Source organism: Panulirus ornatus, chromosome 5 (assembly GCF_036320965.1).
Source record: "Panulirus ornatus isolate Po-2019 chromosome 5, ASM3632096v1, whole genome shotgun sequence".
Classification (NCBI taxonomy): domain Eukaryota; kingdom Metazoa; phylum Arthropoda; class Malacostraca; order Decapoda; family Palinuridae; genus Panulirus; species Panulirus ornatus.
The window spans coordinates 1,367,122-1,439,210 of NC_092228.1; the positions used below are offsets into that span (position 1 = coordinate 1,367,122).

Sequence of the window (72,089 nt, forward strand, 5' to 3'; positions counted from 1 at the left end):
TATATATATATATATATATATATATATATATATATATATATATATATATATATATATATTTTTTTTTTTTTTTTTTATACTTTGTCGCTGTCTCCCGCGTTTGCGAGGTAGCGCAAGGAAACAGACGAAAGAAATGGCCCAACCCCCCCCCCCCCCCATACACATGTACATACACACGTCCACACACGCAAATATACATACCTACACAGCTTTCCATGGTTTACCCCAGACGCTTCACATGCCTTGATTCAATCCACTGACAGCACGTCAACCCCTGTATACCACATCGCTCCAATTCACTCTATTCCTTGCCCTCCTTTCACCCTCCTGCATGTTCAGGCCCCGATCACACAAAATCTTTTTCACTCCATCTTTCCACCTCCAATTTGGTCTCCCTCTTCTCCTCGTTCCCTCCACCTCCGACACATATATCCTCTTGGTCAATCTTTCCTCACTCATTCTCTCCATGTGCCCAAACCATTTCAAAACACCCTCTTCTGCTCTCTCAACCACGCTCTTTTTATTTCCACACATCTCTCTTACCCTTACGTTACTTACTCGATCAAACCACCTCACACCACACATTGTCCTCAAACATCTCATTTCCAGCACATCCATCCTCCTGCGCACAACTCTATCCATAGCCCACGCCTCGCAACCATACAACATTGTTGGAACCACTATTCCTTCAAACATACCCATTTTTGCTTTCCGAGATAATGTTCTCGACTTCCACACACTTTTCAAGGCTCCCAAAATTTTCGCCCCCTCCCCCACCCTATGATCCACTTCCGCTTCCATGGTTCCATCCGCTGACAGATCCACTCCCAGATATCTAAAACACTTCACTTCCTCCAGTTTTTCTCCATTCAAACTCACCTCCCAATTGACTTGACCCTCAACCCTACTGTACCTAATAACCTTGCTCTTATTCACATATACTCTTAACTTTCTTCTTCCACACACTTTACCAAACTCAGTCACCAGCTTCTGCAGTTTCTCACATGAATCAGCCACCAGCGCTGTATCATATATATATATATATATATATATATATATATATATATATATATATATATATATATATATATATATATATACCGTATTTACTCATGTGTAGTTCGAGTTTATAAGATCATATTATTGGGCACAAAATAGTACCCAGAGATCTACAAAAAATATGAAGTAGAAAATATCAGTAAATGTGAGGAATTGGAAGAGAATGAACAAAAAAGATGCCGAGGGCTGAGGGAGAGAGCACCACTATTTGGTCTCTTTTGGTGGGAGAATCACGCAAATACCCGTACTGATATTTGGTGTCTTATATATTCTAAAAAATCAATACTTGTAAATCAAAAGTACCGTAACATTGTAATATATACAAAATTTTCATATTTCTGGAAAACAGGAAGCAAGACAATATGAGTATAAACACAAGGTCAACGTACCGTATTAAGGGCCGCTTAGGAAGGGCCGATGCAAAGGGCAAGCCTCCGCGACAGGGCTTTGCCGTATCAGCGAGACGGTACGTGTTTTTGGATCGTTTTCAGTTAAAAAACTGTTACATCACAAGTATGTTTTACCTTAATTGTGCCTGAACAAATATGCTTTTTGAAATAGATAGTAGTTTTGCTGAAACGTGATGTGTTTCAGTGTAAAATAGGATAAGATACATGACGAAAACAGAGGACTTTTCCCAGCCTTCCGATGTTCAAGAGATGTTACTCGTTTTTTACTAGTTTTCGGTTAGAATACCGTTATATTACAATGATATTCCATTCAAATTGTGCCTGATATAGTACATTCACGGAAATATGATATTCTTGCTGAAATGACGTACATACTACAGTGGAAAGTGGGATGAAATCATGACGAAGACAATCGACTTTCGCTTTCTTTAGTTGTCCAAAAGATGTTACTGTAATCGCTTTTCGAATGATTTTCAGTTAGAGCTGATGTATTACAATGATATTCCATACTAATTGACCTGAAAAATATCTGAATGGAAATATGCAATATTTTTGCTGAAAGTAAACGCATTTCAGTGTAAAGTGCCGGAATAATAAATGGTAAACAATTTGTTTTCGGCGCTCGGTGTTCCAAGCTCAGCGAACTTCAGTTTATAGGACGCAGAGTGTCTTTTTAGTAAGGATATTCTGAAATGAGTTTAAATAAGCCATGAAATATGGTGCATTCATTACCCTTATCTGTTGTTCCATTACCTTCAAAAACTTGGGTCGACCTATATACGATGTAGACTTATAGACAAGTATATAATTTGTTTATGGATGGGGTGGTTAGGGAGGTGAATGCAAGAGTTTTGGAGAAAGGGGAGAGTATGCACTCTGTTGGGGATAAGGTCTGGGAAGTGAGTCAGTTGTTGTTCACTGATGATACAGCATTGATGGCTGATTCAAACGAGAAACTGCAGGAGTTGGTGACCAAGTTTGGAAAAGTGTGTGAAAGGAGAAAGTTGAGGGTAAATGTGAATAAGAGCAAGGTTATTAGGTTCAGCAAGGTTGAGGGACAAGTTGATTGAGATGAAAGTTTGAATGGAGAAAGGATGGAGTAAGTGAAGTGTTTTAGATATGTAGAACTGGACATAGCGAAATGGAACCATGGAAGCGGAAGTGGGTCATTGAGTGGGGTAGGGAGCGAAGATTCTGGGAGTTATGAAGAATAAGTGGAAGGAGAGAACGTTATCTCAGAAAGCAAAAATGGATGTGTGAAGGAATAGTAGTTCCAACAATATCATATGGTTGCGAGGCATGGGCTATAGATAGTGTTGTCCGGAGGAAGATGGATGTGAGAATGAAATGTTTGAAGACAATGTGTTGCGAAGTGGTTTGATTGGGTAAGTAATGAAAGTGAAAGAGAGATGTGTGGTGGTAATAAAAAGAGAGTGGTTGAGAGAGCACAAGAGGGTGCGTTGAAATGGTTTGGACATATGGAGAGAATGAGTGAGGAAAGACTAACAAAGAGGATATATGTGTCGGGGGGGGGGGGGGGGGGGGGGGGGGAGAAACGGGAGACCAAATATGAGGTGGAAGGCTGGAGTGAAAAAGATTTTGAGTGATCGGGACCTGAACACACAGGAGGGTGAAAGGCGTGCAAGGAATAGAGTGAATTGGAACGATGTGGTATACCGTGGTCGATGTGCTGTCGATGGACTGAACCAGGGCATGTGAAACGTCTGGGGTAAACCATGGAAAGGTCTGTGGGGCCTGGATATGGAAAGGGAGCTGTGATTTCGATGCATTACACATGACAGCTAGAGACTGAGCGTGAACGAATGTGGCCTTTTCTGTCTGTTTTCCTGGCATTACCTCACTGAAGCGGTGGTCAGCGATGCTGTTTCCTGTGGTGCGGGTTGGCGCCGGGAGTGGATTGAAGGCAAGCGAGTGTGAATATGTACATGTGTACATATGTATATGTCTGTGTAAGTGTATTACGTATATGGGCGTATATATATATATATATATATATATATATATATATATATATATATATATATATATATATATATATATATATATATATATATATATATATACCGCCAGGAGTAAGAATGATGATAATAATGATGATAATAACGTTATTAATATGAAAAGAGAAAACAGGAAACGTTGTTTACAGAGCGAGGTGTTGCCACACCTCAATCCGCCCACGACGGCAGCCGCCGTCTCCATCTTTGACAATCTGAGCGTGAATTAATAGACCACTTACCTACACCCACACCCTCGCTCATAACATTGCTCTCAATGGAAACTCTGTAAAACTGTCGACTCTCTGGTCCTAAATATACAACCAGATATGAGTCTGTAAGAACGTTACAGTTCCCTAATGATGGAGGGAAGTTGTACAAGAGGATATATTCATATATATGGTGGTAAAGTGACACACTCACTTGCTGCCGTCTTATCCTGTGCTATGAGATCAGTGGCAAGAGAGTATCTCTCTCTCTCTCTCTCTCTCTCTCTCTCTCTCTCTCTCTCTCTCTCTCTCTCTCTCTCTCTCTCTCTCTCTCTCTCTCTCTCTCTCTCTCACACACACACACACACACACACACACACACCAGAGCGAAGACATGACAGTTTCGCTGAAAAACTTCTCGCTTCACAATAGTCCACGTTATCCCTTCTGTACTGGACTGCAGCCTGGAAGCTGGAGGAGCTGCAGGACAACAGCTGTGTGTGTGTGTGTGTGTGTGTGTGGTGTGTGTGTGTGTGTGTGTGTGTGTGTGTGTGTGTGTGTGTGTGTGTGTGTGTGTGTCTTGCTGTGCTCCGGTTGTAGCTGGTAACAGTATTAACAAGATGTGCTTTGACGAGGCTGTCATCATCAGCGGACGGGTAATAAAAACACATAATAATTGTCGGAAATGGTTTCATCAGTCATTTACGACAACTTAGGAATTTCTCCAGGTCCCACTGTAAACAATTATCATTTTTGTTTACTTCACACTTTCAGGTAAGATATCAACCCATCAGACTAGTCATTTACATACTCCAAGAATAGCAGTGGGCCCAAGACCTAATCCTGCAGGACGCCACTGGTGAGTCCAGCACACCACTGGTGAACCCAGCACACTACTGGTAAACTCAACCCACCACTGGTGAACCCGTCCCACCTTGAGGGACGGGTGGTGTCCTTCCTATGAGGATGTCTTATGTCCAGTGGATGAGTCTGCTCTTTATTTCATCCTGTAACTCTGGCTTCTTAATCACCCTCCGAAGTGGTGCAGCGTCTAAAGCATTTTAACTCAACTTATCATGCAAGTCAAGGATGTTTGTAATGCATGACCTCATCTCTCACTCAGGTAGTTTCTCCTTTGCAAATAAATCCTTCACTTGTATTTTGTTTACCTTGTCTACTATCTTTTAGCCCACAGTTCAGCACGATTTCCCGATTATCTTTCATAGTTATATAGGCTCCGTATTGGTTCTCTTTCATATCTTTGTAAGTAAACTTTCTTCTGGTGATGTACTGCCAGCCTTATAAGAGTCATGTTGGTTCAGTAATATCATAATTACACTATTGTTATCATTAGTTTTGATGCCATCCAAGGCTTCTTCCACTTTCTAAGCTGTTAATGTCAAGGAAGAAGTGTCCTCAAATGGAATAACACTTTTGAACTTACTATTAAGCTGCTGTCATATTTCCTGATCATCCTCAACAGTTTTTCCCTTTCGTTTCTTAAGTCTGACCACCGTTATTATACCAGTAATTTGTTTCTGAAGAACTATTGCAAAAGTTTTAAATCGTCTTCTGCCTCGTCCACAGTACAATTTTAAGAGTTCTCTATTCCTTCTACCTTGACTTGCAGTATCCGTTTCTTGCACTCTAATATTTTTCATGTGCTGGTTGTCTACTTCGTCCCCTGTATCTCCTTCAGAGTATATCTTTAACCTCTCCCTTCTTAGCATTCTTTATTGGCCCATGCTTCTCTTTTTCTTAATGTTCCCTCTCTATTTCCATCCAGTGGTGTCCACGCTCTGACCCCTTCAATGTAAATTTGACGGAACCTTCTCGATCACTGATGTTTCAAAGTTTATACTTTCAAAGAACATAATCAGCTTTTCCTGCTTGTCATAATCATGTGTCCTCTACTGTTCTTGCCCAGCCTCTGATCCTCCTTGTTCGGTTCTCTTCAAACACAAAATTAAGATCAATCAATAAATGAACACAGGTTCAACTTATATGATATTATATGTAAAGACAATGCCTAGTACACATGGTATATCAGCCGGCTGTTTCCCATACGCTATTACAGGCAATTCGTCTGTGTGCTTTCTAAGAACTTGTGTCTACATATCTCTCTATATCCATATGAATCTAACATTTCCCAGTCTTCTCCCTGTAATTAGAATCCCCGTTATCAGGACTTTATCATCTACGGGGAGGATGTCTTTCACTTCGTCCTTCACAACTGATTGTTCTTTCATTGATATTATTGTACGTCTGTTGCGAATGCTGTGCTTCCTTAGAGGGTTGTAAGCTATCAGAGCCACTATACATTTCCTTACCAAAATAATCTTACCCATTATGTACCCCCTGAAAGCGCCATCCATCGATATCTCCTAGAATATAGGAGTATCTCTCTATAAGAGGACCAATCTCCTCCCCTTCCCCCATCCCTCCTAAATCTTCTCTGTCCCTCCTTCCTGTACTTTAACCCTCCGGGCAGATGAGGCAAGACTTCATCTCTTGTTAGTCATGTCTCTACTGTTCATCTTTAAGCTTCATCGCTTTTCCAGTTACCACCAGTCCGCCTGTATTACCACACAAAAACTTCTGCCTAAGACACGTCCTACTGATTTAATCGGATCCCCTGAGCTACAAGTGGGAGTGTTGCTCTTCCTTCCAGTCTCAGCCAATACTAGTTTGTTTCCTCCTTCTGGCTGGTTCCACAGAGTCTATGTAACTCTCTCTCTCTCTCTCTCTCTCTCTCTCTCTCTCTCTCTCTCTCTCTCTCTCTCTCTCTCTCTCTCTCTCTCTCTCTCTCTCTCTCTGGGTTTGTCTCTTCTAGTAAACGCTACCTTCAACTCCTCCTATATCTAGCAAGTTTATTGCTCTGTTCAAGCACTTCTTGGCTACACAGCTCCATACCAAAGATAATCGCCAGTGGCTTTCCTTTAGTCTCTTGCTTGCAGTAACAGATCCTCCCGACTTCTTTTACTTTTAGGACAGCATCTGGCAAGTCCAACACGTCAAGTACCTTTTGATGAATCCCCCTTTTTGGCTTCCCTTTCCTTTTTGCCCAGAAGATGGTCGTCTTTCAGACCAACGTTCAACAAAGACTTATGTCTGATAACTTCCCTCTATACAACCGCTTTATTTGCAAAGTGGCCCACCTTTGATTTATCTTCTGTAGTCTTGCTATATCTTCCTCCTTATTCTTGATCTTGAATGAATCTATTTTTTCATCGGTATATAAATATCTGAACGATTCTAGTATTTTTCATTCTTGCAGTCATTGCACCACAACGCCTCCCGGATTGTTGTCACTACCAGACGTCTATATATAAAGGATTCGTTTAATATTCCACACTGCCAATCTGACTCATATTATACCCTCCAGCTTCTACTTCACCGCAATGGTCGGTCTCTGCTGTAGCCCTCCTCCTCAGTCCAAGAATAATCTGTGACCCTTTGTTTCCTCTTCTTCTTTATTCGTTGCTCTTAGAAAGGTGGGCAGCTTGCCTTCCTGCCCAACTTTCTAATTCTCCTGGGTATTCCATTTTTATGTGTACTCATGTTAAGAGTATCCTCCTTTATCGTATTATTATCATTGTTATTATTTTCAATATTATCATTATTATCATTATTATCATGATCATTATTGTTATTATTATTATTATTATCATTATCATCATTATTACTATAATTTTGCAGTCATACTGCATCACAGTGTCTGCCTGGGACATAAAGTTAATCTTATTCCCAGTAAGACCATCTAAAGCCTCCTACTTTACTGCCCCTGGTACATCCCCCTCACGAACCCCGCCCTCAACATCCATCATTCCTTCCACATCAATTCTCAAAATACCTTTAGTCATTGCTTTCATCTTCTCTCGTACCTCCGCCCCCAGGGAGTCTCCTAAGCAAAATTTTGTAGAATTTGGCTAGTATGTTACGTATGTCAAGTACAACTCATTAGCTGAAGAAAGTGGTAACGGAAAAGATATTCATACCAAATAGTGTTTGTTCTCGAGATACATCCTAAACTAGACTTTAACTGAAAGTGCAGTTGGAATGTATGTCTAATATCATGAGGACACCAGGATCTAATATTTCATCATTTGCAGTGGACGCACAGTTGCATTCTCTCATCTTGTAAGAAAGGTACAAATAAGATATTATATATCTTCACTAAAAGGCAAAACGTATGTATGTATCTGAACGAATTTCCACAACTCATGTTACTTGTCCTGTCTGCTAAAGATTTACACGGAAGTCAGTAAAATGGTTGGGAAAACTGTATACCAGGTCATGTCATCAGCGAGGACAGTTAGCAAAATAAAATCATAAGATGAGAATAAGTGGAAAACGTTCATAAATGGAGGAACTTTATGTTCAGCATAGCTTTACAGTCTCAACCGACCACATTCTAAGTTACGCCATCTATTAATTGAAATCGTCACTGAGAAAATCGTGACACGTTGTTGTTTGGGAGTTATTGTTGTTGTGTACACTGATCATGTCACAAAGTACACAACATCAACAATGGTGTGAACAGTGATGAATTACACGATGATTTACCAGAGCCACATCATCTTGGTGATGATCTTCAGCTCACTGTGTAGAGCACAACTTGTGGTTAATGTCAAGACACAAGTAAGTCGTTGATATTCATGAATACTCGGTAATTAAACCTTATTGTAAATAGTTTCTGTACTACAGTCCCACTTATCGAAGATGGCAGACCTGATGCTGTTATTAAACCCTAAAGCCAGCTTAATGGTGTACTTAATGCTAGGAGTAAAGTTCTACGTTAGAGGCGTTTTAGAAATGAATGAATTAGGATGAAAGTCATGACTGAGGTGTGTCATGGAGCAAGCTGGGCTTTACAGTGAATGGGGTTATGAGTCCAGTTGGCAGTGCATCGATATTAGCACTATATATTAAGTAATTTTGTCTTGCAAAGGTAGTATAGTGATTTGAGTGACTGAGTTTTTTCAGCAAAATATGCATTTTTGTTGTACTGAGTATAGCACATAAGATCTGAATGTCTTATGCTTGTTTTCCTTGTGGTCCTCATGATACATCCAAGGTAAAAAACAGAATGATTTTAAAGAATTAAAACTGATATGAAAGAGCTGACCACGGTTACAAGCCCATTGTAGAAAAATATGGAGATTTATATTTTACTGTAAGATTTTAGATAGTGATGGTGGGAAGGGTTTTGAAGGCCAGGTAAAATGTATGATTAATGCTAAGTCATGGGTCTGACTGATGTTTTATTTAAAGTATTGAACATAAAGTACTAGGTAGGTTAGGTAGGATTTTCATTTGTTCTGTTGATATATACATTTTTCAAGTGTTTCATGTACTGTCCCAATCATAAAACCCACATTTTCCCAAATATCCTTAACCCCCACCATTATCACCACATATAACAGAACAAACTCTTGTTGTATTATTCTATTACTCTAATATCATAAAACAGAATCACTTGGTACTCGAAGATGATTTTTATGTGTTGCTAAACTGGTAGTTTATCATTTAAAGATTTATTATTGAAAGCAATCCAAGATTGGTACTGAGGACAAGTACATTTGGTAGCAATTGATATGTATTCCACCAAGAATACAAATTATCCTGCTTTTCCAAAGTATGCCATTGTTTCACACATGTCCAAGAGTGCCATTTACAAATGATCTCCTCAGTTGAAAAACACAAAGATTTGCTGCAAGAAAATAGACGCTGGTATTTTTTTTAGTGAGGAATGCGTGGGAATGAATAAAGGCAGACAGTTTGAATTGTGTGCATGTGTATATATGTATGTGTACATTGAGATGTATGGGTATGTATATTTGCGTGTGTGGACGTGTATGTATATACAAGTGTATGGGGATGGGTTGGGCCATTTCTTTCGTCTGTTTCCTTGCGCTACCTCGCAAACGCGGGAGACAGCGACAAAGCAAATTAAAAAAGATTAAAAAAAATAATTTTTTTAGTACTATCAGGACTCTCAGTTTCTTTCAGGTTTATTTAGCAATTTATGTAATTTTTTTTCAAGATGAATTAGATATGTCATTTTTTCAAGATGAATTAGATATGTCAAGATAGCAATTATGCTTATAGTGGTAAGCTATCAAAAGAGATGGGAATTTTGTAATAATTTTTGGAAACAGAAATAAGAAGAAACTGTGATATCGAAATTATTCTAGGTTACTTGTACCCTTCTGGGAAATCTTGTGTAACCAAAGTTTATGGAATCAGTTATAATGAGACCAGACACACACTGGACAAGATATCATGTATTAGATTTGAAGTGATTGAAAAACTGCAATTTTAAGTTGTCAGCATAAGCATGCGTTGAGTTATTGAAAAAATTAAATCACTAATAAAAAAAGTAGGACGGGATGCAACCCTGAGATGTATCATCAAAAAGTACTGAGATAGACCAGTCATTGGGTAAACTAGATAGAGAAAACAGTGAATAAGGGAAGCCAAAAGAGTGGAGCTTGGAGATCAGTTCTTGATGCCACTTCATATCAGAAGCTTTTGAGATATTGAGTGCTACAGCATGAAATTCCCCAAAGTTTCTCAGACAGGATGATTTGACATCAAAAACACTTCTTTAAAGCATGATGAGGGATGCCATATGGTTCACCTTGCTTTCCTTCAAAAGGAGCTGAAATCTCTACTTTAGCTGGAGTGAGATTAGTGGTTTCAATCAATTATCCTAATCTTTTGTGGGCTAAGGGCTGTTTTTGGAAATGTAATGAAATGAAGTGGAGGGCTCCATTGATTTTTTTCATTGTCTAGATTTCTGTTGCGGCAGGGGTGTGTGATGTCTCCATGGTTGTTTAATTTGTTTATGGATGGGGTTGTTAGGGAGGTGAATGCAAGAGTTTTGGAAAGAGGGGCAAGTATGAAGTCTGTTGGGGATGAGAGAGCTTGGGAAGTGAGTCAGTTGTTGTTCGCTGATGATACAGCGCTGGTGGCTGATTCATGTGAGAAACTACAGAAGCTGGTGACTGAGTTTGGTAAAGTGTGTGAAAGAAGAAAGTTAAGAGTAAATGTGAATAAGAGCAAGGTTATTAGGTACAGTAGGGTTGAGGGTCAAGTCAATTGGGAGGTGAGTTTGAATGGAGAAAAACTGGAGGAAGTGAAGTGTTTTAGATATCTGGGAGTGGATCTGGCAGCGGATGGAACCATGGAAGTGGAAGTGGATCATAGGGTGGGGGAGGGGGCGAAAATTCTGGGAGCCTTGAAGAATGTGTGGAAGTCGAGAACATTATCTCGGAAAGCAAAAATGGGTATGTTTGAAGGAATAGTGGTTCCAACAATGTTGTATGGTTGCGAGGCGTGGGCTATGGATAGAGTTGTGCGTAGGAGGATGGATGTGCTGGAAATGAGATGTTTGAGGACAATGTGTGGTGTGAGGTGGTTTGATCGAGTAAGTAACGTAAGGGTGAGAGAGATGTGTGGAAATAAAAAGAGCGTGGTTGAGAGAGCAGAAGAGGGTGTTTTGAAATGGTTTGGGCACATGGAGAGAATGAGTGAGGAAAGATTGATCAAGAGGATATATGTGTCTGAGGTGGAGGGAACGAGGAGAAGAGGGAGACCAAATTGGAGATGGAAAAATGGAGTGAAAAAGATTTTGTGTGATCGGGGCCTGAACATGCAGGAGGGTGAAAGGAGGGCAAGGAATAGAGTGAATTGGAGCGATGTGGTATACCGGGGTTGACGTGCTGTCAGTGGATTGAATCAGGGCATGTGAAGCGTCTGGGGTAAACCATGGAAAGCTGTGTAGGTATGTATATTTGCGTGTGTGGACGTGTATGTATATACATGTGTATGGGGGTGGGTTGGGCCATTTCTTTCGTCTGTTTCCTTGCACTACCTCGCAAACGCGGGAGACAGTGACAAAGCAAGAAAAAAAAAAAAAAGAAAGATTTCTGAAATATGTTTTCCCTCATATGTTCTTTCTACTGCCCTTACCACAGTTATCAGCCACTGCTGCCCTAAACTGTTACGTATTCTTGAATCACACAAAGCATATAGTCCCTCTCTCGTGACATTTATAAGTTTACTTCACTGAGATAGTTTTGAATAACCTTTCCTTGATCTGAAATTAGACCCTGAACCTTACATTATTTCCCAAAGACTTTTGCAGCTTGCAGGGTACATGATATGGCTCTGAGGGTGCCATGTCACCCACAAATTGCCTGTTGGGGACCACTGGTCTCGATGCTGTTGTCCCTTCATATTATCAGAGAAGTGTTTCTGGAATATAGGAAAACAAGTTTTAGGGAGGGGCATAGAATTTGTAAAACTTGCAATAGGGGTTGAAGGTTTGTTACTTATCTCAGGTGGTGTTAGAGGGGAAATGAGGACTAAAGATTCCCCCCCCCCCTTTTTTTTTTTTGTCTTTAGAAGAGAGTAATACCATACCTAGAATGTGATGGTGAAGAAAGGTAGGATGGCAGAATTGATCAGAGACCAGGTAGACCTATCTGTGAAAAAGACAAGAGAGGTTGTGACACTCCCTTTTGATAAAAGAATGCTTTACCTCATAAATAACTTGTTTGTAATGATTTATTTATAAGTTAAGAGTTGAATGTGCATCAAAGGAAGGAGAGTTTTCCAGTTCTCTTGCTCAAAAAACTTCTTGATAGGTATAGTTGAACCAGAGATCTGAAGAGATAACCTTAGAGAAATAGGGGAAGTATACTTCCATTCCTGCAGTTAGACCTTTAAAATAGATGGTATTCTATGTAAGCAATAACCCCCAAACTTCTTTTCTGCTCTTTTACAAGCATGAACATTAGGGACATCATGTTATTCCACGTACCCCTTTTTATTGATTCCATTCTGGATATGTCAAAACTGAGGAGCTGTAACATGCTGCCTTCTGATGAGTTTTGGAATTATTTGAAGTCTTTTTATACAGTTCACTCCCATATTACTGATAGCTGTTTTCAGGGGGCAGGTAGCCAAATTATCTGAACCCACACAAGTACTTTTACTTAGTAGGTGGTCCAGTTGTATGATTGTTAATCATGCAAGCAACAGCAATAATTCCCACAACTCATTTCTAAGTGCAAAAGTCTTCATATCAAAACCAGTTTTGCTCGAGACATTTAGATTCTTGTGACGTACATTGTTTGACATAAATTGTCATGCATGGTATAGGGATCAAGGCCAGTGAAGTGATTTGAATTGACTCAGTTTCTATTTTTCTCATACATTTGTAGAATCTACCCTTGTATACATGGTTGCAAACATTCTTTTGATCCAGTAAGAGTCGTTGAATTGATAACCTTTTTTTTCTACTCGTACTATCTTACGTATATGTACATTTGTTTGCAGGGTGGAGAGGTATTCAAAGAAACCATCACTGCAAATATATCTGATGATTCAGTCATTTTAGAGTTCCCTCAGAATGATGGCACATATGTGACGCAGCTCATTAACTTCAAACAGGTAAGTTCTGATATAAAGATTAGTACTTTAGCTTAGCTATCTGTGGTAGATAGCACTATGAATCACTTCACACTTGTCATTGTTTGACAGCTAGCATTTTCCACAAAATAGATTTAGTTGGTAAAAGTACCTTCTTTGAATGGTTGACATGGAATTAAGAAAAAATTCAGGATTAAAGACAAGACTCTGTGGATCGTGAAGGAAGAGGTTGGTCAGTTACTAAGTAGTGCACTGAGTATAGAAGGTGCTGTATATTGATTTAGAATATGTTTGAAGTTTAATGTTGAAAACTGAAGCCAGGATAACAGTTGACAGGTTCTCGGCTGGTTGATTGGGCATCAAGAATATCAGCAGCCAGATTCATTAAGGCCATCAGTGTCAAGTAACATCCACTAGTCAAAAATCATTAACACCTTCAAGTGGAAAGGATAATTCTAAAACAGTCTGCACTATTACTGTATTTGTTGCCCATGAAGATGTATGAACACAAGGGGAGATTACATAATTCTATGACAGTCTGCACTATTACTGTATTTGTTGCCCATGAAGATGTATGAACACAAGGAGAGATTACATAAGTGGTGTGCTAGCAAAAGGATTAAAAGGAAATGTACTTAATGATTTTTTTATACTGAAGCTTTTGCATGACTCACATGTTGCATCCAAAAATACAGTAAGGTTTGTCATAACATAGACACTTTATATTCTATACTGAGAATTGAAAAAGAATATGAAAAAGGAAGAATATGGACTCTATTAGAAAATATTGAAGATTTTATGGTAGTTGAATTGATTGATAACAGAATGAGACACATGTTAAGTGAAGTCATACTGTGATATGAAGAGCTAAGGTTTGATGTGAAAGGCCATGATACTACGTTATGATATGCCGTTGTTTGGTTTGATGAGTGATGGTAAATAAAGACTCAACAGAAGATGACTTACGCGTTTCCTAGATATTGTTAAGTTTAATTACATGTATGTTCCAATTTGGATCAGGTGAATATGTTTTATTTACATTACCTACATATTTATTTATAAATGTTGCAATCAGTAATATAAAGAAAATGAAATAACCTAAAGTAAGAAATAAGTATCAAATTATGTGTCATATACTTCAAACTCAAGGGAAAATCTTAAGAAAATTTAGACACATAAGAAAGAAAGGTTATTAGGTACAGTAGGGTTGAGGGTCAAGTCAATTGGGAGGTAAGTTTGAATGGAGAAAAACTGGAGGAAGTAAAGTGTTTTAGATATCTGGGAGTGGATCTGGCAGCGGATGGAACCATGGAAGCAGAAGTGAATCATAGGGTGGGGGAGGGGTCGAAAATTCTGGGAGCATTGAAGAATGTTTGGAAGTCGAGAACATTATCTCGGAAAGCAAAAATGGGTATGTTTGAAGGAATAGTAGTTTCAACAGTGTTGTATGGTTGCGAGGCGTGGCTATGGATAGAGTTGTGCGCAGGAGGGTTTTTGTGCTGGAAATGAGATGTTTGAGGACAATATGTGGTGTGAGGTGGTTTGATCGAGTAAGTAATGTAAGGGTAAGAGAGATGTGTGGAAATAAAAAGAGTATGGTTGAGAAAGCAGAAGAGGGTGTTTTGAAATGGTTTGGTCACATGGAGAGAATGAGTGAGGAAAGATTGACAAAGAGGATATATGTGTCAGAGGTGGAGGGAACGAGGAGAAGTGGGAGACCAAATTTTAGGTGGAAAGATGGAGTGAAAAAGATTTTGAGTGATCGGGGCCTGAACATGCAGGAGGGTGAAAGGCGTGCAAGGAATAGAGTGAATTGGAACGATGTGGTATACCGGGGTCGACGTGCTGTCAATGGATTGAACCAGGGCATGTGAAGCGTCTGGGGTAAACCATGGAAAGTTGTGTGGGGCCTGGATGTGGAAAGGGAGCTGTGGTTTCGGTGCATTATTACATGACAGCTAGAGACCGAGTGTGAACGAATGGGGCCTTTGGTGTCTTTTCCTAGCGCTACCTTGCACACATGAGGGGGGAGGGGGTTGTTATTCCATGTGTGGCGGGGTGGCGATGGGAACAAATAAAGGCAGACAGTATGAATTATGTACATGTGTATATATGTATATGTCTGTGTGTGTATATATATGTGTACATTGAGATGTATAGGTATGTATATTTGCGTGTGTGGACGTGTATGTATATACATGTGTATGTGGGCGGGTTGGGCCATTCTTTCGTCTGTTTCCTTGCGCTACCTCGCTAACGCGGGAGACAGCGACAAAGCAAAATAAATAAATAAATAAAAGGAAAGAATACAGAGTTGTATGCAAAAGAAGGAATTGTAATTTTAAGATCTTATAAATGAAAGGATGAAATGTAATAAATGAATATGTTTCAGTGAACCACAGAGGTTCATTATTAACAATTCTAATTCATTTAAGTGGGGCAGAGAGGGTACAAGTGATATTTAAGGGAAATTAAAATCAAGAGACAGGCTGTTAAGGTAGGGCTAATGGTACAGCGAGAAAATGAAGCTTGTGAACAAGTATCTTCTGGTTCATCATAACTTCTCATACCTTAGTGGTATGCCTCTATATTCCTCATTTTGTATCTTGTAATGAACTACTACTCTTACTTCATTTCTGTTCTTAGAGTTACTGAACATCAGAGTTACTAAACATCCATGAATCACTTGCAGTGTTCCATATTTTCATATGTTCTCCATACCCAAGTGCTATTCTTATTCCTCATTTTATCACTTATTCCCAGCCATGATTTTTATTTCTCTCAAATCCATGTGTCTCTTCAGTACCTAATATGTAATTACAACTTTTTCCTTGATTAATTTTCTTTTTTATCAATCTGTGCAGGAGAGTGAATTAGGCCTATGAATGGAGTCTTTTTTTTTTTCTTTGATTTTCCATTCTTTTGCAGGAGTTGCAGATTTTCAAGGTGATTGTCCTAGGTGAGGAGGAACTGGGTCAAAGTCAGTACCAGGTCATGTGTTTCATCATGCGGTTTTTCAAGAACAATTTCATCTCCTCTGATGCCATGTCTAAGCTTAGACAGGTGAGGCACTGGTGTTCCAAGTTTGCTACCATTTTATTATTTCTTGGTTGTCAAAATATTTTGATCTTTTTGGGGGTATAGTGATTTAATGAAAAAAATTTTAATGATCCTATTTATGGATGGATTAGCTGAATTTTTTTTTAAGTCTCCAGCCACTGCCAAAATTCCACATCAAGGCTGGACATTAATTGATATGTAGAGAGGTTAATGAAAGGGAAAAAGAAGAGACAAGGGAAAGTATTTATGAATTTTGGAGGAAGTGAGAAACTTATCTTTTAAAATGTGCCAGTTTATAGTTATTGGGAAAGACATAAGTTGGTAGAGTTTCAGAACTTCATTATGTAGGGAAAGAAACAGTTATCAAAACGGCCCACCCTTGAGTTGCCAATGGCCTCAAAGTAATCATGTGATGCAGCAGCTTGCCTAGTATTGTGTGGTTTAGCTAGTGGTGGAAGCACACAGGAAGCCTGCTCTTGGAAGCAAAAACCAAAATAACACCTTGAGAAGAAGGAAAGTGAGCCAACTTGTGGTGCAGGGCAAGTATATCAATTTGTAGTTAGCTTGGGAAAGTTTATAAGTTGGACCACTTTTGACTCAACTCTGTCAAGCAAGGATGCAGAGCTAGAGCCGCCCCAGATGTGAAAGTTGTACTCCACACAAGAACAAATTAATTGTTAGTGCAAATGGAAAATTGTTCTGTAGAAAAAAAATTTTTATATCTAAGCAGGACTACCAGTTCAATGAGGCAGACTTAGCTATTTCCATAATGTGGGGGTTTTCCCAGATAGAATGGATGTTACAGTAATACTGAGTGCCTATCACTCCTTATTTTCATGATCCATTACCTTTCAATGCAGTAATTTACAAACTGATGTGTTACATGAAAAAGGTCAGTAGAGACACATGCTTAGTGGGGTGCACTTTTTCTTACATTCAGAAATTTACTATTTCTTGTATATTATTGCAAACTCGTGCAATTTTCTGTCATGTGCCATATTCCACCATTCTTGTATATTATTGCAAACTCGTGCAATTTTCTGTCATGTGCCAAATTCCACCATACTTGTTAAAGTCTCTTGAATTTTTTTCATGTCATCATACTTAAGGCCTTTTTTTAACTATTCAGTGTAATTTTGAGAACATTTTGGTCCTCATTATGTGAACCAAGTGGCATTTTCCATTTGAGAGTTGTGACTTTCCTTACAATTACAGACAGGTAGAGATGACATATTTTGAGATTATCATTAGGTAAAGGAGGGCAGTTCTGTATATACTTGACATGGCTGCCAACTCACTCCCAACTTAATTGCTAACTCTTGAAGAGACAAAATGAAAAGCCTGCAGGTATTTTACTGGAACACGGGGTATGCCTGAGTGTTTTGGAGGATTGGTTGATCTAAGTTAGTTTGGCTCAGGTGTGGTGAGTGGACAGGAACCATTTCCACATCTTGAGATGATCTCAGTCATAGGTAATTCCTCTTTCTCTTTTATAGGGGCTTATGCTGCTTGTTTATAAGATAGACTGTAGGCTTGTCTCTTCGTTTTGTTTATAGTTCATATACAGAAATATTACCATTTTACTTTGTCTGCTTTTTTATTGTCATGGAGAAACTCAAAATTTATGTTTTAGGGTAGGCATGTATGTTTGCGGCAGGGGTGTGTGATGTCTCCATGGTTGTTTAATTTGTTTATGGATGGGGTTGTTAGGGAGGTGAATGCAAGAGTTTTGGAAAGAGGGGCAAGTATGCAGTCTGTTGTGGATGAGAGAGCTTGGGAAGTGAGTCAGTTGTTGTTCGCTGATGATACAGCGCTGGTGGCTGATTCATGTAAGAAACTGCAGAAGCTGGTGACTGAGTTCGGTAAAGTGTGTGAAAGAAGAAAGTTAAGAGTAAATGTGAATAAGAGCAAGGTTATTAGGTACAGTAGGGTTGAGGGTCAAGTCAATTGGGAGGTAAGTTTGAATGGAGAAAAACTGGAGGAAGTAAAGTGTTTTAGATATCTGGGAGTGGATCTGGCAGCGGATGGAACCATGGAAGTGGAAGTGAATCATAGGGTGGGGGAGGGGGCGAAAATTCTGGGAGCATTGAAGAATGTGTGGAAGTCGAGAACATTATCTCGGAAAGCAAAAATGGGTATGTTTGAAGGAATAGTGGTTCCAACAATGTTGTATGGTTGCGAGGCGTGGGCTATGGATAGAGTATGTGCGCAGGAGGGTGGATGTGCTGGAAATGAGATATTTGAGGACAATATGTGGTGTGAGGTGGTTTGATCGAGTAAGTAATGTAAGGGTGAGAGAGATGTGTGGAAATAAAAAGAGTGTGGTTGAGAGAGCAGAAGAGGGTGTTTTGAAATGGTTTGGTCACATGGAGAGAATGAGTGGGGAAAGATTGACCAAGAGGATATATGTGTCAGAGGTGGAGGGAACGAGGAGAAGTGGGAGACCAAATTGGAGGTGGAAAGATGGAGTGAAAAAGATTTTGAGTGATCGGGGCCTGAACATGCAAGAGGGTGAAAGGCGTGCAAGGAATAGAGTGAATTGGAACGATGTGGTATACCGGGGTCGACGTGCTGTCAATGGATTGAACCAGGGCATGTGAAGCGTCTGGGGTAAACCATGGAAAGTGTGTGGAGCCTGGATGTGGAAAGGGAGCTGTGGTTTCGGTGCATTATTACATGACAGCTAGAGACTGAGTGTGAACGAATGGGGCCTTTGGTGTCTTTCCTAGCGCTACATCACACACATGAGGGGGGAGGGGGTTGTTATTCCATGTGTGGCGGGGTGGCGATGGGAACAAATAAAGGCAGACTAAGAATTATGTACATGTGTATATATGTATATGTCTGTGTGTGTATATATATGTGTACATTGAGATGTATAGGTATGTATATTGTGCGTGTGTGGACGTGTATGTATATACATGTGTATGTGGGCGGGTTGGGCCATTCTTTCGTCTGTTTCCTTGCGCTACCTCGCTAACGCGGGAGACAGCGACAAAGCAAAATAAATAAATAAATAAAAGGAAAGAATACAGAGTTGTATGCAAAAGAAGGAATTGTAATTTTAAGATCTTATAAATGAAAGGATGAAATGTAATAAATGAATATGTTTCAGTGAACCACAGAGGTTCATTATTAACAATTCTAATTCATTTAAGTGGGGCAGAGAGGGTACAAGTGATATTTAAGGGAAATTAAAATCAAGAGACAGGCTGTTAAGGTAGGGCTAATGGTACAGCGAGAAAATGAAGCTTGTGAACAAGTATCTTCTGGTTCATCATAACTTCTCATACCTTAGTGGTATGCCTCTATATTCCTCATTTTGTATCTTGTAATGAACTACTACTCTTACTTCATTTCTGTTCTTAGAGTTACTGAACATCAGAGTTACTAAACATCCATGAATCACTTGCAGTGTTCCATATTTTCATATGTTCTCCATACCCAAGTGCTATTCTTATTCCTCATTTTATCACTTATTCCCAGCCATGATTTTTATTTCTCTCAAATCCATGTGTCTCTTCAGTACCTAATATGTATTTACAACTTTTTCCTTGATTAATTTTCTTTTTTATCAATCTGTGCAGGAGAGTGAATTAGGCCTGTATGAATGGAGTCTTTTTTTTTTTCTTTGATTTTCCATTCTTTTGCAGGAGTTGCAGATTTTCAAGGTGATTGTCCTAGGTGAGGAGGAACTGGGTCAAAGTCAGTACCAGGTCATGTGTTTCATCATGCGGTTTTTCAAGAACAATTTCATCTCCTCTGATGCCATGTCTAAGCTTAGACAGGTGAGGCACTGGTGTTCTAAGTTTGCTACCATTTTATTATTTCTTGGTTGTCAAAATATTTTGATCTTTTTGGGGGTATAGTGATTTAATGAAAAAAATTTTAATGATCCTATTTATGGATGGATTAGCTGAATTTTTTTTTAAGTCTCCAGCCACTGCCAAAATTCCACATCAAGGCTGGACATTAATTGATATGTAGAGAGGTTAATGAAAGGGAAAAAGAAGAGACAAGGGAAAGTATTTATGAATTTTGGAGGAAGTGAGAAACTTATCTTTTAAAATGTGCCAGTTTATAGTTATTGGGAAAGACATAAGTTGGTAGAGTTTCAGAACTTCATTATGTAGGGAAAGAAACAGTTATCAAAACGGCCCACCCTTGAGTTGCCAATGGCCTCAAAGTAATCATGTGATGCAGCAGCTTGCCTAGTATTGTGTGGTTTAGCTAGTGGTGGAAGCACACAGGAAGCCTGCTCTTGGAAGCAAAAACCAAAATAACACCTTGAGAAGAAGGAAAGTGAGCCAACTTGTGGTGCAGGGCAAGTGTATCAATTTGTAGTTAGCTTGGGAAAGTTTATAAGTTGGACCACTTTTGACTCAACTCTGTCAAGCAAGGATGCAGAGCTAGAGCCGCCCCAGATGTGAAAGTTGTACTCCACACAAGAACAAATTAATTGTTAGTGCAAATGGAAAATTGTTCTGTAGAAAAAAATTTTTTATATCTAAGCAGGACTACCAGTTCAATGAGGCAGACTTAGCTATTTCCATAATGTGGGGGTTTTCCCAGATAGAATGGATGTTACAGTAATACTGAGTGCCTATCACTCCTTATTTTCATGATCCATTACCTTTCAGTGCAGTAATTTACAAACTGATGTGTTACATGAAAAAGGTCAGTAGAGACACATGCTTAGTGGGGTGCACTTTTTCTTACATTTAGAAATTTACTATTTCTTGTATATTATTGCAAACTCGTGCAATTTTCTGTCATGTGCCATATTCCACCATTCTTGTATATTATTGCAAACTCGTGCAATTTTCTGTCATGTGCCAAATTCCACCATACTTGTTAAAGTCTCTTGAATTTTTTTCATGTCATCATACTTAAGGCCTTTTTTTAACTATTCAGTGTAATTTTGAGAACATTTTGGTCCTCATTATGTGAACCAAGTGGCATTTTCCATTTGAGAGTTGTGACTTTCCTTACAATTACAGACAGGTAGAGATGACATATTTTGAGATTATCATTAGGTAAAGGAGGGCAGTTCTGTATATACTTGACATGGCTGCCAACTCACTCCCAACTTAATTGCTAACTCTTGAAGAGACAAAATGAAAAGCCTGCAGGTATTTTACTGGAACAGGGGGTATGCCTGAATGTTTTGGAGGATTGGTTGATCTAAGTTAGTTTGGCTCAGGTGTGGTGAGTGGACAGGAACCATTTCCACATCTTGAGATGATCTCAGTCATAGGTAATTCCTCTTTCTCTTTTATAGGGGCTTATGCTGCTTGTTTATAAGATAGACTGTAGGCTTGTCTCTTCGTTTTGTTTATAGTTCATATACAGAAATATTACCATTTTACTTTGTCTGCTTTTTTATTGTCATGGAGAAACTCAAAATTTATGTTTTAGGGTAGGCATGTATGTTTGCGGCAGGGGTGTGTGATGTCTCCATGGTTGTTTAATTTGTTTATGGATGGGGTTGTTAGGGAGGTGAATGCAAGAGTTTTGGAAAGAGGGGCAAGTATGCAGTCTGTTGTGGATGAGAGAGCTTGGGAAGTGAGTCAGTTGTTGTTCGCTGATGATACAGCGCTGGTGGCTGATTCATGTAAGAAACTGCAGAAGCTGGTGACTGAGTTCGGTAAAGTGTGTGAAAGAAGAAAGTTAAGAGTAAATGTGAATAAGAGCAAGGTTATTAGGTACAGTAGGGTTGAGGGTCAAGTCAATTGGGAGGTAAGTTTGAATGGAGAAAAACTGGAGGAAGTAAAGTGTTTTAGATATCTGGGAGTGGATCTGGCAGCGGATGGAACCATGGAAGTGGAAGTGAATCATAGGGTGGGGGAGGGGGCGAAAATTCTGGGAGCATTGAAGAATGTGTGGAAGTCGAGAACATTATCTCGGAAAGCAAAAATGGGTATGTTTGAAGGAATAGTGGTTCCAACAATGTTGTATGGTTGCGAGGCGTGGGCTATGGATAGAGTATGTGCGCAGGAGGGTGGATGTGCTGGAAATGAGATATTTGAGGACAATATGTGGTGTGAGGTGGTTTGATCGAGTAAGTAATGTAAGGGTGAGAGAGATGTGTGGAAATAAAAAGAGTGTGGTTGAGAGAGCAGAAGAGGGTGTTTTGAAATGGTTTGGTCACATGGAGAGAATGAGTGGGGAAAGATTGACCAAGAGGATATATGTGTCAGAGGTGGAGGGAACGAGGAGAAGTGGGAGACCAAATTGGAGGTGGAAAGATGGAGTGAAAAAGATTTTGAGTGATCGGGGCCTGAACATGCAAGAGGGTGAAAGGCGTGCAAGGAATAGAGTGAATTGGAACGATGTGGTATACCGGGGTCGACGTGCTGTCAATGGATTGAACCAGGGCATGTGAAGTGTTTGGGGTAAACCATGGAAAGTGTGTGGAGCCTGGATGTGGAAAGTGAGCTGTGGTTTCGGTGCATTATTACATGACAGCTAGAGACTGAGTGTGAACGAATGGGGCCTTTGGTGTCTTTCCTAGCGCTACATCGCACGCATGAGGGGGGAGGGGGTTGTTATTCCATGTGTGGCGGGGTGGCAATGGGAACAAATAAAGGCAGACTAAGAATTATGTACATGTGTATATATGTATATGTCTGTGTGTGTATATATATGTGTACATTGAGATGTATAGGTATGTATATTGTGCGTGTGTGGACGTGTATGTATATACATGTGTATGTGGGCGGGTTGGGCCATTCTTTCGTCTGTTTCCTTGCGCTACCTCGCTAACGTGGGAGACAGCGACAAAGCAAAATAGATATGTATGTTTAATTAAGTGTGTGTTAGGTCAAAGATTTCCTTCCCTTTCCTGTATTGGCTTTGTTTACAGAAAAATCCTGGCACTGTACGAACACCAGAGGAGGACAGGGGAACTGAGGAAGTAGAACTGGATGTAAGTGTAGATGTTGCAAGATCAAGTATTCTCTCCCCACATATTCCACACTTGTGTGCTCTTGCCCCCACTTCTACATATGCTTCTGATCGAGACATCAAGTTGTGGGCTACACAGAGAAGAGGTAATATGTGTTGTCCTGTTACATATTTAAACTTAAGTATGTGGTATGTTACCTTTTACATTTAAATCATTTGTACACATGCTTGATATGATATAGGTACTAAATTATCTCCATGCATTTCTACACAGTCTCACATTCTCAGTGGAAAAGCTGAAGTTGAGAATAAAATATGTCCTAAGAGAATAACTGAAGGTGCACTGAAAGCTCTTGTGGGTGGAATAATGTTAGTTTAGAATGCAAGAAGCTTTCATGGAATTCATGTCCCAACTCTTGTTATATGAACCAGGTCAGGACATTTGAAATTTAAGAACTCTAGAGATAGATAACTAGCATTGTTGGAACTGGCAGAATATGTGGTGTAATGAATGAAAATTTGAGAAGGGTATGTGGTGCATGAAGAGATTATTAGAAAGGTGCATAGATTTTAGGTTGGTATGGTCATGTAGTATGTTTGACAGATGAGATAATTGATTATTCAGGAGGATATAAATATTCTAACAAAGGAAACATAGAGGAGAGGTATATTGTGGAAGAGATAGAGAGATGTAGTAGAGAAAATAATTCGGGAGAGGATACCATGAGAATGCAGGAATCTGATGTATTGGAAGTATTTTGAATATAGAAAGATTGTGAATGTCATCATATGTCTTACTTAACAAATCATTATAGTGTGCATTGAAAATATTAGAAGAATTTATACAGTTGTATGAGGGTCTATAGTGAATGTAGTTAATTTGAGAGGTTGTTTATACATACCTGATCTTTTGAAGATTGGAAGGTTAACAGAGATTACTGTATCAGCGGTATATTGATACTGTTTGAGATTCATTAGGTTTTACTCCTTTTTACATTCATGGGAAAATACTGTGCACTCTTGAAAGATAAGGCAGTGTTCCTTGAGATTTTCTTGTGGTTTTCTTATTCTCTGTTTCTTCAAACCTTGTATGAGTACTTTATTTAAATTTTGTCCTTTGATGAAAACATTTTCTTCCTTGATCATTTGAAATATTCTTAAAATTCAAAATTTCTTCTTGTGAGCCAGTTTTTGCTGAATGGTCAAATATTGAGTTGTCAGTTTCCACACAAAATGTGGGAAGTAGCAGCCAGATGTGTGCCTCAGATCCAGTCCTTGGTGTCATTAGAAGACTTGAATGCTGTTGAGAACTTTTCTAATGGAAATATATGAGAGTAAGTGATTTAGTGTGTGAATGGTGTGAAAAAGATGTTGGGGAGTATCAAGAATGTGTACTGTCACCATAATTATTTAATGTTTTTTTTTTCTTTTTTTTTTTTTTTTTTATACTTTGTCGCTGTCTCCCGCGTTTGCGAGGTAGTGCAAGGAAACAGACGAAAGAAATGGCCCAACCCCCCCCCCCATAAACATGTATATACATACGTCCACACACGCAAATATACATACCTACACAGCTTTCCATGGTTTACCCCAGACGCTTCACATGCCTTGATTCAATCACTGACAGCACGTCAACCCCGGTATACCACATCGCTCCAATTCACTCTATTCCTTGCCCTCCTTTCACCCTCCTGCATGTTCAGGCTCCGATCACACAAAATCTTTTTCACTCCATCTTTCCACCTCCAATTTGGTCTCCCTCTTCTCTCGTTCCCTCCACCTCTGACACATATATCCTCTTGGTCAATCTTTCCTCACTCATTCTCTCCATGTGCCCAAACCACTTCAAAACACCCTCTTCTGCTCTCTCAACCACGCTCTTTTTATTTCCACACATCTCTCTTACCCTTACGTTACTCACTCGATCAAACCACCTCACACCACACATTGTCCTCAAACATCTCATTTCCAGCACATCCATCCTCCTGCGCACAACTCTATCCATTGCCCACGCCTCGCAACCATACAACATTGTTGGAACCACTATTCCTTCAAACATACCCATTTTTGCTTTCCGAGATGATGTTCTCGACTTCCACACATTCTTCAAGGCCCCCAGAATTTTCGCCCCCTCCCCCACCCTATGATCCACTTCCGCTTCCATGGTTCCATCCGCTGCCAGATCCACTCCCAGATATCTAAAACACTTCACTTCCTCCAGTTTTTCTCCATTCAAACTCACCTCCCAATTGACTTGACCCTCAACCCTACTGTACCTAATAACCTTGCTCTTATTCACATTTACTCTTAACTTTCTTCTTCCACACACTTTACCAAACTCAGTCACCAGCTTCTGCAGTTTCTCACATGAATCAGCCACCAGCGCTGTATCATCAGCGAACAACAACTGACTCACTTCCCAAGCTCTCTCATCCCCAACAGACTTCATACTTGCCCCTCTTTCCATATGGGAATTATGTGATGAGAGTAAGGTGAGTTAAGTGCTTTATAATATTTAATCATTGAGAGCAGATGGAAGGTGACCCAGTTGCTGTATGTGGACAGTGTTCATTTGTTAACTAAATCAGAGGAAGAACTGAGTAGACTGATGGACTTTTTTTTTCAGTAATGTACTGCATAAAGGAGGATGCTGAAAGTGAACTGGTAAATGTAAGATGCTAGATCACATGTAATATCTGCGTGCATGTTGAAGTACTTGAAGTTAGAGATGAATAATGTTTAGTAAGGATGGTAGTGAGAAAGCTGAAGTTGAAAGCAAGGCCATACAGGAAAGAAAAACTGGAGCAGCACTGAAAGCTATACTGAATGGGAAAAGATGTAAGCATAGTCTGCTTGAATAAAAGAGTGCTTTTCCCTTATCTGATGTATGGATATGAAACCAAATTTGTATAGGTCAGGATAGGCAAAAAAATAAGAGCAGTAAAAATGGAAAGTTCATATAGTATGCTTGGAATTCAGAGGATAGATAATATGAAGTTTGAAGAAATCGGTGGAAGAGCACTTGGAACAGTCTTTTACAATGGTATGAGCTTGTAGAATTTATGGTAGATGATAGGTTGGTGAAAGGAAAATGTAGAAGTACGGTAGTAACTGTGAGGATTAGATGTAAAGGTAGACACAGTGAGAGAATTTATTTAGGCTAGGGATATTTCAGTTGAGGATATCTAAAGGAGTGATTGGGCTTCATATGCAATAAAGAATTTTACATGGTCTTGTGAATGGAGAATTTAGTCTCCCATGATGAATCACCTGAGCATGCAAAGTGAAAAAGTATGAATCCTTATGTAAGTATGATAGTCAGTGATTTCAAAGGCTGTATGTACCATAATTGAATTTGTGATAATCGAATAATTTGCAATAATTTATGCAAAAACATGGTTACTGCTTTTAGTTTTATACTGAATTGTGAGGTTATTTTTGCAATATTTTTTATATTTTAGAGCAAAAGCAAAAAACAAAATTCAAACTACACAAAACAGTGCTCTTAGAACAGTTACTAGCAACATGGCAACCATAAACATGCAACACTTGCACATAAAAACAAATCCTCTCTACAGCCTCACTTCAGTGTGCTTTGCACTCAGTTTTTTTTACATCATCACCAGATTTCTCTCAACCGAATGACACCATAGCTAACCACCAACCCCTAAGTAAAAACAGAAAAACTTGCCTCACACTTCAGCTGCATCTACTTGTATATCCCTTTTCTCACAATAAACATGACAATGAAAAAACATACATACAGTACACAGTAATGACTCAACAAACACTCAATATCTACCCATCCAACCCTGTCTTAAACTACATTCCTCCAGACATACTCCCATCTAATATTACTCTTCTCAGGCTTGAATGAATTACAGTATCTTTTCTGTTTTTTAAACACGACATCCCAAAAACAGTACAAACACTGTCTCAGCATATCAAATGATGCCTCATTCCCGAGATATCTTGCAGTTTTCATTCTAAAGACACTAAACACATTTATTTATTTTTTAATTTATTTTGCTTTGTTGCTGTCTCCCGCATTAGCGAGGTAGCGCAAGGAAACAGACGAAAGAATGGCCCAACCCACCCACATACACGTATATACATACACGTCCACATACGCAAATATACATACCTATGCATCTCATTGTACACATATACATACACACACAGACATATACATATATACACATGGACATAATTCATACTTTCTGCCTTTCTTTATTCCCATCGCCACCTCGCCACACATAGAATAACAACCCCCTTCCCCCATCATGTGTGCGAGGTAGAGCTAGGAAAAGACAACTAAGGCCCCATTCGTTCACACTCAGTCTCTAGCTTTCATGTAATAATGCACCGAAACCACAGCTCCCTTTCCTTATCCAGGCCCCACACAACTTTCCATGGTTTACCCCAGATGCTTCACATGCCCTGGTTCAATCCATTGACAGTACGTCGACCCCAGTATACCACATCGTTCCAATTCACTCTATTCCTTGCACGCCTTTCACCTGTCCTGCATGTTCAGGCCCCGATCACTCAAAATCTTTTTCACTCCATCTTTCACCTCCAATTTGGTCTCCCACTTCTCCTCATTCCCTCCATCTCTGACACATATATCCTCTTGGTCAATCTTTCCTCACTTATTCTCTCCATGTGACCAAACCATTTCAAAACACCCTCTTCTGCTTTCTCAACCATACTCTTTTTATTTCCACACATCTCTCATACCCTTACATTACCTACTCGATCAGACCACCTCACACCACATATTGTCCTCAAACATCTCATTTCCAGCACATCCACCCTCCTGCGCACAACTCTATCCATAGCCCAAGCCTCGCAGCCATACAACATTGTTGGAACCACTATTCCTTCAAACATACCCATTTTTGCTTTCCGAGATAATGTTCTCGACTTCCAAACATTCTTCAAGGCTCCCAAAATTTTCGCCCCCTCCCCCACCCTATGATTCACTTCCGCTTCCATGGTTCCATCCGCTAAACACATACACTCCTTAATTGTCTTGTACTTACCTCACACAGACATACATTCATCAGTCACACTTCACATACACTCCTTAATTGTCTTGTACTTACCTCACACAGACATACATTCATCAGTCACACTTCACATCCTTTGGTCCCACCTGGTGGATGTGTGCTGTAGGAGCCCCATAGAAAGGATTCAAGAGGTAACAAAGTATGCAAGATCTTTAGCAAACAGACAAGGATGTTTGACCTGTGTTTAGCCATGTTTAAGAATATAGTTGGCCTGCTTTCATAGTTTCATTTATGATTAGTCCCTTGAATTTTGTTGATTCAGATTTTTTCTGGAAATCTTAAGAAAATTGTGAAGCTTTGATAGTATAATATGTGGTGAGTGGGTTGCATGTTGATTATGCAGCAAAGGATTTGAAGTGGTGTATTGTACATAGGATGGCAAATTATATACATGATATGTTTGTTTATGTACTTATCAGATCAAAAAAATATTGATTGAATTTCAGAACTTGATGGGGACTGGTCTTTAGTAAGCGATATAACACACCATCTTCCAACACGTGGAGTTGCTCGATGTGGAGATGGAGGCCGTGATCTCTCCAATCCATGTGTTTGCCATTATCAGGTACAGTGCAAAATGTTATTACTCCTAGTTCAAAATAAAGGTAAAGGATGCATTTGATGATAGGAAGAGAATGTAGAAAATACCAGTCATTGATGTTTAGTGAAAAGATGCTCTGATTTTTCTTGCCAGCTCATTCATTTGTTCTCCCTTTACCCTTACTAAACAAAGGATATCAGCTAACATCCAGTTACCTGATACACAACACATTTCCCTCCTACCATAAACTTTTTCCAGATCCAGTTGCAGTCAGTTTCACTGTCACATTTTGCCTTCTAATAACACACTTCATTTGCATCCTTAGCTTTTCTTTTCTGTTTTGATGTATATTGCGGCTTTTATTTTTATTCTATTATACTTTGTTGCTGTCTACCGCATTAGTGAGGTAGCACAAGGAAACAGACGAAAGAATGGCCCAACCCACCCACATACACGCCCAGACAGACATATACATATATACACATGTACATATTCATAGCTGCTGCCTTCATCCATTCCCGTCACCACCCCACCACACATAAAATGGCACCCCCTTCCCCCCCAATGCATGCACGAGGTAGCACTAGGAAAAGACAACAAAGGCCACATTCGTTCCCACTCAGTCTCTAGCTGTCATGTGTAATGCAATGAAACCACAGCTCCCTTTCCACACCTTGGGTCACAAAACTTTCCATGGTTTACCCCAGATGCTTCACATGCCCTGGTTCAATCCATTGACAGCACATCGACCCCAGTATACCACATCGTTCCAATTCACTCTATTCCTTGCGTGCCTTTCACCCTCCTGTATGTTTAGGCCCAGTTTGCTCAAAATCTTTTTCACTCCATCCTTCCACTTCTCCTCGTTCCCTCCACCTCTGACACATGTATCCTCTTTGTCAATCTTTCTCTCCATGTGACCAAACCATTTCAATACACTGTCTTCTGCCCTCTCAACCACACTCTTTGTATTACCACATATCTCTCTTACCCTTTCATTACTTACTCAATCAAACCCCCTTTTGTTTTATAATGTCTTCATCTCCCCAGAACTGTCCTGCTCTCTATCACTGTCTTGAATCCTCCTGTACTTTTACTTGCATCTAATAACATTGACCCAGTCAGTTTTTTGATTTTAAAGAACTTTTATGAGATCCTACCCTTTATTGCAATCAGTTTCCCAAACATTTTTGGTACACCCTTGCTTTTCAAACAAACCTTCTTGCTGCACTGGTTAGATGCCCCAAAATCTGCATCTAACTAGGCTGTTCCTCCCTGTCCACAACTTTTTCTTACAGTGGTACATCTTTATGGAAGCCTTTACAATGGCATTCTGTAAGTGCCTCCACATTACCATAGCTTCACTTTGTACCTTTTGCAATGTATCTCTCCAATTCTCATTTGATTTCTTATATAGTTGAGTTTTATGCTTCAATCCTAACTTCTCAACTTTTATCTTTGTTTTATCTTTGACAATTTTAGTCATAGATAAAGTGTATTTTTATTCACCAAATACAGTATGGTTTGATGAACCCCAATCTTACTTCATAAACATCATGTTTCCTGCCTGTCCTGTTTTTTCTTACCAGATTCATGCAAGTTATGCTATTGCCTTACCAGTCATCTCAGTGCCTTTAACACATATAATTATGAACTTATGTGTTTTAAAGGACATATCCATATATTTCACCATTTCTTTTTCCCATTCTAATTGGAAGAAGTGTATGTTAGAGAAAGCTGAACAGGGTGAGCTAAAATGTGTTGCACATTTGGAGAGCTTGAGTGAGGAGAGAATGACTAAGAGAATATACATATCTGAGATGGATGGAACATGGAGGAGGGGAAGACTGGGCTGGGATAAAAGGATGGGGTGATAGAATCTTTAAGTTACTTGGGCTTAAACACACATGGTGTGAGGCATAACTGGGATAGAGCAAATTGGAGCAATGCAGTGTACAGCATGCTGTCAGTGGGTTGAACCAGGGTATCTCTGTAGTGGTTAGGAGATACCATGGAAAGGTTTGTGTGGTGTTGCAGGATATAGAGAACACTGGTTTTTGTGTTGATCATGACAGTTAGAGATTGGATTTGAACAAGCAAGGTTGTTCTCGGCACTACCTCACAAATGTGGGGAATGGCGAACAAGTAAAAGAAAAAATTACCTATGACCCTATACTTACCTGTCACTAACTCTTTTACTCTGTCATCCACCCATCCAAATGTGTGGCCCATTACTCTAAACTTCTCCCATGTATTTGCTTTCTCAGCTGTTCATACAATTTCCCCTTAGAAAATATCTTATACACCCTTTTCACTCATTCTTATGTGGTAAATATGCAGTTGTTAGGCATTTTAGATTTCACAGATGAATTGTTTAAATAGTTATAGCTTTATATCCATAATTAATTACCTTTTCAAATTTCATCCATAGAATTCCCAGTCTTTGCTTCACCTAAGTGTTTGTACCTTTTAATGAACTTGATCTCTCGCCCTTCACTTCAATTCTGTCAGTTGTTCCACTGCTTTATATCTTTTTTTTTTTTTTTTACACTTTTCAAGAGCCCTTGTTAAAAATATCATCCATACCTAACCAGCTGGCACTGATTATTTATTCCTGTCACATTTATGTGAGAGTAATTATGTGTGTTAGCTGATGGGTGTGTAAGATATTCAGATGATTAAGTGGAATGGATGTGGAAGATATCCAGATGGTTAAGTGTAATTCCAGTCATAAAAATCCACTTATATTGTTAAATGTGAGTGCTGGTGTGCTGTATACATTTTAAGGCCATGTGCACCTTTTGTAAGAAATAGTTGTGCCGAACAAAGTTTTCTGCTGTAGACCTACAATTTGGCAGAGGGAAGGAATGCATATTTCTTGAGTTAGATTTGTTCTACTTTATTCATAGAAATAGAATTTTGGAGCAGTGACGTTTCTCTGAACTTTGATATGGCAAACCGAAAGGATGTCTGCTTATCAACCCTCCCAGCTTTTATGCTATTTGATATTTGTAAATTCTGACTTCTTTTGGGTTTGTAACTTGAAGTAAAAGTGCACTGTTATTGTATGTAGTGTAGACTATGTACTGATTGGTTTAGGCAACATATGAACTCAATTTACCTGATTTTTAAGTAGCTAAATACCAGCAAACAGTTTACCATATAATTAATAATACAAAGTGACATTTGTAAATATATGAATTGTTGCATCTTTAGCTTGACCCATATAGACTCTAAGGTGTGTATTCATTAAGGTTTTTTCCTTTTTATTTAGAATTTATTAATGTGGATTTAATTGCACTGTTATCAGAAGCTTAGATACTATTTAAGTGGTAATTACATTCTTTTTTATATCAAGAATATAGTCTTTCGTAGGGAAAAATATACTGGGAAACCTAATATCCAGTGTGTAAATATTCTTATGCTTGGAAGTGTATGCATGACATTTTCACCCCTGCGTATGTCTGTTATTACTTATTTGTACTATACAGGGAGGGAGTTTTACACTCATGGGTCCCCACCTTTTAAACTTTCCCCATTATCATACAACCTTTTAAACATCTGTATGCTGTCCACATTTTCTACATTGTCTTCAGATTTTTCCATAAATCCATGGCTCTTAGACTATAAATTTACTTCGTTTTGAAAAGTTTTTATCGAGGATGTAAGGCATGTGTACGTGTAGGAAGAGAGGAAAGTGATTGGTTCTCAGTGAATGTAGGTTTGCGGCAGGGGTGTGTGATGTCTCCATGGTTGTTTAATTTGTTTATGGATGGGGTTGTTAGGGAGGTAAATGCAAGAGTCCTGGAAAGAGGGGCAAGTATGAAGTCTGTTGGGGATGAGAGAGCTTGGGAAGTGAGTCAGTTGTTGTTCGCTGATGATACAGCGCTGGTGGCTGATTCATGTGAGAAACTGCAGAAGCTGGTGACTGAGTTTGGTAAAGTGTGTGGAAGAAGAAAGTTAAGAGTAAATGTGAATAAGAGCAAGGTTATTAGGTACAGTAGGGTTGAGGGTCAAGTCAATTGGGAGGTGAGTTTGAATGGAGAAAAACTGGAGGAAGTGAAGTGTTTTAGATATCTGGGAGTGGATCTGTCAGCGGATGGAACCATGGAAGCGGAAGTGGATCATAGGGTGGGGGAGGGGGCGAAAATTTTGGGAGCCTTGAAAAATGTGTGGAAGTCGAGAACAGTATCTCGGAAAGCAAAAATGGGTATGTTTGAAGGAATAGTGGTTCCAACAATGTTGTATGGTTGCGAGGCGTGGGCTATGGATAGAGTTGTGCGCAGGAGGATGGATGTGCTGGAAATGAGATGTTTGAGGACAATGTGTGGTGTGAGGTGGTTTGATCGAGTAAGTAACGTAAGGGTAAGAGAGATGTGTGGAAATAAAAAGAGCGTGGTTGAGAGAGCAGAAGAGGGTGTTTTGAAATGGTTTGGTCACATGGAGAGAATGAGTGAGGAAAGATTGACCAAGAGGATATATGTGTCGGAGGTGGAGGGAACGAGGAGAAGAGGGAGACCAAATTGGAGGTGGAAAGATGGAGTGAAAAAGATTTTGTGTGATCGGGGCCTGAACATGCAGGAGGGTGTAAGGAGGGCAAGGAATAGAGTGAATTGGAGCGATGTGGTATACCGGGGTTGACGTGCTGTCAGTGGATTGAATCAAGGCATGTGAAGCGTCTGGGGTAAACCATGGAAAGACTATAAATTTACTTCGTTTTATCTTTCTTAACAAGTTTCTTGCCTAATTTTGTTATGTCTTCTTATTGGACTATCCTTACACCTGTTGTAGAATCGTAGTTCTGATTTAAATACTTAAAAATTGTGATCAGATCACCCCTTACTCATGTCTCTTAAATGGTGGGCATGTTTAAGGCTTCCAACCTTTCCCTGTAACTTGCTTAATTCTGTCTGTCTGTCTGTGGACACATTTTCATTAGCTTGATTACTCAAGAACAGTGCATTACAGTACATTCATACTTACTCCTTTTGGCATCTGCAAAAGTTATGAATTGATTAGATTTTGGATTTCATCCATCTATCACTATCTAATGCCTGTTCCCTTCACAAACAACTCAAGGAGGTGGCCATGGCAAAAGTCCTGACTGGTAAACTCGTGTCACTTTTTAGCTTGTAGTACCTCAGCCTTAACGGCCCACTGGCAGTGAGTAACTCTATTGCAGTGTTTTCAGAGGCTTCTACTTAATGTTCCTTCTGACTACTACTACCTGATGTTCCAACCGATTACTTTTACCTAATGCTCCCACCTCATATTCCTACCTACTTTTTCTACTCAATGCTCCTGTCTAATGTTCCTACCTACTACTTTTATCTATTCCTCCTAACATTTTGCCAAAATGCATGGCTAGCACATAGTGCTCAATAGTGCTCACCACAGGAAAAATATGGTGTTATGAAGAATGAGTTGTATGAATTAAGTGTGTCATTTGTTATATGTGACAAGGAGAGATTGTATGTTTGTGGACATAATGTGACCAGTCCCCCTGTGGACGAAGCAGAAAGAAAGGACAGCTACATGGGTCATAGGAGCAAAACTTGACAATTGCTAAAGTGCTGACTCACTTTGCAGCCATCACTAACCCTCATGATACCCAGGCAGATAGTACCAATAATATACCTCCCTGGTCGGTTTGCTGCCTACCAACTTCTACATACCAGTCATATTTGCATATTGTTCAGAACTTATTTTTTGAAAAGTGCTATTATTCAGCAGTGTTGAATGACTGGAAGTTCATATGTGTGACTTATATGTATTAGGCTTAGTCAGATATTGCCTTTAACTTTGGTAACAAATTTGTGTTTTTCTTTTCCATCCGTGTTGGGACACAAGGCTACTCAAGGGCCTCTAGTTAGATCTCTTGATGATGAGTCAGAAGCCTTTTTCTGCTTATAATGGGGAAAATTTCATTTTATTTATATAACATAATAATGCATGATATTTTTCCACATTTGAAAGTTTAAAAGTTTCCTGATGGTTGATAAGGGACTGCACATAAAATCAAGGTATATGAGGTAACTTTTTCATATCCCCTTAAATCAATAGGTTAAAGTTTGAGAATGAAGTGAAGAACAATCAAAGGTGCTTGGGTAACTTAGGCATATATAAAATTGCATGTTGACATATCTCTTTAGAATGAATATGAAATTTTTTGACAACCCATGATGAAGTATGACAGGTAGAAATTGACATTAACTGAGAAGGTACAGAACCTTAGAATAGTTATTTGTTGATGAGATCGAAGTATTCTTACACCAACTTTTTTCTTGAGATATTCTCTGCAGGAAACCAGGGATTGCTGTGTTACTGTTTATTGCTTTCATTTACAGGTGTTGGCATCTAAATTTTTATAGTTAAAATAGGTGTCGTGGGAGTACTTTGATAATGATTATAGGGGACGTTGAAAATTATGAATGTGCTTACATTTCTTATCAAACTGAACTGAAATTTGATAATTTGTTGGTGTTTGTTTTGCTGTGAAAGTACTTAATCCTCATTCTTGGTGTTTGTTTTGCTGTGAAAGTACTTAATCCTCATTCTTTTCCCTTTTATTTTTGATAATTGGCAGAGTTAGCTGCTAATGAGTTTTTTCCTCAGGTGTGTATTGCATGGTATCCTTGTGGTTTGAAGTATTGCAAAGGGAGAGACAACTCTGGCAAAGCTGTGTCATACCGATGTGGTATTCGCACCTGTCGAAAATGTCGGAACTTCAGCTATTTTGTACCACAGCGTCAACTGTGTCTGTGGGACGACTAAGGTTATTATTAGTATTCTTTTATTACTTTGAATTTGTACTTACATCCCTCATAGAAGCATGTGGTAAAGAATAGGATATATTTTAATCACAGAACAGGAAAGGAAAGTTGACAAGTGTTTCAGGATCCTTTGTACATGGTCTTTTTCGAAACTCACTCATAATTGTTTGAATTATTCCTTTTCTATATGTCTGAGTTATGGTTTTATTTTTTTTGTCCTGATTTAGCTTTATGTCTGTATTTCTTGTGCATAAAATATTTTGTCAATGTTGTTAGTTTGACTGTATCAAATTACTCCTGTTGTACACTGTAATTAAAACTCACTTTATGTATTTAATGTTTGCTGTTTGTTGTGGTGTATTAATATCATTAGTAACTACTACACTTACATGTTAGCCGTACCAGTTCATAGAATTTTTTCTTTAATTTCAGAATTGTTGCGAAGTCATTAATATTTGAATGTGAAGATGGCATTCAAAATAAAATGTGTAGGGAAGCTACTACTATGTCATCCTGCTTTGAATGAATGGAACGGCATAGGAAGGTAGGTGACTGTATTAGAAGTGCAAGACAGAGATGAGGATGACCACTTACAAAATGCCACTTGTATATTTGGGGTGACTGTGGTTGCCATCCACAGCTTAAGATGTACATGGAGCCTGACTCATTCATGATGTACTTTTCTTGGATATGCATAATCAGTTTGTATATCATTTCAAAAATATGAATTAGAAGCAGAGATATACAAGTACAATAAACATCTGTATTTCACTGCAGAGTATCCTGCAGTTAGTTTTTCTTTGTATTCTGTCTGTTCAGTTTACTAATGCCCCAGGTCTAGCAAGATGAATTACCTGATTTCATTCATATAGCAAGATTGAAAGAACAACTCTGCAAGCCAGATGTGTAACCTCCATCTTGCCCCTCTTTGTTTTACGTACTTTGACTCACATCAGCTTAAAATCAGTCATTACTTACCTACTTATTGTGGTCAGGAATCGGCATGTAAAGAAAATGCCAGTGTGAATGCTTAGTAATGTGCTTCTAGCATTAGATCAGTTTAAAATCATGTGACCTTTATGTGAAGCACTGAGGGGAGGAGTCGATTGACCTTTTTGTGTGCATCATAATTAAACGAGTTTTTAGTGTCTGATTTGCTCCCCAGTCTTTGCAAGTAGTTTATGCCCCTGTATGAAATGACCGAGGACTGAAATTTGTCTTTTGTCGTGTAAACCTCTTACAATGTATAGGAAAGTGGCAATAGATAGGTTGGTGGCACACAAGTGTGCCCAATTGAGGGGGAGCATAATAGTTTTGGTTAGGTAGAGAAGTTTTGGATCAGGTGTTTAAGGAATGTTTGCAAGAAATATTGTAGTAAGCCAGTGATTTCCTTGTGGGTTGGCGGATGTCACAACTTTAGATTTTCCTGTGCACTAGCCCTGCCTTTGGGAAAAATGCTAGGAGCAGTTGATAGATGTAGATAGCAGCTTTTGGTAGAAACATTAAGTATGAGCCTCTGCAAACTCTGCACTAGAGTTGCCCTCTGTCAGTGGCCTTTTAAGGGCGAGACACTAAATGTGAAGAAGTGGCAGTCAAGTTCACTAGTTACGGAGGCTCTTTTGCTTTGGCCATCCCTTTAAGGGAGTGCCAGTTGGGAACAAGTGCCATATTATATATGTACGTGTGTGGATGTGCATGAGAGCGAATGGGTCTTTGTCTGTTTCCAGGTGCTACCTCGCTGATGCAGGAAACAAAGTATAATAGTAATAAAAATGTGGCCTTTTTGTCTTTCTGGTGCCACCTCACTGAAGCAGGGGGTAGTGATGCTGTTTCCTCTGGAGCAGGGTAGCGGCAGGAATGGATGAAGGCAAGCAAGTATAAATATGTACGTGTATACGTGCATTTATGTATATACATGTGTATACGAGTGGATGGGCCATTCTTCGTCTGTTTCCTGCTCTACCTCGCAGACATGGGAAACAATGATCAATTATATTTATTTTAAACTATATTGTCATTTCCTGCGTTAGCAAAGTAACACCAGGAAACAAAGACCCATCCACTCATAATTGCACACACATAAGTCCGGACTTGCATGTATGTTTATGTGTATGTATATCTTTCATACTATTAGCCATTTCCCATGTTTGCAAGGTAGCATTAAGAACAGAGGACCAAGCCATTGAGGGAATATCCTCACCTGGCCCCCTTCTCTGTTCCTTCCTTTGGAAAATTAAAAAAAAACAAGAGAGGAGGGCCAAGTGAGGATATTCTCTGAAAGGCTCAGTCCTCTGTTCTTAATGCTACCTCGCTAATGCTGTGAAATGGCTAATAGTATGAAAGACAAATATATATATATGGTTCAATCATATAATGTATAATAATATTACATAGGTTTTATTGAAGAACAAGTCATTTTAAGTACTTTATTTTTTCTTATAAAGTTTTGGATGACATGGAATGTGACAGCTTATGAAGGGATGGTACACCATTTTTTTTATGGACTTTGTAAAACATTTTAGGAGAAAAAACTGTTCAACAGATGAGAAAATGAGATTCAGGAAATCAAGAAGCATTAGATAGGAACACTTGTAACCAAAAGTGTGAAAAGTTCAACAGTGGATAAATCATAAGTTAATATTAAATAAATTTTGTAAGCTGATAACCTACATACTCAGTTGTACTTACAGTATTTAAATTATACAAATTACCATATTGTATAAAAATGCTGAATATTAAAATCTACCATTCATTCCGAGATTGCTGTCACCATTTTATTCTTCTACTGTCATTATTGCAGAGCCATGGTCCAAATGACCAGTGAACCAAGGAAACTTGTAACCAGAAATTGTAACTGAACTAACCTTTGTTCCTGTTGCTAACAGCAGGTTATTCTCTATAATCTCAAGTTTCAGTTTCATGAAATGTGTAACAAAATAGTATATTCCATTGAATTATAAATTAAATACGAAAATACAATTTTGTACCAATAATTTAGAATGACAAGATCTCCTTATGATGCATCATTCCATGTAAATAAAAAAACTAATAATGACTCATTTAGCCAACAAACCTCAAGAATGTAGCAGTAATTTTTTTTTTCATTTTTGTGTATTCAAAACTAAACTAGCTTTTTGAATAGTACAGAATAGCTTTTGCTGGATTTCATTTACATATGACGGGTATTGCCAAAAGACATTCCTGTCTGGTTTGCACCCTTATTAGAGCCATATTGCAGGCTGATCACCGCATCAGAGGCTCTAAGCTGCTCTTCAGTAAAATGACGAACATTCTTCTCGGCTTCCTTAGGACCTATGGAAGGCTTGCCAAATACACTACCCTGAAAGACAGAAAAACAACGATTACAAATACGATACTGAGGCTTTATTAACCTGCACACCAAGATGGTGCTTGATAGCTCATAACATTTTCTTTTGTGAGCATCTATGCTTTACTAGCAAAAGTTCAGGTACAGGAAGGATATTACCCAATTTTGAATTCAAGAAAAGGTATAATTGAAAAAGCTAGTACAATTTACTAAAATATCTTGTCCTTATTTTTGTCATCTATTTATAGTTGTTTCAGGAAATCATGGACTTCTTTGGAAGAAATTCTTCAACGAGACTATACTCTCATCAACATGATACAGCCTCAATGGTGATTTTTTTACTCAAAAATGCAACCACAGGCAGACACAGTCCAATATCACTTCATATATACACAATTATATATATTATACTTGATCACCATTTCTCACATGAGCGAGGGAAGGCCAGGAAACAAACGAAAAACTGCCCAACCACTCATATTCATACACATTTTTTTTTTTTTTTTTTGTCGGCCTCCCGCGTTTGCGAGGTAGCGCAAAGAAACAGACGAAAGAAATGGCCCAACCCACCCCCATACACATGTATATACATACGTCCACACACGCAAATATACATACCTACACAGCTTTCCATGGTTTACCCCAGACGCTTCACATGCTCTGATTCAACCCACTGACAGCACGTCAACCCCGGTATACCACATCGATCCAATTCGCTCTATTCCTTGCCCTCCTTTCACCCTCCTGCATGTTCAGGCCCCGATCACACAAAATCTTTTTCACTCCATCTTTCCACCTAAAATTTGGTCTCCCACTTCTCCTCGTTCCCTCCACCTCCGACACATATATCCTCTTGGTCAATCTTTCCTCACTCATTCTCTCCATGTGCCCAAACCATTTCAAAACACCCTCTTCTGCTCTCTCAACCACGCTCTTTTTATTTCCACACATCTCTCTTACCCTTACGTTACTTACTCGATCAAACCACCTCTCACCACACATTGTCCTCAAACATCTCATTTCCAGCACATCCATCCTCCTGCGCACAACTCTATCCATAGCCCACGCCTCGCAACCATACAACATTGTTGGAACCACTATTCCTTCAAACATACCCATTTTTGCTTTCCGAGATAATGTTCTCGACTTCTACACATTCTTCAAGGCTCCCAGAATTTTCACCCCCTCCCCCACCCTATGATCCACTTCCGCTTCCATGGTTCCATCCGCTGCCAGATCCACTCCCAGATATCTAAAACACTTTACTTCCTCCAGTTTTTCCCCATTCAAACTTACCTCCCAATTGACTTGACCCTCAACCCTACTGTACCTAATTTCACACACTTTACCAAACTCAGTCACCAGCTTCTGCAGTTCTCACATGAATCAGCCACCAGCGCTGTATCATCAGCGAACAACAACCGACTCACTTCCCAAGCTCTCTCATCCCTAACAGACTTCATACTTGCCCCTCTTTCCAAAACTCTTGCATTCAACTCCCTAACAACCCCATCCATAAACAAATTAAATAACCATGGAGACATCACACACCCCTGCTGCAAACCTACATTCACTGAGAACCAATCACTTTCCTCTCTTCCTCCACATACACATGCCTTACATCCTCGATAAAAACTTTTCACTGCTTCTAACAACTTGCCTCCCACACCATATATTCTTAATACCTTCCCCAGAGCATCTCTATCAACTCTATCATATGCCTTCTCCAGATCCATAAATGCTACATACAAATCCATTTGCATATCTGTGTTTTATGGAGGGCAACTTGAATATATAATTTATTTTATTAATTATACTTGAGCACCATTTCCTACATCAGTGAGGTAACGCCAGGAAACAGGCAATGAATGGCCCATCCACTCACATACACACACATATACATATATACACATAGAATATACGGCAGGTTTGCTAACTGGTTAAGAGGGATATTCTACACTTGTCTGTGATGACAGAATTGGCAAAATACATGCATAGTGCCCTAAAATAAAGGGGGGAAAAAAAAAAAAAGTGCAAAATACAGTGGTATAAGTGTTGAGTATACCTCACAAGGTCTATAGTAAAACTGACTGGGCAAGTGCAAAACAACTGACAGGGAAGAAAAATATGGCTTCAAGAGAGACAGAAGGTCGATAGACAAAGTCTGCATTGAAAATTTAGGAGAATACCAGGAAAGAAAGAACTGAATGTAGCAATTTTTTCATGGACTGGAGAAACTTTAATAAGGTTGACAGAGGGCTTGTGGAAGGTTGCTACTATTATACGGAGTACATGTGAAGTTATTAAATGAAGCAGGGCGTTTGTTAGAAGAGCAAGATATCTGTACTAATATGAAGAGCAATAAGAGAGTAGTTGTGAGGGAATAGTGGATCTGCTTCAAGGATGGGAAATGTAATCATAACTGTCTAATTTGTTTATGGCCTGGGTGGTGAGAAAGGGAAATTCATGGGTTTTAAGAGTAAAGAAGTGGTCTTTCATATACTGGAGGTCAGGTCACATGGAGGTGAATGTGAGGTAACCAGATACTAATTGCAGAGGACACATGTATTTATAGACTCCATAAGCTAATGATCTATTTGGGAGATTGTTTGACTTGTTAACAAAAGTAAAGGAATAAAGTGTAGCTAAAGGGTGAGACAGGGTGGTCTGAATATGTGATGTACTGAACTATGACTGCTTTATGTACCATAGTTCAGTCCACTGACAAGTTGCCCTCCATAAAACACAGATACAATTCGTGTATACCCATGCATACCGTCCACACCTCTCCTAAAATGCAGAACATCAAATGCCCCCAGACCTTTAATCCTTCATTTTTATATCTTCTTTGTTTCCCCCACCTGCTTCCTCCCTCAACTTCTGACATGCAAAGCCTCCAACTCATCTTTCCTTAAGTCCAAGCCATTTCAGCACAACCTGGTTGAATCAAACCAAGCATCCTTTACAACATCTTTCTCATATATTGTCATTCCTTACAAGATCAACCCACCTCACACCACATCCTGTCTTTAGGCACTACTATTCCAACATGTCCACCCACCTCCATTTTGCCCTAACAGAAACAAATGCCTCAAGCTTCCATACACTCCCCAATGCATTCATCTGCTACACATCCACTCCCAGATACCCACAGCATTTCATCTTCTCCAGGTCCACCCCACTGAAACCCATACCTTAACTATCCCTTTTCATCTCCCTGCTGCACATCACCACCCAAACCCTGTTCATGTTCTCTTTCACACGTGACCAGTTTCAGGATTTTTCCAGTGGCGTCTACCACTAATGCAGTCATTTGTAAATAGCAATGATTCACCTAAGCCCTCCATTCCACATTCCTGCATTCCCCTCCCTTACAAGACCATTCGCAAACTGACCAAACAAGTACATTGATATCACATCCTTGATGCAGATCCACTTTTACTCATCCTACTTCTTTCCAACTCATACACATGCCCCACTCTACTGACAGAAACTCCCCTACCTTCAGTAATTTGCCATTTACCCCATATGTTCATAGCACTTGTTACAAAGTCTCTGTCAATCCTATCATACATTCTCCAAATCCATTAATTCCACTTACACTTCATTCTAAAGTATTTTTTTTTTTTAAATTCTGCAAAACAAAAGACTGTCCTCACATCATTTACCCCTCCTTAAGCCACATGGCTCCTCAATCACATGTTCCATAAACTCTACTACTCTCCCATGCACTTTACAAGGTATACTCAGAGCACAAGGCATGCAAGGGATCAAGTAAATTGAAGTAATGTGTTTAGTGGAGATGATATGCTGTCATTAAGCTGAACCAGGACATATGGAGCAGTAAGGAGGAACCACAGAAAGGTCTGTGGGGCATGACTGTTAACTGGGGGGCTGTGGTTTCAGCACTTCAAACGTGACAGGTAGCCAGTGAATGAGGCATTTCTTGCTATGTTCCTAATGCTAACATGCTAACCTGGGAAATGGCAAATGTATGAAAAAGAAGTACTCCTACAATTCTGTAATTTAAGTATTCTCCTACATCTTCCTTACCTTTATATAATGGCAAGATACATACAGGCAATCTACCATATCCCTGGGGCTAAGAAAGAATACTACCTGTGGAACTTCATGGAAACCTTCTCCTGGTATTATCATTTTCCAAACATGGAAACAGAAAAAGCATCTAAGCCAGGATTTCTCCTTGAAGACTAGGGCTAAGGTGCCTGCATGTATGTGGAAGTAACCAGCATAAGGAAAATTACATACTACGCTTGATGAAAAAACTGGATACTCTGGCTCTTAAGTGAAATTAACATGAAGGGATAGGGGATTGAATGGTCTGGGAATGTACAGGGGGTAAAGGCTGGGATTACTGTAAAGGCAATAGTGAAAAGGAGGATTACACTTATGGCAAAGTAGTTTTGAGAATATGTTAAGAAGAAAGTTCAAGGCTGATGCATGTTAGAATAAATGTAGACTGTGCAGTAGATGACTGTTGTGCTTATGCTCTTGATAATGAGAGAGAAGCAAGGCATGCTTTCTGGGAGAGGTTGACCGAGTGCCTTGGCAATTTTGATGCAAGGGATTGAATGCAAAAGTAGGTGATGTGGCAGTCAAGGACTATATATCTGAGGGACAAGCGGTCCCTAGCATAAATGAAAATGGGGAAGTGCCTGTTGAACTATTTGTTAAAAGATGATGAACAGGTTGGGAATACTTTACTAAAATGAGTGCATACAGAAGTTTTCATGAAAAAAAATAGCTGCCGAGAAACAGTGACCCTTCCATACAGCCAGCAGAATGCAAGTAAAGAAACAAGCGAATTCAGCACATTGTTTAAGGTTAAGACAGATACACAGTTCCTGTAACTGTCTACTGTATACAAAGGAATTGAAACAGCAACAGACCACAGAGTCCTTCCATGGCTGTTTGTGATAATGTAAGATACCGAAAACTTGCAGACTGCTGTGGTAAAACTTAAAAGGTATACAGATAAATCACAGAGAATAACCAGCAAATTGTTAGTGCAACTTACAAGACAAAAATAATACAAGTCATGGACTTGAAGCAAAATATTTATAAAGTATATTCTAAAACATATCTATAGTGTTGCTTTCAACCACTAACTGGCAAACTGTCCTAGTTCTGCATCCTTATTTGACAAAGTAAAAAATGGTCCAATTTATCAGCTCCCCAGGCTAGCTTCAGAACCTGACCCACTTGCCTACACCACAATGTTGGTTCCATTTCCCTATTTTATCGGTATTACTTTGGTTTTTGCTACTGAGTACTGTGTGCCACCATCACTAGCTAGACCACATAAATACTTAGCAAGCTGCTGCATAACATGATTACTGTGTGGGCATCAGCAACCTATGGGTGAACAATTTTGAGTACTTTTTTCCCTATACCTCAAAGCTTTGGATCCAAACTCCTACATCTCACTTCTTTCCCAGTAACTATAATTGGGCACTTTTTAAAATATTCAAAAATACTTTTCCTTGTCTCTTCCCTTTCCTTTTTATTAACCAATTTATATCTTAATTAAGACCCAACCTTGATGTATATTAGGCTAGTCATTCACATCATCTCCTTAAGCTACATGACCATTCTTGTTTAGGAAGTTGTGACAGTGAAACCAATATATGGCATAAAAGGATATTAGCCTGTATTTCACACAATTCTGTTTATAATGATATCTACTAACCCTTAATCTTTTAAAAGCACTCTTTCTATATGAAAGTTAACCGAATATACTGCATTCAAAACAGTAAAAAATACAGTCTAATCACTGCTACATTTATATCTCTGATGCCTCTTCCCTCCTGGAACTCACTGAAAGGGAAGGCCACAGCAAATGAGTACCTATAACTCATGAACTCCAGTGCTGCTGCTTAGCCTTTAGTGCCTCATCCTTTACAGGCCATTGGCAGAGGGCAACTCTAACAAAGTATTTACAGAGGCCCCTACCTAATGTTCCTACTAACAACTATCTCTGAACCAAAAATTCTTCCCAACACATGAAGCCTACTTAGTTCATAGATACAAGCCAACAAAATCCCTCATCTCAATTACTTTATAATTAACCATCTCTATAATATATATATATATATATATATATATATATATATATATATATATATATATATATATATATATTTTTTTTTTTTTTTTTTATACTTTGTCGCTGTCTCCCGCGTTTGCGAGGTAGCGCAAGGAAACAGACGAAAGAAATGGCCCAACCCCCCCCCATACACATGTACATACACACGTCCACACACGCAAATATACATACCTACACAGCTTTCCATGGTTTACCCCAGACGCTTCACATGCCTTGATTCAATCCACTGACAGCACGTCAACCCCTGTATACCACATCGCTCCAATTCACTCTATTCCTTGCCCTCCTTTCACCCTCCTGCATGTTCAGGCCCCGATCACACAAAATCCTTTTCACTCCATCTTTCCACCTCCAATTTGGTCTCCCTCTTCTCCTCGTTCCCTCCACCTCCGACACATATATCCTCTTGGTCAATCTTTCCTCACTCATTCTCTCCATGTGCCCAAACCATTTCAAAACACCCTCTTCTGCTCTCTCAACCACGCTCTTTTTATTTCCACACATCTCTCTTACCCTTACGTTACTTACTCGATCAAACCACCTCACACCACACATTGTCCTCAAACATCTCATTTCCAGCACATCCATCCTCCTGCGCACAACTCTATCCACAGCCCACGCCTCGCAACCATACAACATTGTTGGAACTACTATTCCTTCAAACATACCCATTTTTGCTTTCCGGGATAATGTTCTCGACTTCCACACATTTTTCAAGGCTCCCAAAATTTTCGCCCCCTCCCCCACCCTATGATCCACTTCCGCTTCCATGGTTCCATCCGCTGACAGATCCACTCCCAGATATCTAAAACACTTCACTTCCTCCAGCCTCTCACCATTCAAACTCACCTCCCAATTGACTTGACTGGTGACTGTATTGTTGACTGGTTGGTAAGGTTATTTAATGTATGTATGACTCATGGTGAGGTGCCTGAGGATTGGCGGAATGCTTGCATAGTGCCATTGTACAAAGGCAAAGGGGATAAGAGTGAGTGCTCAAATTACAGAGGTATAAGTTTGTTGAGTATTCCTGGTAAATTATATGGGAGGGTATTGATTGAGAGGGTGAAGGCATGTACAGAGCATCAGATTGGGGAAGAGCAGTGTGGTTTCAGAAGTGGTAGAGGATGTGTGGATCAGGTGTTTGCTTTGAAGAATGTATGTGAGAAATACTTAGAAAAGCAAATGGATTTGTATGTAGCATTTATGGATCTGGAGAAGGCATATGATAGAGTTGATAGAGATGCTCTGTGGAAGGTATTAAGAATATATGGTGTGGGAGGCAAGTTGTTAGAAGCAGTGAAAAGTTTTTATCGAGGATGTAAGGCATGTGTACGTGTAGGAAGAGAGGAAAGTGATTGGTTCTCAGTGAATGTAGGTTTGCGGCAGGGGTGTGTGATGTCTCCATGGTTGTTTAATTTGTTTATGGATGGGGTTGTTAGGGAGGTAAATGCAAGAGTTTTGGAAAGAGGGGCAAGTATGAAGTCTGTTGGGGATGAGAGAGCTTGGGAAGTGAGTCAGTTGTTGTTCGCTGATGATACAGCGCTGGTGGCGGATTCATGTGAGAAACTGCAGAAGCTGGTGACGGAGTTTGGTAAAGTGTGTGGAAGAAGAAAGTTAAGAGTAAATGTCAATAAGAGCAAGGTTATATATATATATATATATATATATATATATATATATATATATATATATATATATATATATATATATATATATATTCCCTGGGGATAGGGGAGAAAGAATACTTCCCATGTAGTCCCTGCGTGTCGTAGAAGGCGACTAAAAGGGAAGGGAGTGGGGGGCTGGAAATCCTCCCCTCTCGTTTTTTTTTTTAATTTTCCAAAAGAAGGAACAGAGAAGAGGGCCAGGTGAGGATATTCCCTCAAAGGCCCAGTCCTCTGTTCTTTACGCTACCTCGCTATCGTGGGAAATGGCGAATAGTATGAAAAAAAAAAAAAAAAAAAAAAAATATATATATATATATATATATATCTTTCTTTTTTTCTTTCTTTCAAACTATTTGCCATTTCCCGCATCAGCGAGGTAGCGTTAAGAACAGAGGAGTGGGCCTTTGAGGGAATACCCTCACCTGGCCCAATTCTTTGTTCCTTCTTTTGGAAAATTAAAAAAAAACGAGAGGGGAGGATTTCCAGCCCCCCGCTCCCTCCCCTTTTAGTCGCCTTCTATGACACACAGGGAATACGTGGGAAGTTTTCTTTCTCCCCTATCCCCAGGGAACATATATATATATATATATATATATATATATATATATATATATATATATATATATATATATATATATATATATATATATCCTTGGGGATAGGGGATTAAGAATACTTCCCACGTATTCCCTGTGTGTCGTAGAAGGCGACTAAAAGGGAAGGGGGGGGGGGGGGGGGGCTGGAAATCCTCCCCTCTCATTTTTTTTTTAAATTTTCCAAAGGAAGGAACGGAGGGGGGGGCGGGTGGGGATGTTCCCTCAAAGGCCCAGTCCTCTGTTCTTGGCGCTGCCTCGCTAGTGCGGGAAATGGCGAATAGTATGAAAGAAATATATATATATATATATATATATATATATATATATATATATATATATATATATATATATATATATATATATCCAGTTCTAAACCACTCGCTATGCACAACTATGACATTCTCTCTGCACCCATACAACTCCAAACAAACAAGACTGCACAAGCATAAAAAAAAAATACAAAGTAATCTCTCAAGATACTAGACCCATTTATCCAGGTTCTGTTCCATCCATCAATACAAACTTTACACCAAACACAACCTAAATTTCCACTCCAGTACACAGCTCATCACAACCTATGCCCACATCTGAACCCAACCCAAATAGGATGTGATAATGTTCCCAATAAAATGTGAAGTGGCTACAAATTGCTGCTGTTCTACTGCATATCAGTGATACTGAAGAATTGTTGCAATGTAGTAGATACTGTTCATATTTATACCATGTGATGACCTGCTACCCTTACCTTCCTTCCAAGTGACTGGATGCATATCACTACAGAGTTAAGATTCTGGCGTTCCCACAAGTCAACAGTCTGAAAGGTCTCCTGGGATGGCACACCGCAAGCCTTAGCCCCCTCCACAAAATTGTTGATGTTCTCCATGCACTTGAAAGCCATTGTGGATTTCTGAATCTTCTTAATTTGTCCTGGTTTCAGGGTATTAATAACTCTGAAAACACGTTTTAATCCAATCAGACAAGAGAATTTGGCAAAAATATCACATAAATAAAAGGTATCAATCCAGAATATCCCATTATTACATTAATTCTTCATCAATAAATATGACTTTGGCAGTCATAAATACTAAGCTTTATGAACCAAAGGCTCAAAATAAATAAAATGAGATTTACAATAACTCAAAACACGATGGGGAAACTGGACAAAATACAAGAAGAAAATGAAAGACCAATCAGTATGCAGCTTGTTTGTAGTTTTCCATATTAGCAAGGTTGCACCAGAAACAGGTCAAGAAAAGGCTCCATTGGCTTTACCTCTATCCTTAAGACCGAATGAAATCACCGTTGTTTAACGACTTGAGACCATGGTACGACGCTGCTGTAAAACTGCCGAATGTCATGTTACTGGTGCCCCACCAGAATTTTAATACGACAGCATATTCGAGGTTGTTAATTTTCTTAGGTTCTTATTTTCTCAGTATTATTCTCCCATTAGGTAGAATAATACCCGGCGTTTAAGCATCCATCTAATGGCAGAATAATTAAATATGCTGTCGTATTCAATATTATATATATATATATATATCCCTGGGGATAGGGAAGAAAGAATACTTCCCACGTATTCCCTGCGTGTCGTAGAAGGCGACTAAAAGGGGAGGGAGCGGGGGGCTGGAAATCCTCCCCTCTCTTTATTTTTTTTCTTTTTCCAAAAGAAGGGACAGAGAGGGGGGGGCCAGGTGAGGATATTCCCTCAAAGGCCCAGTCCTCTGTTCTTAACGCTACCTTGCTAATGCGGGAAATGGCGAATGGTTTGAAAGATATATATATATATATATATATATATATATATATATATATATATATATATATATATATATATATATATATATATATCCCCATACTTAATCGCCTTTTCCCCCATTAGTGAAGTAGCTACAGAAACAAAGAAAGGCCACATACGTTCACACAGTCTCTAACTGCCACGTGTAATGCACCAAAGCCACAGATCCGTCACGCATTACACAGCATGACATCTAGAGAATGGATGAGGGGATGATCTTTCTTCGTCTATTCTTGGCGCTAACGCGGGAAACAGTGATCAAGCACGAAAAAATATATATACATACATAATACAAACCTTTCCGACAGGGTGGTTATTCACCCCAATTTCGATAAAATCAGTTTTATCTATTACCACTTGAAATTCGAAAATTCTAATCTCAAAAATTTAGATTACTACGTGGTAGCTTATCATAAGGACAGAAAAACTAAACTAAATTGTGAGAAATACTAAACGATGACAACTTACTCGCAGAGCAGCACACCATCTCTGAGAATTTCATAGAAGTTGTCTGCAGCGCCTGACACGTTCAGCTCCTGCCCTGTTACCTCGACAATCCACTGCAAGCATTCGGCAGCCTGCTCCTCATTGTACTTTGCATCGACCTGAAAAAAAAGACATCTAATCTCAAAATCTAGAAATTATATTTAAACGACAAATGTTGAAAATGAATTTCAGATACCTTAGCTACTACTGAATGGGTGCAATTTTGACTCAAAATCCCAGTCGAAATTTTGGTCTTTCATACGCAGGAGTAATATGGAAACACCTGTAGCGTAAACCCATCTACAAATATAAAGTCTTAATGTTTACATGTGCATTTCTCCTACCATCCGCTTCGCCTTCCCCTTCCTTGGTGAAACTAGTAAATTCAAATATCAATCGAACACTCATGACTACATCATTCCTACTGCTCTTTCTTGGCACTAGTAACAAATTTAAATATCAATCGAACATTCATGACTACATCATTCCTTCTGCTCTTTCTAATAGCTTTCCGTTGTCTAGAAATAACGAATTGTAAAACAAATGGGAAATGAAGCAGTTATATGGATTTTTTTTTCCTAAAATAATCTAACCCTAACAAAATATACAGCCGTTGAACTAATATAATGCATTTGACAACTATAAACATCGTTAGATTACTCCCTAGTTCACCTGGCATTAATTCATTCACTGATAAATAATTGCCCAAGAAACACTTTCTTCAGAAAGACTCCTGCTGCTGCCCATGGCTGAGCTACTTAAGTATGAAGTTCTTGAACAAGACTACCCCGAATGACTTCACTGAATATATTAAGCACTGAAAAAATACAGAAGCCATTACAAAATACTCAAGCAAGTATAACGAAAAACCGTTAAGAAATATACTACAATTAAATAAAATTTGTTCGTCCGTATTCGCCAATTCCCGCCTTGGAGGGAATATCCTCACTAAGCCCCCTTCTCTGTTCCTTCTTTGGAAAAGTAAAAACAGGAGGGGAGGATTTCCAGCCCCACGCTCCCTCGCCTTCTACAACACGCAGGGAATACGTGAGAACTATTCTCTCTCCCATCCCGTGATAAAGACTTCATATACCTGGAAATACTCTAGGCAGCGTGTCTTCAAGCATAGAACAATAAACGAGTTTCTATAAGAGCTACGATTCAAACAGCAGTAAGAAAAACATGCTGAATGAGAAATTTTACCAACCTATACATATTATGCAAATGACTACCATTAAGATTACGTAAATAAACAAGAATGTACACATAAGAGATGCACCAGGCGAGCGCCTCCCGGCACTAAGCCGGCCGCTCCCACCAAAGACCAAGTGACGTCATACCCACACCTTACTGGCCAAGACGTTAACAAAGGTATCCCACTACACAAGGATGACTATGGAATTTCTATGATATTTTCTCCCAAGAAACTACCATGTACTTTTTTACACTAATTAAAGCAAAAGAATATGTGAATATTAGCAGCATGGGTGGATATCTATTTCCGAAAACAGCATCAAATCGTTAATGCCTGGACTTTGTGGTAACCCATCCTCGCACTGCGCATTCCTCACTATACATCATAATTTTTGTCAGAAACACAAGATACTCAGAGATACAGCAAAAGAGAAAGAAGTGTCAGATTACATACATCTGGCTTTCTGTTTAGTATTAACGACCTAGTTTTATATGATCGCTCTATGCATTCATGTAAATTTTGTTCCTTAAACTAATACCTGAACACAAAGGAGAAACACCATCGAATAGTCTTGGAGATAAGTCAAACGAAATCTGAAAAGTTACCATGTTTTATGTGAGTGTACACCATCAAAAAATAATGCATTAATGAATTCTTGGTAAATCGTAAATGTGTTTGTAAATGACATCAAACCTGTTGTTCAAGTTCAATTTTTCCACAAAGCTAATTCGAACAAATTTGTCTTGTGCATTTTCATACAAGGTTATAAACAATTTTGGACATAGATGAGGTAATTTCAGTCCTCAAACCTACAAGTGATGGACAAGGTTCAATGACTCGATGCAACAAAGAAGACACTTTTAATCAGGAACAAGAAAATACCACCACAAATTACGAGTTTCTCAATATTCATGATGTAAGCCTGTAATTCTACGGAAAGACGTGTTAATATGGATTCAATATACTAATTTTTGTTTCTTATTCCTCCCTTTGCCAAATTCTAACGCGTTGTAAGTGACAGAATAGATCAGGGTATGTCAACATCCTTGGTACTGCACGTCTAGCCTTACAACAGCAACATCAAGCAATGCGCCCTCTAATCCACACCCGGATCTGAGAAACTTGAAAACTCTACCAATTCAGCCTCGCTTTCACTACTTGTTTTAATCGAATCATCTACAGGAAGTTTTTATCTGAAGACCAAATATAACAAATAGCACTATATAATTAATATGACATGTAATATGGTAAAATTTTATTTGTAAAAGTCCACAGCCAGACGGGAGAATTTCTTCAGAGGGAATCAGTTACTCTCAGATAGGGTCGGTCGCACCGCACACAGCATCGTTCAGGGAGCGCCGCTGCCTAGCAACCACCAGCTTGACCCCACTCATGCAACCCCCAAGGACTTGTATGTGACCTGGGTCCTCATGTTTTAAGCCGGTTGGTGATTTGCATTCACCAGCAATGATCGGCTTCACTAGCAGACATTTAAGAAACGAAGGAAAGCATCATGACATTATGATGGGGACATTCTTAAGAGGTGGTAAACCGACACAAGCCAAGACAGACTAAGGATACTAGCTTTATACTCCCTATACAGAAAAATACAACGGCCAAATGAACATCTGCTACATATTATGGAGCTACGACGTAACATCCAAAAGTATTATCCTAGTATTCGCAAGACAAAGTTATCATATGAAAATGTATAACATACAAGGTATAAGAGGCAACAGCGATCCCCTCACACACCACACACATTTTCCCGCAATACGAGTGGAACACCTGTGGTGTAGTTAAGCCGGGTGTAGTATGAACCGAGTCCGTCATAACGTTAGTCTGTATCTTCACATCTACCATTTTCCCTAATACAATCTTTCGACATGTCTGTATTATAAAAGGCACAGAGCATCTTGGCAGAACAGTATCCACAGTATTCATAAATGCAATCATTACCATCTTGAGTTATCGCGTTCCCTCGTTTCCTTGATTCGTGCTTACCGTAACGCTACAGCAAGGGGTACGCGTTCACACCATACCACTGGATTCTAATAAAGCTGTAGGCCATCATTTTCACCATGTGCACCATGATTCATGATACCCCACTAACTCCTTTATCACTCACCCCATTTAACTAACCACTTGCAATACTAATCTACCCTTGGATAATACATATGCTATTCACACACTTTCATCTTCAAAACTAAATCATTCATGCCAGACATTACGTCAAACTAGGATCAAACCTTCCAAACCACAAGGCACTCGCACACACGAACCTACCCTCAAAATGCTAATTTTCTTTGTCTTCCTGCTTATCAATTTCTTGAGATTTACTGCCGCCGAAATCAGTACTATCGCAGATTACTTGTTCTAACACTAACTTACCTATGCTAGTTAACTGCCATCTCCGCCAAGTGCCTAATTATCCACCCTGTTCGCTGTGACCCAGCCTTCAGGAAATAAATCCGCACGAATCCATTAATCTAACCTTAAATAACACATGTGCCACTCGCGTTAATCAATTCATATCTTAAAAGCTATAACACATACAATACATTATAGGATGGAAATAGCTAACCAAACCTGGGATAATGAAAACCTTCAACCACGAACCATGCATGAAGAACAAAGCAAAGCCAGCTTGTTCAAAAGTAACTCATTCTGGAATATATCTGATAAACTAACCCAGCCGTAAGTATACCTTTTACTCACACTAGTGACCCAAGAATAAAACCACTAACCTACTATGGGACACAACTACTCTTCTAATTCTACCCTTAATATGATTTATTACATATCAACCAAGCTAGCCTTGAATATATCGCACAATAACCCTGTACCACTCGTGATGACCTAGTCTGGAATAACCCCAAGCAACTCACAGTGGCCCTGCCTAAACCAGCGGCATTCGCACAACTGACAGCATGGAATAAACCAATGCAACTCGCACAGACCTAGTCAAATATAAACTGCAATACTAGCACATATCCAGCATAGAATTAACTGCACCACTCGAACTAACCCAGACTGAAATAAACCAGAGCCACTAACTGATACAGCAAGGAATAAGCTCAAGCAACACTCCATGACCCAGGCTGGAATACACTACGCCACTCGCAGTCCCTTCATAACCCTACACCAAACAACCTCAGCCTGAAATAAACTAATAAAATCAACGTATAAACATAAGAAAAACCTATGCACCTCTACTACCACAATAAACCTACACTGGGAGAAATGGACAATATCCATACCAGCACTGCTATGGACAAGCGTGCACTGCTCGTCCCTGGCCTTAAATACATTTAACATTTACATTATATCTTACGGTGTTCTATTCCACCATACTGTCAATTCGTATTACTAATGTACTTAAGTCGTTCTCTTCTTATGAAGTCTCAACTTTAAAACACACCGTAGCCGTCCACGGATGTTGTGTAATTCCTGAAACACCAACCGCTTTTCCTTCCACAACTGTTTGCTGTCAATCCCTGCGCCGCGTGGCGTGCATATCGCTCGACACGCCCCACTTCAAGTCCGGCCGGTGTGAGAACACAACTCAAATCAATATGGTATAGCACAATGCATACGTATACTACTGTTTAGTGAATATCATATGTGCCACACCCCCTTACCTGAAGGTAGTGAGTACTACCACTTGTAATAACACTTACGCTTGTTGTCACCACTTACCAATCTGTCCAACATAATGATTCCTCAAGATAAGAGTATTCAAAACTTACCATTTCTTCAATATAAATCTTATGAAGTGTCTCCAGTTGAGCTCAGAACACGCCAGCATCAAGGATAGAGATGGGATCAATACTACCAACATCGCTTATCTAATAACCAACACATTTTTCTTGATTTTTCCTTAAATCAAGATGTCCTATTGGCTTACCTTTGACTGAGCCTCAGCAGCAATTCCTGACTTAGTAGCACGGTTCATTTTTTTGGGTGTGAAGAAGCGGAGGGAACACTACGTGCACACACAATGCGGGTCTGTGGTGAACTGATGACGAGCATGCGCCGCTCACCCTCTTTTACCTCGCCCACCGCCACCGCTCATTGGCTGATGCTGACGTCATTTTGAACTTTTTTTTCTCTCTCTCTTAAGGTTGATGTGAATGTTATTTATATATTACAGGAAACGTATTACAGTACATGTAAGATAGGGTTAAGAAATTCTTAAATTATGTCTTTAAGGACCATCTTACTGGAAAGTTTTTTTGAGTGATTATAAGACAACTATCGATGGTTATCAGTCCAGGCTGATGTACTGTATATGAATCATAACAATATGATTTATGTTCAGCTTGCAGTCACGGACTTAGAAAAATGAAATTCAAAGTCAATGTTACAATTAAGTAATATTGGGTTTACAACTACGAATAGTGAAAGTTCGCAGACAAAGAGTTACATTTCTATGTTTAGTTCACACTACTGTCCATTACCTACGTATTGATGACTACTACTGTCTACAGGACGAACAGTGAAGCCATCATTGTTAGTCGGGGACATACAAAATACAACACTAAATTTCACGACACAGAGCAGCCTGTCGGAGCATACTTTAAGGTTATCTTTCCTTAGGACGCAGAGATAACAGATACTGTGTACACTTACACGACAACCATACTATGAAAAAATATATAAACCAGAGCTAAAGTCCGTTATCTTTATCGTCTGCGTAAAAAGATTCTCTGAAAATTAGTCGTCTCGAACTATGCTAAAGTTCTATACTAATGACAAACTCGTTCACCAACACCTAGCTGAGGCAGTTCCTATAAAATACACCACCAATACGAAACCAATAAACGCCCACAGAAATGTGTAGTGCGGATTCTAACAATTACATAACCTATCTAAATAGTGTGACTTGAGGGTTGCTTGAGCATGAGTTCAATAACACCATTTTTCTCAATCTAACAACTGACATCCGTCTGAGCTTACCGTGTTTCTTTCTTACTTTGAAATCAAGTCTGGAGTTCTAGTTACTATCAAATACCCAAGAAAATGTCTAGTATATTTTAACAATGATTAAATCAAAACCTATGCATAATGAAGACTGATGGAGATTACACGCAAGATTGCATAAAATAAAACCACAGTGAGTCTATGATTATTCCATTTATCAGTTTAAACAGTAATCATGGCATTCGATATCTGATGAGTGTTACCAACTGATGTGTTACGGGAACAGATAGGCTATTTAACTCGATTGGTGTGGGGAGGGAGCCTGACGCGCTACTTACACTAACCTATCTATTGATGTTGTGCTAAAGTACTTGCCTTACCCAAAGGGGAAGGATGGCCACTTACACACATGGAAGTACATGTGCCTGTGTCTACATCAGCATCCTAGAGGTATCAATAATCTTTCGCTGCTTGACAGACGCAACTTCGAATGCTTATTTGGGCTGCGTCACCTGCAGTAGACAGTGGCGATGATAAGAATATATGTAGTCTGATATTCCGTCGGTTCAGAGATCCATATTAACGGACTTACTATTTTGTCTATTTCTATTTTTTTTTCAAATCAAAGGATTCAGCCAAGGACGAACGTCGTCACCAAGGCCGAGTCTATAATTATCATATATCATAACCAATTCATGTACAGCATGGGAGCAGACCCTTACGATACTAAAAATAATAACGATGCAAAAAGGTTAAAGGGAATTTCTCCATTAATCATGGTAATGTATGAACACTTTGTGCTGCAGCTTCTCCAGAATGTCATAACCAAGCGATGAGAATATATATATATATATATATATATATATATATATATATATATATATATATATATATATATATATATATATATATTTTATACTTTGTCGCTGTCTCCCGCGTTTGCGAGGTAGCGCAAGGAAACAGACGAAAGAAATGGCCCAACCCCCCCCCCATACACATGTATATACATACGTCCACACACGCAAATATACATACCTACACAGCTTTCCATGGTTTACCCCAGACGCTTCACATGCCTTGATTCAATCCACTGACAGCACGTCAACCCCGGTATACCACATCGCTCCAATTCACTCTATTCCTTGCCCTCCTTTCACCCTCCTGCATGTTCAGGCCCCGATCACACAAAATCTTTTTCACTCCATCTTTCCACCTCCAATTTGGTCTCCCTCTTCTCCTTGCTCCCTCCACCTCCGACACATATATCCTCTTGGTCAATCTTTCCTCACTCATCCTCTCCATGTGCCCAAACCACTTCAAAACACCCTCTTCTGCTCTCTCAACCACGCTCTTTTTATTTCCACACATCTCTCTTACCCTTACGTTACTCACTCGATCAAACCACCTCACACCACACATTGTCCTCAAACATCTCATTTCCAGCACATCCATCCTCCTGCGCACAACTCTATCCATAGCCCACGCCTCGCAACCATACAACATTGTTGGAACCACTATTCCTTCAAACATACCCATTTTTGCTCTCTGAGATAATGTTCTCGACTTCCACACATTCTTCAAGGCCCCCAGAATTTTCGCCCCCTCCCCCACCCTATGATCCACTTCCGCTTCCATGGTTCCATCCGCTGCCAGATCCACTCCCAGATATCTAAAACACTTCACTTCCTCCAGTTTTTCTCCGTTCAAACTCACCTCCCAATTGACTTGACCCTCAACCCTACTGTACCTAATAACCTTGCTCTTATTCACATTTACTCTTAACTTTCTTCTTCCACACACTTTACCAAACTCAGTCACCAGCTTCTGCAGTTTCTCACATGAATCAGCCACCAGCGCTGTATCATCAGCGAACAACAACTGACTCACTTCCCAAGCTCTCTCATCCCCAACAGACTTCATACTTGCCCCTCTTTCCAAAACTCTTGCATTTACCTCCCTTACAACCCCATCCATAAACAAATTAAACAACCATGGAGACATCACACACCCCTGCCGCAAACCTACATTCACTGAGAACCAATCACTTTCCTCTCTTCCTACACGTACACATGCCTTACATCCTCGATAAAAACTTTTCACTGCTTTAACAACTTTCCTCCCACCCCATATATTCTTAATACCTTCCACAGAGCATCTCTATCAACTCTATCATATGCCTTCTCCAGATCCATAAATGCTACATACAAATCCATTTGCTTTTCTAAGTATATATATATATATATAAATGAACATATATATATATATATATATATATATATATATATATATATATATATATATATATATATATATATATATATATATATATATATATTATCCCTGGGGATAGGGGAGAAAGAATACTTCCCACGTATTCCCTGCGTGTCGTAGAAGGCGACTAAAAGGGAAGGGAGCGGGGAGCTGGAAATCCTCCCCTCTCGTTTTTAGTTTTCCTAATGAAGGAACAGAGGAGGGGGCCAAGTGAGGATATTCCCTCAAGGGCTCAGTTCTGTTTCTTAACGCTACCTTGCTGACGCGGGAAATGGCGAATAGTATGAAAAAAAATTATATATATATATATATATATATATATATATATATATATATATATATATATATATATCATACTATTCGCCATTTCCCACGTCAGCGAGGTAGCGTTAAGAACAGAGAGCTGAGCCTTTGAGGGAAATCCTCACTTGGCCCCCTTCCCTGTTCCTTCTTTTGGAAAATTAAAAACGAGAGGAAGATTTCCAGCCCCCCGCTCCCATATATATATATATATATATATATATATATAGGCGACTAAAAGGGGAGGGAGCGGGGGGCTGGAAATCCTCCCCTCTCGTTTTTTTTTTTTTTTTTTTTTCCCAAAAGAAGGAACAGAGGGGGCCAGGTGAGGATATTCCAAAAAAGGCCCAGTCCTCTGTTCTTAACGCTACCTCGCTAATGCGGGAAATGGCGAATAGTTTGAAAGAAAGAAAGAATATATATATATATATATATATATATATATATATATATATATATATATATATATATATATATATATTTTTTTTTTTTTTTTCATACTATTCGCCATTTCCCGCATTAGCGAGGTAGCGTTAAGAACAGAGGACTGGGCCTTTGAGGGAATATCCTCATATGGCCCCCTTCTCTGTTCCTTCTTTTGGAAAATTTAAAAAAAAATGAGAGGGGAGGATTTCCAGCCCCCCGCTCATATATATATATATATATATATATATATATATATATATATATATATATATATATATATATATATATATATTGCGGAAGAGGGAAAATCTCCAGCACTGCGATGGTACGGTCGGTTCACTGGAAGTGTGAAGTAGGATGGAACTATCCATAACCCCGACGTTACAACCTTTGGTACGGTAGGACAACCTGGTCTTTGACCTGATCCTACAGGGGCAGGTAGAAAGCTAAAGCCATCGTACCCAAGAGTTGTGGTGAAAAGGTCGTAAAGGTTTGGTGAAGGGTCGTAGCGTCGTCCTGAAGTGTCGTAATGTCGTACTCAAGTCGTAGCGTCGTGCTGAAAGAGGCTTCTTTTGGATCTACCAAATGGGTGAACGACACATGAAATGCGGGAATCCCTGACTAAGGAAGACTGATATCACAGTATACAGGAAATCCTTATCTTCTCCTTCTCAGCTACGAGTGTGGTTGACATACACTCTTCTCAGCTACGAGTGTGGTTGACACACACTCTTCTCTGTTTCACGTTCCTGGGTAAGTTATCCACACGAGGCGTAGTACCTGGCTGGTCAGGTGAGGATGCTGGTGGGGCCATGAGATCACTCAACCTGACCAGGTACGTAACGAGTACCCAACCAGTGCGGGTCATGGCCGCCCTATCTGCTGCTGCTGCTTACCTTTAGCTGCCCTTGAACACCTGTGCACCTACACCTGCCTAGAAGTACACATGTGTATGCCAAAGTGTGTACGTGCAACTACCAGACATATGTCTTTTAATTCTTCTTCCCAGCCATCCAGGTTCCCAAGAGGGAAGAATTTTGGTATATCTCTTCAGAGAATAAGACAAATACAAGGTCAGCCGGCACAGGTGAGCGATAATCTACATTATGTATCCTCACGACCCATCAGGTGGGGGACGTATTCTGTATTACTGCCACACGGTGATCGTCTATCCTCTCCAGTTATACTACCCACGGCAGCTGGCATATGGGACAGTAACTGTAGAAAGTTTGAAGAATAGACTAGATAGCTTCTTGTGTGTGAGTGGGAGAGTGAGATGAGGGTGTCCCTCTTATATCACCACTCCTAACACCGTTTCCTTCTATCATCATGACCCCAACATACACCTACCTGGGCCATCATCATGACCCCAACATACACCTACCTGGGCCATCATCATGACCCCAACATACACCTACCTGGGCCATCATCATGACCCCAACATACACCTACCTGGGCCATCATCATGACCCCAACGTACACCTACCTGGGCCATCATCATGACCCCAACATACACCTACCTGGGCCATCATCATGACCCCAACATACACCTACCTGGGCTACAAATATAAATTGCAATTTGTAAGAGTATCTTTCTTCTATATGGCTCAAGAATGCTCTAGGACTAAAGTCTTGAGTATGACTGTCAAACAGCCTCACGGACCATCCTCTCCTGCTCTGATCTTTTTTTAAACTGTCTGTATGTTGTATACTCATTGGAATGTGTATGACTGGAACATGTATTCTCGTTTGAGGTGATAAAAGTATACATGCCATATTCTACGGCGGGAGTATATGTCTGTTATGTCCACGGAGGGTATAGTGGCGGGAGTTAAGGTGTAACAATAAAATATAACTCACGGTGAAACACAACGAGAGTAAGGTTCCTGAATTGATGTATTAGTCGTCTGTCTCTATGTGTGTCTTCATGTACGTAAGTAGGTAGTATATGTACGTATGTAAGTAGGTAGGTATATGTACGTATGTAAGTAGGTAGGTGTATGTACGTAAGTAAGTAGGTAGGTATATGTACGTATGTAAGTAGATAGGTATATGTACGTATGTAATTAGGTAGGTATATGTACGTATGTAAGTAGGTAGGTATATGTACGTATGTAAGTAGGTAGGTATATGTACGTAAGTAGGTAGGTATATGTACGTATGTAAGTAGGTAGGTATATCTACGTATGTAAGTAGGTAGGTATATGTGCGTAAGTAGGTAGGTATATGTACGTATGTAAGTAGGTAGGTATATGTACGTATGTAAGTAGATAGGTATATGTACGTTGGTAAGTAGGTAGGTATATGTACGTATGTAAGTAGGTAGGTATATGTACGTAAGTGGGTAGGTATATGTACGTATGTAAGTAGGTAGGTATATGTACGTAAGTAGGTAGGTATATGTACGTATGTAAGTAGGTAGGTATATGTACGTAAGTAGGTAGGTATATGTACGTATGTAAGTAGGTAGGTATATGTACGTACGTAAGTAGGTAGGTATGTGTACGTATGTAAGTAGGTAAGAATATGTACGTCGCGTGACCTTGTGTGCGGGTCGGACGGACGGAGGCCGCGTATGATAACATGTGCACGGGGGATCCACACCGCCATTTCCTGTTGTGGGGAGCAACATGTGCTGGAAGTATGTAGACATGTGGGCGTGCCGGGGATGTGTGGGCGTGGCATTAGGCGTGTGGGTGTGACATAAGGCGGGACAAGAGGGATATGTGAACACTCGCCTTGGTCGGGGGGGGGGGGGGGGTAGGTACGTCCTCATCATCATCATCATCATCGACTAAAAGTATCATAATCCTACAACCCCACCAACCCTTTTATGGGGCTCCTGCAGCTTCGAGGCTGCAGGAGCCCCATGCAGGCTCGACAACGTCCTTGAGGAGGCTATAGTGCTCTCTGTTCAGTAAGGCTGTTACAAGCTTCACGAAGGTAAGTGTTCTCTGGCATGGTAACCACGTGCAGGCGGAGGATAGAATGTAAGCATAATGACGCATGTAATGGACCTCAACAACTAGATGACCATTAACCTAGAAACCCATATCATACACCAACAATAACGTAAACATAGGTCAGTTAGTGAAGATGTCTCCCCACCATCTACCTAGTGATGCACGGGATTGACCCCCCCTCCCCCACCATATACCGTGTCCTGTATGGGAATACTGACGTCACCAGGTTAGTGCAGACTTCGTAACAGCTGGCCAGTTACTCTGTAAAATCCTCTGTTGACTACATGAAACTTAACTCCTGTGCATATGACGTAATGTCAAACATACAACGAATACATGATACGCTTCTTTCACATATGCGCTCCGACCGTAACATAAAACTGTTTGTATCAAGAATGAATAGTGAGTTTTGGTTCACCGTTTTCTTCACCAACAGTATAATCCAGAAAATAAAAATGGTTCTAAGCAAGCCTACAATTACGGTAAGATTCCCACACAGTCGACTTCTTACTCTGAGCAAAGTCGCAAACTCTTGTACACTGAGCAGGAGGCTTGGGCTATGGCTTCCGCCACATAAACTCTCGCATTGTCAACATTGTGTTTACAAAGTGAACATCGTGGCATTCCGCGTGGTAGACGTGGGATATTCTGTTGTTCTTGTTGATCATAATGACTATGATTCTCGCACTCATGGTGCTTACATTGACCTATATAATTCGGTAGTGAATACAATTATCTTGCGTTTCAGTTTATGTGCACTTTCGTATTTCTGGGAACATAACTCGCTAGTTCTGAGGACACATCTAGCGACGTTTACAAATATGAGTTGGCAGTAAAGCACATGTGTCGTCAGCTGGCCTGACCTTCATGATAATCATGTATGGTGACCTGTTATCACACCACTCGTTCTTGGTGACGTCTACCCGCAGCGTGTACGACTTGACTAATGTGTGAGTGTGTTTACAGGTTTTCTGTTAAGGAAAATATAAAGAGACATCATGGTCCATTTTGTCTTGTGCTGGAAAGAGCCCTTGAATTTGTCAGTGTTCTTTATGTTCCCAGCACACGTGCATTATCAGTTATATCACAATGTCTTCTTCACTTAAGCAATAGTTGTGTATGTATGTATGTATGTGTGTGTGTGTGTGTGTGTGTGTGTGTGTGTGTGTGTGTGTGTCCAGAGAGAGAGAGAGAGAGAGAGAGAGAGAGAGAGAGAGAGAGAGAGAGAGAGAGAGAGAGAGAGAGAGAGAGAGAGAGAGGGGGGAGGGTGGAATGGGAGGTTAAATGATATATACATTATGTTGTGGTATTATTGTGAATGTGTATGATTCCTCGTTCAGTGACCACATGAGCTGAACATTTATGACTGTAAATACTTTCATAATATTTCTAAATATAAAAGTCTGTGTTAGAATTATTACAACTGGATCAGCTCCAGATGAAGTGAGGTATTTATTTGTTATCTTCTTATCAAAAGTAATATTGGTCAATATTTCCTCGCATTATCTAAACCGCTTACGAGACATAACTTACTAGCGGAAGTATGTTTCATATTTCCTATGAAGCAATATTATCAAGAAAAAGTGAAACATGTCAAGAATTCATGAGTCAATGTTATTTACTGGGGTCATTACGAAAATAATGATGTTCCCGACAACTGAATTATACAGGTCAATGTAAGCAGCATGAGTGCAAGAGTCATAGTCATTATCATCAACAACAACTTCTTTACTAAACATAAACCTTTTACTCCACACACTTACATAGACTATACACCTCAGTGGCTTGACCAGTTTTAATGGCCAGTGTACACTGTCGTGCTCAGGGTCGTACCGTCCGGATACTTAAGAGTCGTACTGTCGTGCTCAGGGAGTTGGGGTCATTCAGTAGACCTCGTATTACTACTGGTCATGTAGATAGCAGCAGGTCTACTACTGGTCATGTCGGTAGCAGCAGGTCTACTACTGGTCATGTAGGTAGCAGCAGGTCTACTACTGGTCATGTCGGTAGCAGCAGGTCTACTACTGGTCATGTAGGTAGCAGCAGGTCTACTACTGGTCATGTAGGTAGCAGCAGGTCTACTACTGGTCATGTAGGTAGCAGCAGGTCTACTACTGGTCATGTAGGTAGCAGCAGGTCTACTACTGGTCATGTAGGTAGCAGCAGGTCTACTAGTCATCTTCCCGTAACATGATAATGACCTAAACATAGGAACATATGTACCATAAAGATGAATATCATCTAACAAACTTAGTGGGGAAGGAGAGTTACAGTCGTAACTCCTCTAATGAGACTTTGGGAAAATATACATACCCACATCTCTCGCCACCCTGCCAGCATAGACTGATTAATTATTCAGTGGGTAAACTGGTGTTTTTTACAGTGAACTACTTATTAAGGAGTGAACAAGCTGGACGTTACGAATTACATAACCTGGCGTGCAGTGGCTGACCCGATCCTCTGTACCGGATTAGGTAGGTATCTATTGCACTCACGTATAGCAAGCAGCAACCAGACAATGGAACCTAAGAAGACGATGCTTTGCTGAATATTTCCTACGTCGAATATCGCTTCCACTGGCGTCAGCTTTACAAGATATATAAAATCCTGACTAATGTATTTACAAGAATATACAACCGTGATTATTGTAGTGACAAGAGTATACAACCGTGACTGCTGTAGTTACAAAACTATACAAAACTGAATACTGCAGTGACAAGGGTATACAACCGTGACTACCGTAGTTACAAAACATTTTGCCATTTTTATCAAGGGTTAGTAATCACCGAGGATAGCAACACAGTGAAATGGTTGTCAAGTCGCGCGGACAGAGCATGAACTGATCTGCAGCCTGCTGCCCGGCCATAGCAAGCTGGGCTGCTACGAGACAGCAAACCACCAAAACTTTATTTCCCTTTGTATCTGGTTTGTTATGGTTTAGTGGTGTTATCTTTCATAGTTCTGATGAGGTTCAGCGGACATCTACTGTCTCTCTGGTCATTTCCCTGAACCTAGTCTTGTATTACGCAAATTCCCTAAGAATCTCCATTGCATTTTATATACCCTCCTGAGGTTATGAGCACGACATAAATTACATGCATAATGCTCATGTGAAAATGGAATACAGTCAGATATGCGAGGCTACCCGACGGTAAATACCTTAAATAACTAAAGCATGTTATAAATACGTCCATACGCTTAAACTATCAGAGATACTCAATACCAACAGCGATACAAGGATACAAAGAAAGCCTCAGCACCATGAGTAACATTGACCATCTGGTCTTGGGCGTCACCAAGCCCACCCATTTCTAAGTTATCCTGGAGTTGATAATCTTCAGGATAGAGATACACCGTAAATATGGAATCCATGCACCTTTGCGTAACTTAATGGAGCTTAATCTGTGTACAAAAGGATAATTTTTACCAACCACTTTTATTGTACAAGTATGTGAGCACAAAGGGTAGACGATGAGTGGGCAACATACAGCCGGAGTTGGTGCGTGGATCTGGTCAACATTACAAGGTACTAACGATTGAATGGTAAGTTACACGACTCATCTTCGCAGTGGTTTATAAATGATAAAACCCAAACAACCATCACAACCAACGCCTCCATATAACCGTTCATATTCATGATAACATTACCAGGCCTCCCTCATCCTTAACGACGTACACATTATCCGAGCCATAAACAGGGATGCCTTATCAATCCTCCATTAATATAGGTTCTGTTTCTAAATCCGTACCACTGATAGTATTATCCTGGAAAATAAAGGGGCCACATCTGAGGGATTAGCAAATACTAATTTTCATAAACGGCAACCGTGAGGTAGGAGGAAGGTGTGGGAGTGAGGGAGGAGCCAGACGCTCGCAGCTCGAGCGTGGCCCAGCCCTGCACCGCTGGATGAGGGGTGATGTCATCCGCGTTTAAGGAAAAATACGTTATGCTGTAAGGCACAGGCCGCCGACCCATCATACAACGTCCGTCACCTTTACTTGAGTCTTGACCGGTAACTCGTGAATCATACAGAAATCATAAACTGTTAACATATTTTCAAAGGCATACAAAACTAAAAGTTGAGGACAAAACTTTGATAGAAAGCTATCATACTAAACCTGTCCAGTTATAGATGTACAAAGATTATGTTCAACACAGTCTGATCAGAGCCTTGCTTATGTTTTCAATAAACAATCTATACCACTAATTTGTTACTGAGGAGAAGGACAGAGAAGAGAAGGATAGAGGTGATGTAAGCACCAAGGCAGAGGAGCCCGTGAGCCGGCTTTTGTTTGACCAACACTGAGGATGACTGTTAGAGGTGCGAGCGGTTTCTTCCATTAACTTACTTGATGCACCAGAGCACAGACCAGAACTTGCATACATGTTATAAGTATTCTATGTTTGCATATATGTTGGAAAGGATCACAATTTTCCACGAGATCAAGTATATTCTTATGAGTCAACGGGGAAAATGAAACACGATAAGTTCCCAAGTGCACTTTCGTGTAGTAATCACATCATCAGGTGATGCAAAAAAGATATATAACAGTCAGTTGATATTCAACGAGACGTAGCTAGGACGCCATTTGGTAAACATGCGATTTACCAAATGGCGTTCTAGCTACGTCTCTTCGTTGTACATCTACTGACTGTTATATTTCTCTCTTGTGTCTCCCCTGATGATGTGATTATTACACGAAACTGCACTTGGGAACTTATCGTGTTTCATTTTCCCCGTGGACTCATAGAAATATCTTGATCACGCGCAAAATTGTGATCCTTTCCAATATATATATATATATATATATATATATATATATATATATATATATATATATATATATATATATATATATATATATATATATATATTGGTAAAGTGTGTGAAAGAAGAAAGTTGAGTAAATGTGAATAAGAGCAAGGTTATTAGGTACAGTAGGGTTGAGGGTCAAGTCAATTGGGAGGTGAGTTTGAATGGAGAAAAACTGGAGGAAGTAAAGTGTTTTAGACATCTGGGAGTGGATCTGGCAGCGGATGGAACCATGGAAGCGGAAGTGAATCAAAGGGTGGGGGAGGGGGCGAAAATCCTGGGAGCCTTGAAGAATGTGTGGAAGTCGAGAACATTAATTCGGAAAGCAAAAATGGGTATGTTTGAAGGAATAGTGGTTCCAACAATGTTGTATGGTTGCGAGGCGTGGGGTATGGATAGAGTTGTGCGCAGGAGGGTGGATGTGCTGGAAATGAGATGTTTGAGGACAATGTGTGGTGTGAGGTGGTTTGATCGAGTGAGTAACGTAAGGGTAAGAGAGATGTGTGGAAATAAAAAGAGCGTGGTTGAGAGAGCAGAAGAGGGTGTTTTGAAATGGTTTGGGCACATGGAGAGGATGAGTGAGGAAAGATTGACCAAGAGGATATATGTGTCGGAGGTGGAGGGAACGAGGAGAAGAGGGAGACCAAATTGGAGGTGGAAAGATGGAGTGAAAAAGATTTTGTGTGATCGGGGCCTGAACATGCAGGAGGGTGAAAGGAGGGCAAGGAATAGAGTGAATTGGATCGATGTGGTATACCGGGATTGACGTGCTGTCAGTGGATTGAATCAAGGCATGTGAAGCGTCTGGGGTAAACCATGGAAAGCTGTGCAGGTATGTATATTTGCGTGTGTGGACGTATGTATATACATGTGTATGGGGGTGGGTTGGGCCATTTCTTTCGTCTGTTTCCTTGCGCTACCTCGCAAGCGCGGGAGACAGCGGCAAAGTATAATAAATAAATATAAAATATATATATATATATATATATATATATATATATATATATATATATATATATATATATATATTTTCATTGTTCTACGTATGTGTAGTTGCGCTGATGTTATATAGATTCTTTTTAAGCTATGCGTCACTTTGTCCTACGTTAGCGTCTCCGTACAACGCAGAGTAACAAATTGTAGGTCTGGACAGGTTAGGCCGAGCAAAGACTAGTTCGAGAGAGTGGATCGTAAGAGGAAATAAGAGGGTGCAAAGTAAATAATTGATTTCCATATCAGTGTGCGGTATAATCACAAGAATTCGTAATGTATATTTTGTTTATTAATCATGTCTCTACATGACCTACATCTATCTTATCCTGTACGTACATAAGGGGTGTGTAAGCGTGTGTAGGTACACTGTCACACGCCATCAACATATTTTTTTTTCACTGGCGTCAGAAGCTGCACTTGAAAAACACATCCGTAATCTGGTAAGCGTGTGTACAGTAAAATGTGTATGTGCATGTAATGCAAGCAGCGAGGGAGGGAGCGCCTGTCCTGCCTCTACCAGGGAACACTTCTTGCTGTTAGTCAGATTATAACATCCCTTGACAATCCCATCGGCTGACGGTGAAAGTAATAACAACACAAGATTACTACACACGATATCGGTATGAATATCAGTCATAGCTGCAGTAGAAACAAGAGTGCTCTGTCTTTACTACGGTAGTACGAATAGAAATGGCAACGAGTTAGTGTCAAATGATGAGCAGCTACAGTGTCAGACATGCAAGGTGAAAAGCTGTCGTAACATCGCAAAACATTCCGGTAAATATTAGCCATAGACATGTGAACAGTTGCGATTTCTACTTTACAAGTAGCATGATTCGTATAAGCAGCAACAGTAGCAGTAACTAAAACTATAGAGGAAGGTGCTATAATAATAACAGGGACTGCAGTAGTAGGGGCAGTAAATGAGGTGAACTTAAGGAAGCAGCAACGGCAGAGGAAATAAAATGGGAGCAGCAGCACGTACATAATACCGCTAGTAACAACAGCTGCCACACTAGCAGTGGCAGAAGAAGTAACACCTGTCACGAGAGCAACACAGTAGTGACTGGAGTAGGAAGAGCAACATCTGCGACAACAAGACGCGTTACCTCGGCAGAAGTTTTGACGAGTGCAACTGACGTAGTAGCAACAACATAGACAGATGTTACAACAACATCCACTGTGCCAGGATCCTCCGCTACAACACTGCATTACGAGAGGACGATCTGGATGTAGGTTTTCCCTCGCACTTCGTCTGAGGCAGACAACAACAACTAAGAAGGACAATACTGTTCATCATCAGACTGCTGCAACGATTACCATTTGGAGTCAGTCATAACCTAACCTCTCAAATACGACGGTACGACCCGCGATATGACGGTACGACCTGTGATATGACGGTACGACCTGTGATATGACGGTACGACCCGCGATATGACGGTACGACCTGTGATATGACGGTACGACCTGTGATATGACGGTACGACCTGTGATATGACGGTACGACATGTGAGATGATGGTACGACCCTGAACAGCCAGATCAAAGTCATATTAAAGAGTCGTAATGCTGTATGAGAGGTTAACCTACATGAAATTTGTTGTTTGTTTATGTTGTGTTCGCTGAGGTTGTTTTATATGTAACTATAAATTTATCCATATGTCGAAGATGTTGGTATACGTTTTAATAAGGACTGGGTTAGTAATTACAGCTTAGAAAACCTATGGCTTCTCACTTTCGAGCCTGGAGGAATAAACATAGGTTGGGTTACTTTATAGTAGGATGTTTACCACAAGCAGTACAATTAATGTCGAGATAACAGTCATGGACAGTGGTAGGTCATCAGAGGAGTAACCCATCCTGTCATACTTTATAAAATGAAATGACATACACATCTAAATGTTGTGCTTCTGAATTAACGTTATCTTTAGTAATAGAATTACATTAAGTCTGTAATATGTTATTAAGTGTGATATGATAAATGATAGTTTCCACTACTCACTCGCTATTATTAGACTTGAACGATAACGAGAAGGCCAGCATAAGCAATACCAACCTAGCAACACCGTCCACGCCAGCCAGTGTACACACCATCCGCGCCAGCCAGTGTATAAACCATCCCCGCCAGCCAGTGTATAAACCATCCGCGCGAGCCAGTGTACACACCATCCGCGCCAGCCAGTGTATAAACCATCCGCGCGAGCCAGTGTACAGACCATCCGCGCCAGCCAGTGTATAAACCATCCGCGCCAGCCAGTGTATAAACCATCCGCGCGAGCCAGTGTACAGACCATCCGCGCCAGCCAGTGTATAAACCATCCGCGCCAGCCAGTGTACAAACCATCCGCGCCAGCCAGTGTATAAACCATCCGCGCCAGCCAGTGTATAAACCATCCGCGCCAGCCAGTGTACAGACCATCCGCGCCAGCCAGTGTATAAACCATCCGCGCGAGCCAGTGTACAGACCATCCGCGCCAGCCAGTGTATAAACCATCCGCGCCAGCCAGTGTACACACCATCCGCGCCAGCCAGTGTATAAACCATCCGCGCCAGCCAGTGTATAAACCATCCGCGCCAGCCAGTGTACAGACCATCCGCGCCAGCCAGTGTATAAACCATCCGCGCCAGCCAGTGTACAGACCATCCGCGCCAGCCAGTGTATAAGCCATCCGCGCCAGCCAGTGTATAAACCATCCGCGCGAGCCAGTGTACAGACCATCCGCGCCAGCCAGTGTATAAACCATCCGCGCCAGCCAGTGTATAAACCATCCGCGCCAGCCAGTGTATAAACCATCCGCGCCAGCCAGTGTATAAACCATCCGCGCCAGCCAGTGTACAGACCATCCGCGCCAGCCAATGTATAAGCCATCCGCGCCAGCCAGTGTATAAACCATCCGCGCCAGCCAGTGTACAGACCATCCGCGCCAGCCAGTGTATAAACCATCCGCGCCAGTCAGTGTATAAACCATCCGCGCCAGCCAGTGTATAAACCATCCGCGCCAGCCAGTGTACAGACCATCCGCGCCAGCCAGTGTACAGACCATCCGCGCCAGCCAGTGTATAAACCATCCGCGCCAGCCAGTGTACAGACCATCCGCGCCAGCCAGTGTATAAACCATCCGCGCCAGCCAGTGTACAGACCATCCGCGCCAGCCAATGTATAAGCCATCCGCGCCAGCCAGTGTTTAAACCATCCGCGCCAGCCAGTGTACAGACCATCCGCGCCAGCCAGTGTATAAACCATCCGCGCCAGTCAGTGTATAAACCATCCGCGCCAGCCAGTGTATAAACCATCCGCGCCAGCCAGTGTACAGACCATCCGCGCCAGCCAGTGTACAGACCATCCGCGCCAGCCAGTGTACAGACCATCCGCGCCAGCCAGTGTACAGACCATCCACGCCAGCCAGTGTACAGACCATCCGCGCCAGCCAGTGTATAAACCATCCATGCCAGCCAGTGTATAAACCATCCGCGCCAGCCAGTGTACAGACCATCCGCGCCAGCCAGTGTATAAGCCATCCGCGCCAGCCAGTGTACAGACCATCCGCGCCAGCCAGTGTACAGACCATCCACGCCAGCCAGTGTACAGACCATCCGCGCCAGCCAGTGTACAGACCATCCGCGCCAGCCAGTGTACAGACCATCCGCGCCAGCCAGTGTACAGAGTGTCAGTCTTAATTCTATGTATTTATTGATTTATTTGTCACCTGCACTCACTCTTTTTTCTAGCCAAACTTTTCTTAGGGACAATATGAACGTCATTACTCTCTGCACCTAAAACGACATTCAGTTTGTCACTGAAGTCACTTACGACTAAACTGAAGGTATTTTTCACACGATCTATAAAGCATGACCGGTCACCCAGCCAGACACTGTGGCCACCACCACGCGCCACACAGAATGTGTTCTATAGACCAATACTTCCAGATCTGCGACGTTATGATGCCCAGGTGGCCACGGCACGATATATCAAGCTAGCAAACTGTCGAGAATTTTTGGAACATTTTAAATCAAATACAGTTTTATCATCTATTGTGATCTAACCTAACCGTTACCACTAGATACTTCTTGGAGTTATGCACTGGTTGTGCTTATGATTTACTTGACGGTGAGAACACACTGAAATGCAGGTCGGAGAGGAAAAAATTATTACAGCTTTTCGTATGATCGTCTAGTAAGACGTCTTCTGACATTAAATAGAATTACTCTCACTTCCCCAAGTTACCCCGAGCCTGTATTTGAAAAAAGAAAATTAATTAGCGCGTGTTAAATCATGGACAAATACTTTCTGCATTAACAGTTAAGCGAGTATACCTGGGTAAGTAAGTAATTAAGGAGTTAATTACGCGAGTTGGTTAAGTGAACTACCAACATAACGAGAAAAAAAAATTATGTTCTGTTCCCGATGAAAATAATTTCATTTAAATTCATCATTCTTGTGGTTATCACATGGTGAGCGTCCACCGAAATTTTTAAGGTTGCCAAGTGAGCAGTGGAGTGAGGGAGCAACAGTGGTCAGGTCTCTGACCTGATATTACAAGATGCTCTCGAACACTTTGAGGTTTGCACACGACCTTCAACTGTGAGGTCAGAACGAATACATATCTTCGCTACCAGGTCTTCAGTCATTCTATTCCGTTATTCCACTGTTCTTATTATCAAAATACTTTACATTTTTCTAATAAGTTTCATGTTTAATTTCATGTTATGTCCT

The 72,089-nt window shown here is 40.1% G+C and overlaps 2 protein-coding genes across 2 annotated transcripts; one reads left to right on the top strand and one right to left on the bottom strand.

The window, feature by feature from the left end:
* The first annotated feature begins 8,109 nt into the window (after positions 1-8,109).
* On the top strand, positions 8,110-38,238 carry oaf (out at first). Its single transcript, XM_071658840.1, has 7 exons — positions 8,110-8,334; positions 13,042-13,155; positions 16,063-16,197; positions 23,060-23,246; positions 28,619-28,737; positions 35,329-35,488; positions 35,919-38,238. The coding sequence occupies exons 1-6, from the start codon at positions 8,239-8,241 to the stop codon at positions 35,485-35,487; spliced, it is 810 nt and encodes a 269-aa protein (XP_071514941.1). The 5' UTR covers positions 8,110-8,238; the 3' UTR covers position 35,488; positions 35,919-38,238.
* Positions 37,899-54,748, bottom strand: Chd64 (calponin 3). The gene is made up of 4 exons (XM_071658826.1): positions 54,594-54,748; positions 49,474-49,610; positions 47,953-48,157; positions 37,899-38,826 (listed from the first exon to the last, which is right to left on the bottom strand). The coding sequence occupies exons 1-4, from the start codon at positions 54,639-54,641 to the stop codon at positions 38,656-38,658; spliced, it is 561 nt and encodes a 186-aa protein (XP_071514927.1). The 5' UTR covers positions 54,642-54,748; the 3' UTR covers positions 37,899-38,655.
* Between the last annotated feature and the right edge of the window lie 17,341 nt (positions 54,749-72,089).

Bases quoted from the DNA above. Each gene is read 5' to 3' on its own strand.
- Chd64 (XM_071658826.1), bottom strand. From the start codon at position 54,641: ATGAACCGTGCTACTAAGTCAGGAATTGCTGCTGAGGCTCAGTCAAAG. The intron at 49,611-54,593 runs GTAAGCCAATAG...CTTTTTTTTCAG, and splicing joins CTGCTGAGGCTCAGTCAAAG to GTCGATGCAAAGTACAATGA. The intron at 48,158-49,473 runs GTAAGTTGTCAT...ACGTGTTTTCAG, and splicing joins GATGGTGTGCTGCTCTGCGA to AGTTATTAATACCCTGAAAC.
- oaf (XM_071658840.1), top strand. From the start codon at position 8,239: ATGAATTACACGATGATTTACCAGAGCCACATCATCTTGGTGATGATC. The intron at 8,335-13,041 runs GTAAGTCGTTGA...ATTTGTTTGCAG, and splicing joins TGGTTAATGTCAAGACACAA to GGTGGAGAGGTATTCAAAGA. The intron at 23,247-28,618 runs GTAATATGTGTT...ATTGAATTTCAG, and splicing joins GTGGGCTACACAGAGAAGAG to AACTTGATGGGGACTGGTCT.